The following is a 72,089-nucleotide window of genomic DNA, read 5'->3' on the forward strand; positions in this document are numbered from 1 at the left end:
CCTTATTGTGTCAAAGAAAGGAATACCCCTAGCAGAAGTAGACGACAGGCGTATGCAACAGTTGTTACGGGGTGCTCTGTCCCATGACCCAGTAGCGATGAAGATAAGAAATGCTCAACTGGGACAACCATCACCTACTTTTCTTCAGTTGATACAAGATGTTAAACAAGAGGAAGCTATAGTTAAATCCCGAGAGGGGGTGACCAAGAAAGTCAAGGTCGTACAGTCAAAGCCCGAGGCTGACCTTCCCAGCACTGAGTTAATGAAGATTGTGGAGAAACAAGGTGAGCAGATTGCTCAGTTGTTGGAGATGCAGAAGCAGATTCAAGCACAGATGCTGAAATACCACACTACCGAGCAACTGCACCCGAACATCCACCCCCGGCAAGTTCTCGAAGCTAACACTACTCGGAAACAGAACAATTGTTTCACTTGTGGAGAAGTTGGGCATCTCGCTAGACAATGTCCTCAGAGGAAGGGAGGAAGGTGGTCACCCTCACCATCCCACCGGGATAGGAAGCTTTCGGAAAACTGAAAGGGAGGACCAGGAACCCCCACACTGGCCCTCTAAAGAAAGCTGACATTAACACTGTGGGGAACTCTCACCTGGAATGGGGTCTTTTGCCCAAAGGATTGCTGGGACCCTCTCCTCACGTGCCGGCATGTCTGAATGGGAGACCTTGTATGGCCTTGCTAGATAGTGGTTCACAGGTGTCCATTGTGTTCGAGAAGTGGTACCGAGATAATCTATCTGACTTGCCCATAAAGCCATTGTGTGGACTGACCATCTGGGGTCTGAGTGACAAGAATTATCCCTACCTTGGGTACATCACTGTACCTTTGAAGTTCCCACGGGAAGTAGCTGGAATAGAAGAAGAGGTGAACGTGCTTGCACTTGTCTGTCCTGAGGCCGAAGGAGAACCTCGAGATGTCTCAGTGATTATTGGAACTAACTCCCATTTGTTCGAGATACTGGCCAACTGGTGCCAAGAGGTGGGAGGAGCAAGTTATAGTAAAACACTTAAGATTCATCCTATGTGCCTTGCTGCTTATAAGAAGAAAGAGAAAAAAAAATCTCAGAAAGAAACCACATTACAAATAGGAAGTTTTGATCAATGCTTTAATGGTAGTGATGCTAGTCAAGAAGACCGACACTGGCTAGTTATGCAAATGCTACAAAGAGAGGCTGCCTTCTCTTCGGGGGACTGGGATTTAGGTCTAGCGACAGGAGTGGAGCACCACATAAGGCTAACGGACGACAGACCTTTCCGAGAACGGTCAAGACGCCTAGCCCCTGCTGATTTGGATGATATTCGGGAACATTTAAGGGAGATGCTAGAGAATGATGTGATTGAGAGATCTGAGAGTCCCTATGCTTCTCCTATTGTGGTGGCTAGAAAGAAGACGGGAAAAATACGGATGTGCGTGGACTACCGGACATTAAACAAGCGCACGATTCCTGATCAGTACACTGTCCCTAGGATAGACGAAGCCCTTGATTGTCTTCAGGGAAGCAAGTGGTTTTCTGTGCTAGATCTACGCAGCGGGTACTATCAGATATTGATGAGTCAGAAGGATGCTGAGAAAACCGCCTTCATCTGCCCGGTTGGATTCTTTCAGTTCAAAAGATTGCCACAAGGATTATCAGGGGCTCCAGCCACTTTCCAACGATGCATGGATGATGTTGTGGGTGACATGAATTTCAGGGAAGTGCTGGTATACTTGGATGATTTGATAGTATTTGGCCAAACATTGAATGAGCACAACGAAAGACTCCTCAAGGTATTGGATCGCTTAATAAAGAAAGGGTTGAAGTTGTCCCTTGACAAGTGTAGCTTCTGTAAAACCCAGGTCAAGTATGTGGGATATGTTGTGGATCGGGAAGGAATTTCTACAGATTCAGCGAAGATAGAAGCGGTGAAAGAATGGCCTCGACCAACAATACTGAAGGAATTAAGGTCTTTTTTGGGGTTCTGTGGCTATTACAGAAGGTTTGTCCCAAACTACAGTAAACTTGTCAAGCCTCTTACAGATCTAACTCGAGGTTATCCTGCTCCAAGAGGTTCCCATCGGAAAGAGAAACCATTGTTCCGGGTAAATGATGCGTTCGGGGAAAGGTGGAGTGAGGCTTGCGAACAAGCTTTTGAAGGATTGAAAACCTGCCTGATTCAAGCGCCTGTTCTGGCATATGCCGATCCAGAGTTACCATACATTCTGCATGTAGATGCCTCCTTTGAGGGACTTGGGGGAGTGCTATACCAAGTGCAAGAAGGAAGGTTAAGACCAGTCTATTACATCAGTCGAGGTCTCTCACCCAGTGAACGGAACTACCCGGTGCATAAGTTGGAGTTCCTGGCCCTTAAGTGGGCAGTTGTTGACAAACTTCACGACTACTTGTATGGAGTACCATTCGAAGTGCATACAGACAACAATCCCCTCACATATGTGCAGACCACAGCAAAGCTAGATGCAACTGGGCACAGATGGTTGGCGGCGCTGGCCATTTACAATTTCACAATAAAGTACAGGCCTGGGAGAAGAAATGTAGATGCTGATGCTTTGTCAAGATTACCGGGAAGGTTTGTGGAATCTCAGGAAGAAGAATGGATAGAGTTGCCAGCTCCAGAGGTGAAGGGGATGTGTCACGAGGGACGTGTGGTCGTGCCTCCAGTCAAAGAATGCTTAACAGCTCTAGGGGCAACGACAGATGCACTACCAAGACAATATTGCTGGCTGAGTCAAATGGAGCTCAGTGATCTTCAGAAGTTGAGTTCAAGCCAAGTCAAAGAAGATCAGCAGAATGACTCCTCTATAGCAGCAGTTAGGTGGTCTGTTAAACACAGACAAAGAATCCACCCGAGTAGTTTGAAAACGGAGGAAGCTATTTTGCTAAGCAGACAGAGAGAGTCATTGGTGGTGAAGCAGGGGCTACTGTATAGAGAAACCAGCCGCAAAGATGGCAGAGAGAGGAAACAGCTAGTATTGCCAAAGAAGCACCGTCCCATGGTTCTCCGTGCGTTGCATGATAAACACGGCCACCTGGGAATAGAGAAGACCATGAGTTTAATTTCAGATAGATTCTACTGGCCGAAAATGGAGATAGACATTGAGAGTTATTGTAAATCTTGTGGGACATGCATACTTCGAAAATCCCTCCCAGAAAAGGCTGCCCCCTTAAAGAATATATCCAGCAATGGGCCTTTAGAGTTAGTCTGTATTGACTTTCTATCAGTGGAACCGGATGAAAGCAACAAGTGTAACATTCTAGTGGTGACAGATCATTACACCCGTTATGCTCAAGCCTACCAGACAAAAGACCAGAGAGCTGTGACCGTGGCAAAAATCCTATGGGAAAAGTTCTTTGTCCACTATGGGCTGCCTGCCCGCATTCATTCAGATCAGGGTCGGGATTTTGAGAGCAAGCTAATAAAAGAACTGTGCGAGGTCTGCGGGATAAAGAAGTCCAGGACTACTCCTTTCCATCCCCAAGGAGATCCGCAGCCGGAGAGATTTAATCGGACCCTTCTCAGCATGATGGGCACTTTGGACACTAAAAAAAAGGCACATTGGAGTAGGCACATCAGCCATTTGGTCCACGCCTACAATTGCACGAAAAACGAGTCCACGGGGTACTCCCCATATCTCTTAATGTTTGGGAGGGAGGCTAGATTACCAATCGATATCTGTTTTGGAATGGACACTGCTGATCCCCAAGAAAAGCCCCATTTGAAATATGTGGAGCAGCTGAAACAAGAACTAAAGGAGGCCTACAGACTAGCGGAAGCAGCTGCATCAAAAGCTGGACAACGAAACAAGGGTCGTTATGATCTACAGGTCAAGGAGCATATTCTGGAGCCAGGTGACAGGGTTTTACTTAGACACTTGGGCCTCCCGGGGAAACACAAGTTAGCCAATCGTTGGCGAAAGGATCCTCATGTTGTGGTTGCAAAATTGCCAGACATCCCAGCCTATCGAATTAGGCCCGAGGGGCTAACAGGCCCTATAAAGACATACCATCGACAACATTTGCTTCCCATCAGAGATGGTGTCCGGTTTTGGGAGGAGCCTGAAACAGATGAGCCAAAAGTGTCCACACCCAGAAGATCACGGCGAATCAGAGAACCGACCACAGAAGAAGATGATGGAGATGATTGGGGGTATGATGCTCCAGGTAAATTGGGAGAAATAGATTGGAGACAAGATATCAGAAGGCTCACTAGGTCTACCGAGGGGGCCGCTGTAAGACCTCCACAAGTAGAAGAAAGGAGAACTATGCCTGCCATTTCAGATGAAAGTGTCAACCCAAGAGTAGCTGGACGGTTGGATTCTCAGTGTTCAGTAGAGGAAGGCTCTAACCAGGAAGTTGACATGGATGGAGACGTCGTTGATCCAGATGGAGGATGCACTGAACGCCCCAACAGGGTGTTGGGGGGAGAGGAAGGGAACCCACCAGTCCAGGGTCGGCCTAAAAGGACCCCTAGAGCCCCAATGATGTTGACTTATGATAGTCTAGGTCATATGACTGAGATTCCTAAGGTGATTCATCCTAGCTGGGTCTATCAGTGGCCATATCTGACTCCCATATCTGTTATGCCAGGGCCTGTTGTGTATGGATGTGAAAGTGTATTTAGACAGGATGTCTTAACCCCTTTAAATTTGCAGGATGTGGGACAAGCCTCATCATTTGTTCATTGTGGACTTGCCCCACAGGGGGAGTGTGTAACCCCTGGGGATGCTGCAGTTGGACTTGAGCACCCAGGGGCTAGTAATCACAATTGCATCAGTAAGAAAAGAGATGCATATAGCTATTTACCAGTCAAGGAGAAGGAACTACATCTCCCAGAAAGCTGTTATGAAGAGGGGGCGGAGCCTAAGAAGACTGAGAAACCAGAGGGCGGAGAGAGAGAGGGAGAGAGGAGCATCCTGGGAGAGACTGAGCTGTGTGACCAGTTCAGATAGGTGACCCTAGGCAGAAGGGCACTGGATGAGTGATCTGAGCAGAGAGAGCAGTCTGCAGAGATATCAAAGCTCGGTGCAGTTCTGAACAGAACCTGCTGGAAGCCACAGTTTGAAGCTGTAGGAGGAGGTTTGCATGCATCTCTGAAGAAGGACATTTTACAAGTCAGCCATTTTGGAGATAATCAAGTTCAGACCTGTGACACACTGGTGCAGATAAGTTACTGGTTATTTTTATCTATCTGTTGTTGTTCAAGTGGGGTTTGGACTATATCTGGCCACAAGGGCTGAAGAGTTAGGGATAGATGGGTGGGCAGGTAAATATGCACCAAGTGTGTGTCTAATCAGCACTTGTGGAACTACAAGTCCCAGGATACAAATTAGAAAGGATTTTACAGTTGTTGCTAGAGGAGGGTCTGCATACTGTGACTGCTGTACCTCACTGCAAGTGATTTAAAGACCTCCAAAATCTGCAAACTGGACACATGATGTTTCCATGCCATGCTGCATACATACAGAAGGGCCCCAACTTGCAGTGCACTGCTCTATTTGTGTGGTGTGTTTGAATACTGCTGTGTGTGTTTGGCAGTACATTGTAGGGCTATAAGGGAAAATATATAAATTCACCCTGCAAGATATTCACAGTATCAGGAGCAAGTAAGATATCTGATATATTTTTTCATGTGTATAAAGCTGTGACAGTTAATGGTTATATTGTTATATATTACTGTATTGTATTTGCACTATTATTTCAAATTATACCAAAGTATATTTTTCTATAAAATTACAAAGCTGCATTTAGGATTTCCATTTAAATAAATGTGCCTGGCTGGCTTTTGCAGCACACATTTTGTCACAGAGTGTTAATACTGGGCCGGGGGTTTCCCGAATCTCCCCCTGGTGTATCTTTTGAACACCCCCCAGAAGAGAAAGCAGAGATTCGGGTGGAGGCACTGAAAACCAAGTACCAAGGTGAGAAGCATCTGCGTGGTTCAATATATATATATACCCTCACAACGCTTAATACACAAGGGGGTGTTACACATTCATTCATTATTTTCACACTGATTAAAACCACCTTGTTATAGCTATCCACATATCCTAACGATTTTGTTAGCTTCTGTGACTCTCAAACAAAACATTCCATCTCAGAACGAACAAATTAATTATTCCTTCTACAGCAATCTCTACATTTATTCACCAGGACATTCATCGCCAGCATCGGCTGAAAAGAGCCCGACTCTGTAACCTCTATGGGGATCGTGAGGATGATGAGTGTATACTGCAGGATCAGTTGGTGATTGGTCAGAAAATATTAAACAGTACGACCAACCAAATGAAACGATGATCAGCACTTTGGGATGACTTTAGATCATGGTGTCACTATACACACTCACAAGATATCTGACTAAACGGTCAGATGTCGGCTGATTGGAGGTTTTTCCTCCAATCATCGGGCCAGTGTGTACCCAGCCTAATAAAGCAAGACTGAGTATTAACAGACAAAGACCTCAAAAAGCGATTGTAGATCCTGTAGCAATAGACTTATACCAGCATTGCGCCCCCTACAGTGTTATACATAGAACAATCCATGCTAAAGACAACACTGGCAGAGTATTGCAGCTTACACTGTATATCTCTATGGTCTAACATTAAATAATTCTCATTAATACGACTGATCCCTTATTTATAGGTCAAACATATAAGTCTGAATATTGTTAGTGATCTCTGACAATTGGGCACTAAGATGTCTAGTTACGGCACTGGCTAAACAGTACTTGTAGACAGAACAGTATACACACAGTTATTGTGTTCAATAAAAGATCACATCACAACCCATAAAAATATGTAATATTCTATAATAAATGAACAACACTTAACAGTATAATCATTAATAAAAATATGGATTTCAAATATATATGTATATATTCTGTACATTAGATACATAAATCAATATGCTTTTAATGCGTACTGTATATATATACAATGCATTTTTATAATCTATCTTACTTGCATAAACATATTCTGTGCTAGCTAGTGGCACACAGACATTTAGTTTTTAATACAAAGACTAAGCTGTGTCAGTCATCACTATCAGTTGGCGCTTACACCTGCCCTGTAGCTGGTACAAGTGATACGGCTGAAATCAAGTGTACTTAGGAGATACCCAGGACTTGAATCAGCCTCACCTGTGCCCGCACGCCCCTGGCACACCCTTACTGTACACGGGAATCAGCCACACCTGCGCCCGAAGCCCCTGGCACACCCTTACTGTACACGGGAATCAGCCACACCTGCGCCCGCACGCCCCTGGCACACCCTTACTGTACACGGGAATCAGCCGCACCTGCGCCCGAAGCCCCTGGCACACCCTTACTGTACACGGGAATCAGCCGCACCTGCGCCCGAAGCCCCTGGCACACCCTTACTGTACACGGGAATCAGCCGCACCTGCGCCCGAAGCCCCTGGCACACCCTTACGGTACACGGGAATCAGCCGCACCTACGCCCGCACGCCTCTGGCACACCCTTACTGTACACGGAAATCAGCCGCACCTGCGCCCGCACGCCCCTGGCACACCCTTACTGTACACGGGAATCAGCCGCACCTGCGCCCGAAGCCCCTGGCACACCCTTACGGTACACGGGAATCAGCCGCACCTGCGCCCGAAGCCCCTGGCACACCCTTACTGTACACGGGAATCAGCCGCACCTGCGCCCGCACGCCCCTGGCACACCCTTACTGTACACGGGAATCAGCCGCACCTGCGCCCGCACGCCCCTGGCACACCCTTACTGTACACGGGAATCAGCCGCACCTGCACCCGAAGCCCCTGGCACACCCTTACGGTACACGGGAATCAGCCGCACCTGCGCCCGAAGCCCCTGGCACACCCTTACTGTACACGGGAATCAGCCGCACCTGCGCCCGCACGCCCCTGGCACACCCTTACTGTACACGGGAATCAGCCGCACCTGCGCCCGCACGCCCCTGGCACACCCTTACTGTACACAGGAATCAGCCTCACCTGCGCCCGCACGCCCCTGGCACATCCTTACTGTACATGGGAATCAACCAGACCTGCGCCCGCACGCCCCTGGCACACTCTTACGGTACACGGGAATCAACCAGACCTGCGTCTGCACGCCCCTGGCACACCCTTACGGTACACGGGAATCAGCCCCACCTACGTCCACACGCCGTCGGCACACCCTTACTGTACACGGGAATCAGCCACACCTGCGCCCGCACGCCCCTGGCACACCCTTACTGTACATGGCCTATGTTAGTCCGCCCCTGATCTCCCTCGTTCCTTAGCTTTCAGAGTTGAATAGTAAGGAATTGCGCTCATTGGCTTACGGTCCATTGTGGAGCATGTGCAGATACGGCTCATAAACGGACTTACATCCAAACACCAATCAGGCTCTTAGCATCCCAGACATAAGTGTGGACAAGTTATAAATCTCATGATATTAATCATAAATTATTATTAAAAAACTGTGGAATTTCAAGTGATTTTAAGAAGAAAAAATATTTTGTGAGTTGGACATCTGTTTACTTTTTAGCTTAAAATAAGTAAATTTGTACTGTGCATGCCCACAAATAAAAGCATACCCCTATAGCCCGTGCATATCTGATGCCAACTTACTCCCGGAGAAGGAGGATGAGGGAGGGAAAGGGAATGCAAAGCAGAGAGAGTCCAGTAAGGGCAGACCCAGAGGGAGATGCATATACACCTGTCAGTAGTGGCAGGTGTTGGTGGATTTGTTGCTGCAAATACACGATGATGATGATGATGATGATGATGGTAATCTCCCAATACTAGCTGCCTACTGCTGATTGGCTGATTGCAAATTCACCTCTGAAGTTGATAGAGGATTTCTTCATTGCTCGTACGTATATTATAAGATTTTGTGGGTGAATTTGGCTCAATTGTTTTTACTTTATTCGTACACAAGAAGGAAAATTATACCTGTTATCTAGTGTTTTTATTCATCTTATTCAAACCTTACAGAGAACCATATTTCACTATCAAAACAAATGTTTAAAAAAATTGGTGTATCTCAGGGCAGCAAAATTTAGTACCCAACAGCCACGGAGAAGATCTCTGTATATTTAAATAATAAAGGCCGCTATTATGATCACATTTGGTGTAATTAGTTTATTTTTAATAGCGCATTCCCCCATCGAGATCCCTCATTGAGATTTTTAGACCTATTTTAATGCTTAAAAGCAAAACAGTTCAACACAAATACCATCATTTGTGACACAGTTTCTACTTATTTATCTCATATCTATCTATCTATCTATCTATCTATCTATCTATCTATCTATCTATCTATCTGTCTATTATTCAGGTTTAGCTTGTGCCTTTCTCGCCTGATCTTGCAGTGAGGACTCCCTGTAGTGTCCTGTGGTACAAAAATTGTATAATATTCAAACACAACTCACCAACCCCCTAGTACAGGCATACTGTATATAGACAATACAATTATTTAGAATAATATGCCTTATCTGACTAGTATTTACTGACTGCTGAGAATATAGCAAGCATCCTTGTGAACACCACACAATACAGAGATCATGCCCCCCTCACCCTTTTCATTACACCCTCAGCAGCCAACTTATGACCCCCTCAGCCAATTCATCACCCCCAAGCCAATTTATAAATCACCCCCCCAGCCAATTCATCACCCCCCAAGCCAATTCATAACTCACCTCCCACCCAACCAATTTATAACTCACCACCCCCAAGCCAATTCATAAATCACCTCCCCCAGCCAATTCGTCAGCCCCCCCAGCTATCAGCAACCAGTGGCCAATTCAGGACCCCCACAACAACCATTTTATTATCCCCCCCCCCAATTTATCACCTCCTTCCCCTGATATTTGAGCAGCGTGTGTAACTTACCTTCCTCTCTCCTGGTCCTGCTCCTCGTCATATTCTGACTCCAGCACTGCAGAAACTTTCTTGTTTTTCTTTGACAGGCAACTGGCAGCATATGCGCTTGCTGTTAGCTGTCCTGTCAGTGCGTGTGCGGTCTGTGTACTTAGTCTGATCACGTGGGATGTGGTACTCTCAGGAGACCAAACCTAAGCGCACTGCACCTGCACTGACGGGCAGCTAACAGCATTGGATTTGCTGTTAAGCAGCCTCACTGCATAGTGACAGTTTATTTCCCTTTCCTGTCTCTCCTCACAGACCCCTTCAGTAGTAAATGCCCCCTCTACCTGCCCCCTTGCACTCTGTACTTTCCTCTGTTACCCTCTCACATGTACAGTTACCCTGTATCCTCCTCTTCCATGACCCAAATCCCTGCTCCTGCAGCCACTTCTACATTCCTAAATGATTCATCCTTCCTGTACTTCTCCCAATTATTTGTCCTTCTACCCAAAGTACCTGTTTTCCTCCTTCATCGAATCCTTCTCTTTATAACGTTCTTCTCCTTCCTACTGATAGTACTTACTGAGCTGTCAGCGGACAGGTAACTGGGAACTGCAGTCAGCTGACTGTAGATAGAATGTTATGGGGGTAACACTGTGATGTCACTGGAGAGCTCTGTGATGTCACACATAGTAACCATAGCTGTCTAGTTACAGCGGTCACTCAGCAAAACAAAACTGCAGAAAATATAAGTAAAGGAAAACATAATAATAAGAAAATATGTCTTTCTCACAATAGGACTCAGAACATGTTACATTGTTGCAGATGCTGTAGCCAGGGCAGCCAAGAGGAACTTGTGGCCCCAGTACAGCAACGGTCTGACCCCACCCCCCTCTGCCCATATTAGGAGAAGGGATGTGCGGTGCCGAAGGAGGTGAGGCCATATAGTGATGGGGGCGTGGCCAACACGGGCGTGGCTGTGCCTCTTTACACATGACATATTATGTAGTAATATTGTGTTACTCTCACCTAACTGTTATTGCAGATATCACAACCTGGTACTGGATTCTTGTCTGGATGTTGGGACCTGCTTGGGACATGTATAGTACATGAAATATGGGAAATAATAAGTGATCTCAGTACACAGCACAGATCTAAGTGTGCAGTATACAGTATATAATATAATATAATATAATATAATACAGTACACAGCACAGATCTAAGTGTGCAGTATACAGTATATAATATAATATAATATAATACAGTACACAGCACAGATCTAAGTGTGCAGTATACAGTATATAATATAATACAGTACACAGCACAGATCTAAGTGTGCAGTATATAATATAATATAATACAGTACACAGCACAGATCTAAGTGTGCAATATATAATATAATATAATACAGTACACAGCACAGATCTAAGTGTGCAGTATACAGTATATAATATAATATAATACAGTACACAGCACAGATCTAAGTGTGCAGTATACAGTATATAATATAATTGTTAGGCTGCTAGTGGTCAGATAACGAACCTGCAGAACGGACTGGCGGAGGTCTTCGCCTATAGCAGCCGCCCTTCCCGTAGAGCTAGCCGGGATCACAGGTACTCGGATGCCCCCAGGACTGAACTCCAATGTAGTGTAGGTTCGTTATACAAACCGCAGCGCAGGCCTGGAGACAGTACAGATGGTAAGGGATGGTCAGATGAAAGCCAAGGTCAGGGGTCACTTGCAGAGTAGAATAGTCAGAAAACACGCCAAGGGTCGGGGTCACAAGCAAATCAGCAGAATCCAAGGTACAGGCCAAAAGGTCAGGGTCACAGGCAATAAGGCAAGATCCAGTAAACAGGCAAAAGGGTCACAACAGAAAGCCAACAGAATATCAAGCAGGTCAGCACAAGTAACAAACCAGGATGCTATAACCAGCAGGGAGGCTAAGCCCTCCTTGCCTTAAATAGTGCCATAGACCAATCAGGGCTGTGCCCTGTAACAGAACACAGGGTAGGTAATGCCCTAATTAACTAGATTAATTAGCCCACAGACTGTATTAGTTGCAGCGCATGCGCCCGGCTACTCAGATATGCCGAGGCGCGCTGTTTAGATGTTTTCGCCGTCCGGCTGTTGCCTTGGCAACGGGCGGGGCCGCGAAACTGGATGTGACACCCCGTTCGCCATGGAGACGGCCGGGTACTTCAGAACAGGGAGGAAGAGTATACAGTAGAAGAGTGTACAGTAAGGACGTATGTATGTAGTCAATATACAGTAAGGACGTATGTACGTAGTCAGTGTACAGTAAGGACGTATGCACGTAGTCAGTGTACAGTAAGGGGGCGTATGTACGTAGTCAGTGTACAGTCAGGCCGTATGCACGTAGTCAGTGTACAGTAAGGACGTATGTACGTAGTCAATATACAGTAAGGACGTATGTACGTAGTCAGTGTACAGTCAGGCCATATGTACGTAGTCAGTGTACAGTAAGGGCGTATGCACATAGTCAGTGTACAGTAAGGGCGTATGTATGTAATCAGTGTACAGTCAGGGCGTATGTACGTAGTCAGTGTACAGTAAGGACGTATGTACGTAGTCAGTGTACAGTAAGGGCGTATGCACGTAGTGTACAGTAAGGACGTATGCACGTAGTCCGTGTACAGTAAGGACGTATGTACATAGTCAGTGTAGAGTAAGGACGTATGAACGTAGTCAGTGTACAGTAAGGGCGTATGCACGTAGACAGTGTACAGTAAGGACGTATGTACGTAATCAGTGTACAGTAAGGACGTACGTACGTACGTAGTCGGTGTACAGTAAGGACGTACGTACGTAATCAGTGTACAGTCAGGGAGTACGCATGTAGTCAGTGTACAGTAAGGGCGTACGCACGTAGTCAGTGTACAGTAAGGGCGTACGCACGTAGTCGGTGTACAGTCAGGGCGTATGTACGTAGTCAGTGTACAGTAAGGACGTATGCGCATAGTCAGTGTACAGTAAGGGCGTATGCACGTAGTCGGTGTACAGTCAGGGCGTATGTACGTAGTCAGTGTACAGTAAGGACGTATGCACGTAGTCAGTGTACACTCAGGGCATATGTACGTAGTCAGTGTACAGTAAGGACGTATGTACGTAGTCAGTGTACAGTAAGGACCTATGCCCGTAGTCAGTCTACAGTAAGGACGTATGCACGTAGTCAGTGTACAGTAAGGGCGCATTCACGTAGTCAGTGTACAGTAAGGACGTATGTACGTAGTCAGTGTACAGTAAGGACGTATGCACGTAGTCGGTGTACAGTAAAGGCGTATGCACGTAGTCCGTGTACAGTAAGGACGTATGCACGTAGTCAGTGTACAGTAAGGACGTATGTACGTAGTCAATATACAGTAAGGACGTATGTACGTAGTCAGTGTACAGTCAGGCCATATGTACGTAGTCAGTGTACAGTAAGGGCGTATGCACATAGTCAGTGTACAGTAAGGGCGTATGTATGTAATCAGTGTACAGTCAGGGCGTATGTACGTAGTCAGTGTACAGTAAGGACGTATGTACGTAGTCAGTGTACAGTAAGGGCGTATGCACGTAGTCAGTGTACAGTAAGGACGTATGCACGTAGTCCGTGTACAGTAAGGACGTATGTACATAGTCAGTGTAGAGTAAGGACGTATGAACGTAGTCAGTGTACAGTAAGGGCGTATGCACGTAGTCAGTGTACAGTAAGGACGTATGTACGTAATCAGTGTACAGTAAGGACGTACGTACGTAGTCGGTGTACAGTAAGGACGTACGTACGTAATCAGTGTACAGTCAGGGAGTACGCATGTAGTCAGTGTACAGTAAGGGCGTACGCACGTAGTCAGTGTACAGTAAGGGCGTACGCACGTAGTCGGTGTACAGTCAGGGCGTATGTACGTAGTCGGTGTACAGTCAGGGCGTATGTACGTAGTCAGTGTACAGTAAGGACGTATGCGCGTAGTCAGTGTACAGTAAGGGCGTATGCACGTAGTCGGTGTACAGTCAGGGCGTATGTACGTAGTCAGTGTACAGTAAGGACGTATGTACGTATTCAGTGTACACTCAGGGCATATGTACGTAGTCAGTGTACAGTAAGGACGTATGTACGTAGTCAGTGTACAGTAAGGACCTATGCCCGTAGTCAGTCTACAGTAAGGACGTATGCACGTAGTCAGTGTACAGTAAGGGCGCATTCACGTAGTCGGTGTACAGTAAAGGCGTATGCACGTAGTCGGTGTACAGTAAAGGCGTATGCACGTAGTCAGTGTACAGTAAGGACGTATGTACGTAGTCAGTGTACAGTAAAGGCGTATGCACGTAGTCAGTGTACAGTAATGGCGTATGTACGTAGTCAGTGTACAGTAAAGGCGTATGTACGTAGTCAGTGTACAGTAAGGACGTATGTACGTAGTCAGTGTACAGTAAAGGCGTATGTACGTAGTCAGTGTACAGTAAGGACGTATGCACGTAGTCAGTGTACAGTAAAGGCGTATATACGTAGTCAGTGTACAGTAAGGGCGTATGCACGTAGTCAGTGTACAGTAAGGGCGTATGCACGTAGTCAGTGTACAGTAAAGGCGTATGTACGTAGTCAGTGTACAGTAAGGATGTATGTACGTAGTCAGTGTACAGTAAGGGCTTAGGCACGTAATCAGTGTACAGTAAGGTCTTAGGCACGTAGTCAGTGTACAGTAAGGACGTATGAACGTAGTCAGTGTACAGTAAGGGCGTATGTATGTAGTCAGTGTACAGTAAGGGTGTATACACATAGTCAGTGTACAGTAAGGACGTATGTACGTAGTCAGTGTACAGTAAGGACGTATGAACGTAGTCAGTGTACAGTAAGGGCGTATGTACGTAGTCAGTGTACAGTAAGGGCGTATGCACGTAGTCAGTGTACAGTAAGGACGTATGCACGTAGTCAGTGTACAGTAAAGGCGTATGTACATAGTCAGTGTACAGTAAGGACGTATGAACGTAGTCAGTGTACAGTAAGGGCGTATGTATGTAGTCAGTGTACAGTAAGGGTGTATACACAGTCAGTGTACAGTAAGGACGTATGTACGTAGTCAGTGTACAGTAAGGACGTATGAACGTAGTCAGTGTACAGTAAGGGCGTATGTACGTAGTCAGTGTACAGTAAGGGCGTATGCACGTAGTCAGTGTACAGTAAGGGCGTATGTACGTAGTCAGTGTACAGTAAGGGCGTATGCACGTAGTCAGTGTACAGTAAGGGTGTATGCACGTAGTCAGTGTACAGTAAGGGCGTATGTAGTCAGTGTACAGTAAGGGTGTATACACATAGTCAGTGTACAGTAAGGACGTATGAACGTAGTCAGTGTACAGTAAGGACGTATGTACGTAGTCAGTGTACAGTAAGGACGTATGAACGTAGTCAGTGTACAGTAAGGGCATATGTACGTAGTCAGTGTACAGTAAGGGCGTATGCACGTAGTCAGTGTACAGTAAGGGCGTATGTACGTAGTCAGTGTACAGTAAGGGCGTATGCACGTAGTCAGTGTACAGTAAGGGTGTATACACGTAGTCAGTGTACAGTAAGGGCGTATGTATGTAGTCAGTGTACAGTAAGGGTGTATACACATTGTCAGTGTACAGTAAGGACGTATGTACGTAGTCAGTGTACAGTAAGGACGTATGAACGTAGTCAGTGTACAGTAAGGGCGTATGTACGTAGTCAGTGTACAGTAAGGGCGTATGCACGTAGTCAGTGTACAGTAAGGGCGTATGCACGTAGTCAGTGTACAGTAAGGGCGTATGTACGTAGTCAGTGTACAGTAAGGGCGTATGCACGTAGTCAGTGTACAGTAAGGGCGTATGTACCTAGTCAGTGTACAGTAAGGGTGTATGCACGTAGTCAGTGTACAGTAAGGGTGTATGCCCATAGTCAGTGTACAGTAAGGGCGTATGTACGTAGTCAGTGTACAGTAAGGGCGTATGCACGTAGTCAGTGTACAGTAAGGGCGTATGTACGTAGTCAGTGTACTGTAAGGGCGTATGTACGTAGTCAGTGTACAGTAAGGACGTATGTACGTAGTCAGTGTACAATAAGGACGTATGTACGTAGTCAGTGTACAGTAAGGACGTATGTACGTAGTCAGTGTACAGTAAGGGTGTATGTACGTAGTCAGTGTACAGTAAGGACGTATGTACGTAGTCAGTGTACAATAAGGACGTATGTACGTAGTCAGTGTACTGTAAGGGCGTATGTACGTAGTCAGTGTACAGTAAGGACGTATGTACGTAGTCAGTGTACAATAAGGACGTATGTACGTAGTCAGTGTACAGTAAGGACGTATGTACGTAGTCAGTGTACAGTAAGGACGTATGTACGTAGTCAGTGTACAGTAAGGACGTATGTACGTAGTCAGTGTACAGTAAGGACGTATGTACGTAGTCAGTGTACAGTAAGGACGTATGCACGTAGTCAGTGTACAGTGAGGGTGTATGTACGTAGTCAGTGTACAGTAAGGATGTATGTACGTAGTCAGTGTACAGTAAGGATGTATGCACGTAGTCAGTGTACAGTAAGGGCGTATGCACGTAGTCAGTGTACAGTAAGGACGTATGGATGTAGTCAATGTACAGTCAGGGCATATGCACGTAGTCAGTGTACAGTAAGGGCGTGCCGAGCTCGAGTGCACGCAGCAGCGCCCTATTTAAGCTCTGGAAATCTCTAAGTTACTTGTGTTTCAGTCGTATCACTTGCTCCAGACAGGTCAGGTGTATGTGCTGATTACTAGTGATGACGGCTGTGTGTGCAGATAGAACATGTGTTTGAATGCAAAACAAACTGTAAAAATGTATTTTATGTACAGTAGACATTAATAACATCCTGATATATGTATTTGTAAAAAAAAAATTAGTTTTATTAATAATTATATTAGTAACCGATGTTAATATCTTTAATCACTTACTGTGCTTTCTGCTGGCAGGATATATATACAGTACATGCATTATATATGCATTGTGCGTATCCCGCAGTGTGACTGCGTACAGCACGCGCCGCATAGACAGAGCGGTTATACCTGTATTCAGCAGTAACGCTTGTACTTGAATACGGGCGTAATTAAAATAAAAAGCAAATTGCACACGGTTTACGTTCCTTAATGAATCAGGCCCTTAATATGTAAAATATATAGTGTGAGATCGTCTTTTTGTTTCCTTTATTGTTGGTACTTTTATGATCACATTGCTGGATTTATAGATTCGGTGTCTTAGTGTAATTAATATATTGGGGAACAGGCTTGAGAGCGGGGTTGTAATTTAGTTTTTCCTTTATATGAGCATTTGACCAAATGTCTTTCATGAAGTTTCTCCAACACGTAGCGATGAAGCTCTCTGGTAACCGGTATACGTGGCTTCCTCCTCGCGGTTATACCGCCGGCGTTCTGTATGGAGAGATTGGGACAAGCTATTAATAACTGATCTCCGTTTCAGCATGAGAAGGGTTAATACAGGTTAATCAGAACATGTCCCCAATACAGGACTGATATTTTCATCCTGTTTGTGCCTCTGCTGCTGATTCTTCCATATCTGTGAAGCCAGTTCCTATTTAGCATGTCTGGCTCCAGGGGCCCATATTGTAGGGGCCACTAGATCTGCGTCAAACCCAGGATGCATCATACCGCAATAGTCCTGATTTTTACAGGACAATACTGATTTTGACTGCTGGAAAGGGACGGGAAAGTATCTTCAGTGGGAGTACCACTGTTTGGAAGTTCTGCTTTAGGGGCGGAGCTCACTTATCTGCCCAATGCCAAAAGCGGAAATGTCGTTAAGTCAACTGCACTGCTGTTCAGGACAATATGGCTGCCTCTTGCGTGTTCAGGAGACAGCTCATTAGATATATATGTATTATTATAATTATTATTATTATCGTCATACCCGCAACTCAGTCCTCCTCGCTGGAGCTGGAACTGTCCGGAATAGCTCCCAGTGCTGTTCTACAGCCAAGACGGCGACAGGGGTCTCCCGTCCTGCGCTGCAGGGGCTGGGATCTTCTGTATGGTTGGTGACGTCTGATCACAGAGATCTGTGGAAATAAATTCTAGCTTTTACCAGGACACCAATCCCCCCGATGTGTCATTTATATGGAGGGTCCGGACACTGAGAAATGTCCCTGCCGCCCTAGTATCTGTCTTGTAGAGATGTGGGATCATCAGTGTATTATACATAGATGTGCTGAGAATCCTCGTCCCAAGAGCTAACCCTGCACCTGGCCCCCCGTGTCTGACACCAGCCATCCCAGGTGCTTTCTGCCCAGTTACTGACAATGGAGGTTGTATTGTTATCCACCAGCCCCCAGTAACGTGTCACCCCAGGGCTCCCCAGTATTATTACACCCCAGACCTGACGTAACATGACACCCACCTCCTCACTGGAGCTGGAAGACGTCACCCTCCAGTGTCGGTTACACCCAGGTGGGATACAGAGGGGGTCATGAATCCTCCCCCGCTGCGGCTGCCATTGTCTTCCCACTGTCTGCGCTGTCTCTCCTCTTCCTGTCACGCCCGTCACGCCCTCCTGTCCGGCGACAAATTAATATCAGGTTATATATTGATTATTCATTTACAAATCCCGATCACTTGAGGCTGAGGCCAGTGATCACCCTGAAACTGACCACATGGTTCAGAGCTATGCTGGGGACAGAGGCCATATCCCCCCAGGGTGTGATCTACGTGGACTATGTATGTTCTACATGTGTTTGTGTCCTTCATCCAAAATGCTTGTGCTGGGGCGTGATGATGTTTTCTGCTAAGATGGACCCGCCTCTATTACGTCATAGCGCAGTGGTGGGCGGGGCCTCTATCACGCAAATAGCATCATCAGGATCTGCCCGGTGAGGCCGGGTGACACAAGTCGCGTCATTAAGGTCCAGTTCCTGAGGGAGGGGGACCTACTCCTCCCCAAAGTATGGTCTGACCCTACACTGCCGTGTGTGTGTGGGAGGGAATTAGATTGGAAGCTCCACGGTAGCAGGGACTGATGTGAATGAAGAAAGTTCTCTAGTTGTACAGAGCTTAGGAATAGGTTAGCGCTATGTAAACAGGTAATGCTGTCTGCCATAACATCAATTTTACACTAGATGGCACTGCAATATCAATAAATATAGAAAACTATTTACAAATATTGAAATATAAATGTTATTACAAACTAACAAAGGAAATGAACAAAGTGATTTATTGTTCAATAAAAATAGAAAACAAGAATTAAATAATTCTATATAACTGTTCTGTAGCCATTTCCTTCCACGTTCTTTTATCAGCACTCACAGCAATGTATGGAGCACAAGAGGGCAGAAGTTACATTGGGGGTGCTGCATTACTGGGGGGCAGAGGATTGCCCCTGCTGTGGGGGTGAGGGGGGATGGGCAGCGGGTAGCTGGGATCCAGGGCAACAATGTGATTATTATATTGGGGTAAACGGGGGCACTCCGTGTGTGCGGAGGGCTGCACGATACATGTGCTGCTATCGCATCACTGGAACAAGACTTTATTCTTTGAAGGTTTTTGCATATTTTAAGTTAATTTTTACCTTTTTTTTACCATTTCTTAATTTAATGTAACTAAAATCACAAATCTGGGGAAGCCGACTGGCACATGCCCAATACCACGAGAGCTGCCGGACGAGGCGGTAAGTTAACCGTTACTGGTCCTGGTCACTATCAAAGGGACAACCGAATATTGCTCAGCTATCCAGGGTATACTAGATGAATAAGCGGCAACAAAACAAATAATCATCTTCTTCATCGCAGGTTGATAAATAGCCCGAGGCGGTCGGTGTATTATTGTCTGTTATTGGGGGCCACAAACACGCTATGCTGTCACTCATCTGTAAAGACATTAATTAGACAGGATTCAGTGTAACTTTTCACCTAATTGGCTTGTGTCGGCTATTATTAGGGTATCACTCGTACAGTATGATGATGATATTATTATTCTATATAATACACAGATGGAAATATAAGGTTCTGCGCTGACCAGTAATAACGGGGTTCAGCCCAAGAACCCTAATACATAACTGGACCTTATAGGAGTTCCCTCCACTCCTTGATAAAGAGAACTACAATTGAAATGCGTTGGTAGCAGTGGGGGATCCAGGACCCAGTGAGACGCTCTCCCTGGTGATCTATAGGAGCGGAGAGAGGTGTCCGGCGTCCTGCGGTGAGACACTGCAGAGATTGGCTGCTTGATCCAGTGGGGTAAGCTCACACCCGCAGGGGAATCAGAAACTGTATATGGATTTGATTATTGTGTTTTTCCTTTTGCTATCCAGAAATATCTGCTAATAAAGGTTTATTTGTTTTATGTTTATATTAAGGTGTCGTTCCATTACACACAAGTATTAATCATTGGAAGCACTGCAATCAATTGCTCTGGATTGACTCTTATATGGATACATTATGAGGAAGGTTTTTTACTAGAAATATTTTAATTTATCCAGTAATATTAATGGATTGCATTAATACAATCAAAGTTATAAGTCTGAACAGAAGGCTCCTGTGACACTATCAAGTTATCTTTGGGAAAGTTGAAAATCTAATCTGCACAACGATGTGTTTGATCTTTGACATGTTCCAACAGTTCCAATATTCTTACAGCAGGAGAGAGAATGACCACGTCCTAAAGATGGTTTTGGATACAGATTATGGATTTGTTGATGTTTCATCTTATTTATGAGATTTTGATTCCTTAACACCCTCTTTTCTTGTAATGTATAATACACCCAGCGGAGACCAGAGACCACTACACCGACCATGCCCAGCGTCCCAGATGTCATGTGGTGACATCAAAACAGCCTCACCCTCACTACACAAACATACATGACCGGATTACATAAACATACATGACCATATAACTCATCCTATGAAAACCACAAGACCAACATCCTTCCACGGCCTCAGAGAGGAGAAAATTCCCACCGGTCCTGGGGGTCCGAACTGGACGAGTCTTCACAGCAGCCGGAGCCAAGGTCCGAACATTGCTCTATAACCTCTCTGCAGCACATTACTCTGTAACCTCTCTGCAGCACATTGCTCTATAACACATCTGCAGCACATTACTCTGTAACCTCTCTGCAGCACATTGCTCTATAACACATCTGCAGCACATTACTCTGTAACCTCTCTGCAGCACATTGCTCTATAACACATCTGCAGCACATTACTCTGTAACCTCTCTGCAGCACATTGCTCTATAACACATCTGCAGCACATTACTCTGTAACCTCTCTGCAGAACGTTATACTCTAAGCTCTCTGCAGAACATTACCTCTTCACTGTAGAATATATCTGGGTGATTATTTCTATGTCGTTATATGATGTATTATGTCTCACCCGGGTCTCTGGGGTTACTCCTAGCCTGGGAGTCACGCTCTTGTGGCAACAGCCCAGACAACGGTCGTTGATGGCATTTGGTTCGGTTCCCAACGCTCCGATACCTTCTGTCCTGGAAACAATCTGCCCAACACTATTTGAGAGTTCCAGACTGATGGATGTTTTAACCTGGGGACAAAAATGATCTGTTATTCATCAAACCCAATTGTAAAGCGCTACGGAATATGTTGGCGCTATATAAATAAATGATGATGATGATGATATATTACTACATCTGTGACACCAAGAGTGTTCTATACCGCCCTCTGGTGGCCACATGGGGTCACAGGGCTGGTCCTAGCCGGGTTTTTTCCCAAATAGAAGTGAGTATTACACCATTTTTCTTCACTATCTGAATCCATATAAAAAATATTGCAATTTAATTTCCCCCCATATAATGGCTGATCTGCTCTCCCCCCCCCCGTTCATGATAACCCCTCTTCCCCAAAGTGACTCTCCCTTAGTTCAAAACAGCCCCACTGCACCCACCTGCATTTCTGTACATACCTTTGCTGTTGTGGCTCTGCAGCCTCAGCATTGCACTGAGAAGACTTAGCCCTCTCCACAGCCTTCGTTCTACATTCAGAAGTCTAAGCCCTCTCCACAGCCTCCGCTCTACATTCAGAAGACTAAGCCTTCCCCACAGCCTGCTCTGCATTCAGAAGACTTAGCCCTCCCCACAGCCTCCGCTGTGCATTCAGAAGACTAAGCCATCTCCACAGCCTCCGCTGTGCATTCAGAAGACTAAGCCCACTCAACAGCCTGCTCTGCATTCAGAAGACTAAGCCCTCCCCACAGCCTGCTCTGCATTCAGAAGACTAAGCCCTCTCCACAGCCTGCTCTGCATTCAGAAGACTAAGCCCTCTCCACAGCCTGCTCTACATTCAGAAGACTAAGCCCTCTCCACAGTCTGCTCTACATTCAGAATACTAAGCCATCTCCACAACCTCCATTCTACATTCAGAAGACTAAACCCTCTCCACAGCCTCCGTTCTACATACAGAACACTTAGCCCTCTACACAGCCTTCGCTCTGCATTCAGAAGACTAAGCCCTCTCCACAGCCTGTTCTGCATTCAGAAGACTAAGCCCTCTCCACTGCCTCTGTTCTACATTCAGAAGACTAAGCCCTCTCCACAGCCTGTTCTACATTCAGAAGACTAAGCCATCTCCACAGCCTCCGTTCTACATTCAGAAGACTAAGCCCTCTCCATAGCCTGTTCTACATTCAGAAGACTAAGCCCTCCCCACAGCCTGCTCTACATTCAGAAGACTAAGCCCTCCCCACAGCCTGCTCTACATTCAGAAGACTAAGCTCTCTCCACAGCCTCCGCTCTGCATTTAGAAGACTAAGCCATCTCCACAGCCTCCGTTCTACATTCAGAAGACTAAGCCCTCTCCACAGCCTGTTCTACATTCAGAAGACTAAGCCCTCCCCACAGCCTGATCTACATTCAGAAGACTAAGCCCTCCCCACAGCCTGATCTACATTCAGAAGACTAAGCCCTCTCCACAGTCTGCTCTGCATTCAGAAGACTAAGCCCTCTCCACAGCCTCCGCTCTGCATTCAGAAGACTTAGCCCTCTCCACAGATTCTTCAGTGCCGCATGTATCCGACAGTGACTCACAGTGCAGCTGATACATTCGGATTCACTGCCAGACTGTTTATCAGGAATGAGCCTCCATCCTGCCTACTCCACAGTGTTTCCTGAGTACTGGAGCAACACAGGATGGACTCCCATTACCCAGGACCAAAATGTCAGATTAGTATCTGTTGGCCGTCTAACTGTAGCTGGTGGGTGACCTGTGACCCAACATGAGATTTGAGTCACAGCCAAGGGGCAATAACTTCTTACTGGATTGCGGCCTGTTAGTGCGGTTGGAGGACCACGGCACACAGAAGCCAATGTTCATCTTGTCATCATACCTGATAATCAGGGCCACAGATGAGTGGATATTACAACCCTCATCACACTGTAACCCTGTTACTCGGCTCTCTCTGTCCCCACGTGATAGTTTTATGATGACTATAAAGTTTGCCCCCCCTTATTGCCCCCCATGCAAGTTACTTACAGTGACTGATGCGCTTGCTCCACAGCAGCCGAGGCAGCGATACTCCATCCCGGTCTCTGGGTCTACCGGTGGGGGGGAAACCTCTGCCACCTCCCCAGCAATCTGCACAATACACAGGAATTATGTTATACTGGAGCTGTACTGTGTCTATATGTATCTATAAAAGTCTTATACATACAGGGTGAGAGTCACATTCAGGTTTGTTTGTGTAACTATCAGGAAGGATGAAGAGCTAACAGTCTCCCTGAGCGCTGGCCTGGATATAGGAAAGGACATTGTGTCATCCAGAGGGCATCTGGCAGGACAGTGTACTCTCCAGGGGGTATTCCCCAAAATCTGGTAGAGTAGTCCAATATGTCCAATCATGAGCTGTCTGGGAGCCTAACTACCCACAATGCAGCTGCAGAGGGTCCTGAGTTTGTCACCATTTATTTAAGACTCCTCCACCCAATACATCTTTATATTCTCTAACGATAATTGCAAATAGCACCAGAGCTAAATAATATTGTTGTCAATGTCAGACCATCAAACAGCGAAATAGCCACATTTAGATGAGAATGGCCAGAACAGAGGGAGAGGGGGTTATTCACACTGGCGGGGGCGGAAACAGTACTTGGAGGTGGTACAGTTCTTTCCTCTGAATTCTCTATATTTCACTGAATGTCAGTAAATTTACAGACGGTTGGTAGTCGTTTCCCCCCCTCCCCTCATCCCAACCAATGTCCCAGTGACATGTGACTGCTCTTCCCAGAATTCCCTGCCCTTGGTGCCAGCATTCTGTCCCAGTGCATATCTATCTTCTACCACTAGGTGGAGCTCTCTGACAGATCCAGGGAGACAATATAATTCATTTACCAGGAATGCCAGAGATCTGTGGCCGGGGTTATAGGACCAGATACTTTTCTTTCGCCCACGCTGGGCCATGCGCAGTGGATAGTTGTGGTTTCCTCGTCTCTTAATAGATTCAATCCGTACGGAGCTCTTCAGCTGCGATACAAGGACAAATATACAATATTATATATAGTATAATCACCGGTCATTAGTTTAATTTGTGTAATATAAGGAGTAATGTAATCCCCACTGTAATTATTACGACCATTAGAACTCAGCTTCCAGCCTAGTGCTTTCATACGGTGACTTGTAATATCCATACTATCTACAGTAGGAAGTACATTATCCCATATATGTATGATAGTGGCACCGGCTCTTATTTGTCAGTTAGGACAATCTCTAGCGCTCAGCAGTGGAATTGGCCTCACTCAAATGCTATGTACCAATGGCAACGTTGGTTAACAGACTGTAGTGCCCTCCTCTTCCCTGCAGGGGTCACTGTTTCTATAGGCCGCTGTAGGACCCATGGTCACTGTAAACTGCAACAGTGTTTTGTAACAATAATGATTACAATAATAATAACAATAGAAATAGTGGTGCAGGGCTAGTAGTTGATACAGGGTGGATTGTGGCTGCGACAGGCTGGCTAGTGGTTGGAATAGGGGTAGCTAGTGGCTGACACAGGGTGACTAGTGGCTGCTGCTGGGGCGCTAGTGGTTGTATGTGGTAGATAGTTGCTGGCACATAATCGCTAGTGGCTGGCATATATTGCTAGTGGCTGGCACGGGGTGGCTAGTGGCTGAGGCAGGTTGGCTAGTGGCTGGCACAGTGTGACTAGTAGCTGATGAAGTGTGGCTAGTGTTTGATGCAGGGTGGGTAGTGAATGAAGCAGGGTGCCTAGTGGCTGGTACGGAGTGGCTAGTGACTGATGCAGGGTGCCTAGTGGCTGAAACAGTTTGTCTAGTAGCTGGCACAGGGTGACTAGTGGTTAATAAGGAGTGGCTAGCGGCTGGTTATACATGGTGACATCATCAAGAACTTGTTGAATTTGTTATCTGGATTTCTTGCCACAATTGCTTATGTATTTTATTATTTTATGTATGTAATAAATACAGAAGATATTTTGCAGCAGATTCCCACATTATAATATATCTGGTCATGAATGTGTCAGTTCTACATGTATGTAATCTGTATATACTGTCCCTATATCAGATATCGCTCTTACCCCCGCTGTCCTGATCCTTTATTGTAAGACCCACAATGCACTGCACTGTATCTAATATTTTCCCATAATTGTTTGAACTAATGTGAGATGCCCCAGACACCCCCCATGACTTGGATCAGAAAGTGTTATAATACTCTGTAACTTATACATTTATACATCGGGCAAAACCTGTTGGGTGGGATTTGTTTCTAACAAGCTGCACCCACCACAGTCATTATAGCGCCAGGAATTTGTCTGTCTTATAAACGCCTGTTTTTCTCTGAAATGTTCTAATCTTAGAATAAAGCAGTTTATGTAGCAATGCTTAAAAAATGAATTAATTATTAACATAAATAATGTTCTCATTTTTAATTTAAATGTCTTTTTGTTTTTAATTAGTGAAACTGAAGGACGACATCTGGGCTTAATTGTAATCTGTCTCCCCCATCTGTAGTTACAGACACAATATGACGGTTATAATATTGCAGTTACATTGCGTTTCCTTCTATTATAGGACGTACATAGATTTCTCTATAATATTCCACCCACCTGGCTGGGACTTTCTGCCTCCACAGGGACACTCAGGGCAACCAGGGCCAGAAACACTGGGTATCTCATGCTGCCACCTGTCTGGGCCTCTCCGTATAAAGCGGGTTACTCCACGTCCTTGGGTACCTGAGGGGACAACACAGATGATACAACGTGTGATTGTGTCACAGAACCTCTAACGTTCCAGCAAATCTGAATATTGAGGCATCCTCCGGGATCGCAGACATTGTGCGTGGTACACCGCTACCACTATGGGACCAGAATCACTGTATGCGGAAGTGGAACAATGACCAATGTGCAGCCCCCATTGGTCTGTTGTTATCACAACTCATTCAGGACAATCAGCAGAATTATAGGAGAAACATTGAAAAGTTTAAACTAATGACGTTCGAAAAGCGGTATTAGGAAGGACTCGTAGGTTAGATACACTGTCCAGCAGAGTGTATCCAATGGTATTTGAATCTGCAGATCAAAAAGATATTTGCACCCAAAGTTTTCAAAAGCGTTGACGTCAGCGGATAACATGGCGATGGAGTCTTCTGTGATTACATGTTTGTCCCATGACGAGAGAATGCTCTACAATTCCTTCAGATACAGGCAGTGTTGGATACACTCTGCTAGACTGTGTATCTACCCTATGACCCAGGTTAGGCAGGAACATGGGTTTTTTACATCTGATTCTGGGGAAATAATGTCCATGAAGGTAACATCCAGCAATGATAACGATGAGAGGATGTCAGTGTGAGTTACATGAGGCTATGTGACATTGTGTAGTGTGTGATACATTGTGTACATTATTCTCATCCAGCAGAGGATTAACATTAGTTTACTAGGATCACGACATGGGAGAACCTCCGTTACCTCCAATGATGTCTCTGGACAATAAACAGATGTTTCTATTTAACCAGCGACACATGGGAGAATGTCCCAGAAGTCTCCTGAACACTTGATGAACGGGAAACAAGAGGTTAATAGTCCAAATAAATATATATTATTCCTCATCTCTCCCGATCCCCCTCACTTCACAGAATGAACCATATGCCGGATGTGTGGTCACAAATCAGATCCAGATTTCAGCCCCTCCCGGACGTTTCCAGATATTCTCTATATTTATATAAATATTGTGTTTCAGAAATTCCCTTCAAACCTCAGCATCATTTCCTAACTCCTCCTGGGGCTCAGGTTGTTTCCAGCCTGATGTCCAAAGCCCAAATTCTACCCAGTGTACCCCTACACACATTATATATTATAATTATATAATTATTATATATAATAATAGTATATAATAAACCCAGTACATAATAATAACTCCAGTATTTAATAATAGACAGCATACAATAACCCTAGTATATAATAATACACAGTATAAAAGAACCCCAGTACACAATAATTCCAATATACAATAACCTGAGTATATAATAGCCCCAGTATATAATAACCCCAGTGTAATGACCCCGGTATAATAACCCCAGTATATAATAGTCCTACATTATAATAACCGCAGTATATAATGCCCCAGTATATAAGAACTCCAGTATATAATAACCCCAGTACATAATAACTCCAGTATTTAATACTATACAGTATACAATAACCCCAGTATATAATAATTCCAATATACAATAACCTGAGTATATAATAATCCCAGTATATAATAATATACAGTATATAAAACCCCCAGTATATAATAATATATAGTTTATAATAGCCCGAGGATATTGGAACCCCATTTTACGATAACCCTAGTATACAGTAACCCCAGTATATAATGACCCCAGTATATAATAACCACAGTATATAATAACCCCAGTGTAGTAACCCCAGTATAATAACCCCAGTATATAATGCCCCAGTATATAAGAACTCCAGTATATAATAACCCCAAAATACAATAACCCCAGTATATAATAGCTCCAGTATATTATAACCCAAGTATGCAATAACTTCAGTATATAATAGCCCCAGTATATAATAACCCCAGTACATAATAACCCCAGTGTAATAACCCCAGTGTAATAACCCCAGTATAATAGCCCCAGTACATAATGCCCCAGTATATAAGAACTCCAGTATATAATAACCCCAATATAGAATAACCTAGTATATAATAACTACAGTATATTATAACCCCAGTATATATTAACCCCAGTATAGAATAACCCCAGTATATAATACATCCATTATATTATAACCCAAGTATATAATAGCCCCAGAATAAAATAACCCCAGTATATTATAACTCCAGTATACAATAATCTCAGTATATAATAGCCCCAGTATATAATAGCCCCAATATAATAACCCCAGTATATAACAATATACGGTATACAAGAACCTTGAGTTATATAAATAATTTGAACTGGGGAATTTCACGTCACTGACTCCAGTCTCCTCATATAACTTTGTAACTCTCCAGCTTTTGTGGGACTAAAAGTTGCAGCATAATTGCAAGCTGGAGTCGTGCTGGCAGGGTTACTGGGACTTGTAGTTCCCCAAAAGCTTGAGAACCGCAGAGTAATTAGCTGTTACTGACTGTCGGTGATAAAACACACAAGACAGAATGTAAGGGGTTAATTAGAACAGTGACTCCTAAATCTTTGTATCTGACCTCACCCAGCAGAAATACGGGATGTTTGTTACTTCTATAATGATGACTTGTTGGATACAGACCGGGAATGTATCTATGTGTTTGGTTAGTAATGGGCAGGAATTTGCTGAGTGTTATTCTGTAGAAATACTCTGGGATGCTGAGCTCTATATAACACACTCTGTTAGATCCAGGACACAACCTCCCTCATTCCTCTATGGTGATACAAGATGAGGGTCTTATAACTGGGGCTGAAGCCCATACTTCACTAAAGGTCTCAGATAAGGTAAAACAGTTATAAGAACCAATTACTCCTTATCCAGGTTAAAATATGGGAAAAATAAAAATTGGAAGTTCAAGATTTTGGAAGGAAAATAGAGGACATGCGGGATACAGGGATCTATGAGATGTACAAAGTGCTGAATACATTGTACCCCAGAGACACAATCATACACTCACCTGTACGCTGTTCAGGGTGACCCAGTACAGGACAGTCACAGTCTCTCTGTAAAGCATTAATATGACAAGTTATATAGGACCCTCCTGTACCCGGAATAGGACAGAACACATCATTATATGCAGTGAGTACAGAGGCTTCCTGTGTTAGAGGACCCAAGGTGGGGGCAGATACATAAAGTAACACCCCGGTCCTCTCGCTCATACTGATCTGGGTTGTGATATAGGCAAATTAAGAGTATTGATAAATAACATTTTAGTGTATTATTTCCCTGACCCATTCCTTAGTCCCAATCCCAGCACTTCCCAAATGTTGGGGTGTTGCTCAGGATCTGTGTAGAAATTCGGATGGTTAGTGGGAAATGTGGTTCAGGGGTTAAAGTACAAACCTCAGTCTAAGACACGATGCTCGCTCTCCTCTCTCCTGGAGCTGACTGAAGGGGTCTCTGAGAATCCGTAGAGTTTATATGAGACGTGACTCATCCTGACTCACAATTCTGTGGACCACACAAAGATCTGAGCCGGGGCCAGATATTCCCTGGATCCTAACTTCAGCTGGACACAAAGATCTGACCCCGGCTCATTGACGATACCTACAGCAGCATAGTTTGAGCAGTTATACTGCTTTTTAACTCTATTCCTATTTCTGGTTTTCATTCTACATGCACTTTTTAATATTTCGCTCATTATGTAAATGTTAATAAAAGTTTATATGTGCACACTTATTGTTAGGTGCATTTTTAAAATAATGCTAATAAAGAATATTAAAGATTATATATTTATTTTTCAGATAACATTACTACTCTAACCCTTTGAGTGCCCCATTACGCATACTCTTTCTTCTCTCTGATGATACATAATTACATTATGCAAGGGTGCACCTCCTTCAGTGATGAACTGTATACAATTCATTCTTAATTATTACTAATAAATCCAAATAATTACTGTTTCTGTAGTTCCAAAAAAGAGGAACTGCCATTTCTATTACTACGTTCTTTGTTTGTGCAGTCCCAAAAAAGAGGAACTGCGGCCTTAACAGCTATGTTGGTGTTAGACGTCCATCCGGTGTCAGCCATCTGTGCAGTGGAATTTAGACCAGTTGGAGGAGGTATTGTGGCCCCGGTACCAAGTTGGGTACCGGGGCCACTCCACTACGCAGTCCAGATAGCTGCGTATCAGATATTAAACTACATTCAGTGTCGGGGCCAAATCCAAAAATAATTAAAATGCACTGTCATGATCAAAAACAAGAGGTAGTGACACGCTAGAACCCCACGCTCTATATGCTGCAGAGGATGGAGGAGCAGCCATATGTGCAGTGGAATAGAGACCAGTTGGAGGAGGTATTGTGGCCCCAGTACCAAATTGGGTACCGGGGCCACTCCACTACGCAGTCCAGAAAGCTACCTCGGTGCAACGTTTTGGACTAAAAACAATATTGTGAGGTGTTCAGAATAGACTGGAAATTAGTGGAAATGATTGTTATTGAATGTTATTGAGGTTTATAATAGCGTAGGAGTGTAAAAAAAACAAAAAACTGGATTTCAGTGCTTTTTATGCTTTTTTAAAAATAAATCAGAACCCAAAACCCTAAATCAGAACCAAAACCTTTCGTCAGGTGTTTTGGCAAAACAAATCAGAACCCAAAACCTCAAGCTAATCAGAACCCAAAACCTCAAGCTAATCAGAACCCAAAACCCAAAACACTAGAAATGGCCGGTGCACACCCCTACTATTTACCTGCTGTAGTACCTGTGACCTACAGATTAGACCAATCTAATGTGAGGTGTGGACCCAGCATCCAGTACCACCGCTCTGCCCGCTACCCTGCAGCTCTGGCCAGTGTGATAGACCAGGGGGAACCATCCACAGCACTCTGATCTGAAGGTAAGAGGTCAGGGGTACCAGCCCAGGTGCCCAGTGAGGGGGTACACTAGCAGCGAGAGTTACCCAGAAGGATGATGTTCAGGATGCCGCAAAGGAGTCCAGTGGTGGCAGCAGCATAAGCCCCTCCTACTGCGGTTAGAGGGCGCATTTTGGATAAAGAAAGGGGATGGTGGCAAGGCAAGCCCAGACGGTCCCCAGAAACAACAGATGGAGGCACAGGAGATCCATCCAGTCACACTACTACTACCTATTATATTTTAATACAATTACCTATCTGGTAACACAAGGTCAGGATGGGGTTAATTCTCCGGCTGGTGATCTAGGGCAACAGCTCAGACTCTTACACAAGGTCAGCACAGAAACACAGACATGAAGAAATTGTGATGATATCGCTGGGAAAGAGAATCCAGAATAAAAGTCAGCAAATAAGGATATAACATCCCAGGATAGAGCGTTGACCACTGGGTGAGGGACGTGGACCACACACATGAAGATAGAGACCCTGACACTGATCCGCAGGACAGTTATATCTGTTCCTTACAGAGAACCACTGGCCAATACGAGCATATATAAATATATAGATATAATATATACAATTATACATGTCATTCTCGGAAAATCTGAACATTATAAAAAGCTGAGAGTGGGAAAAATCATCCGTCTATTTATAGGTCGTGAAATTATGTAATCAGTCCCTACAGTACAAGGATTTAAAATTTTTCCTAAAAATATCCCTAATTTTCAGTATTAATCAACTGTACAACACTCTACAAGACCATTCCTTTTATTCTGAATGATAGATGCCATTTTTACTGACTATTCTTATTGTTTGGGCTTTATAGGTTTAAATCTATTGTAGAGGAATATTTAAGAATAGTTGAATACTATTAAAAGTCTTATGTCTGATACCTTAACCTCGTTTATCTTCTTCCCCTTATTCAACTATAACCTTAAAGTAAAGCAGTCAGTCCGATGTGTGCCAGGCAAAACCCAACTGTCCTAGTATCTCCTTAGGACTACTCACTGGGGAACAACCAAACCCCTGGGTTCAAGTGGGGGACCAACCAATCACACCTCGGGCGCACTTATCTACCTGGACGGGGCACCACGTCCCAATTCTACCGAACCCGCCCCTCCTCTGGGCTATACGGGAAGCAACCACAGGGCAACCCACGGGGGCGGTACCTGAACCGAGACTAACAGCCGATTCACTCGAAGAGAGGCGGGTTCACCGTGCCCAATACCGTAAATGTGCGCCATAACCACTGGCCGTCGACTGTACTGCATTTTCCGCCCAATATTCCATCCATCTTCGCGGAGAGCCATATCCTCCGCCAAACCTGATACCCATGGTGACAGTATCCAGCCGATTCCTCTTGCTCCCAGGAACCAAACGAAGCAAGGAGGGTGGGTGGGCAACATCCAGATCTGCAAGGCTGATCCGCCCATCCAACTTATAGCCTCTATACCCCTCCGCTATGACACCGGATGGGTGTACCCCAATAGTTAACTATTAACATTCCAGAGAATAACTCAGTTAAAGATACAGCAAAGCTTTTATTATCCTAAAATAGTCCTAAGAGCCAATCAGGACAGAGGAGGACAGGGCTGACAATCAGCCTCAGGAGGCAGCTAATTAATTACTAGCTAGACCTGGCATAGGTAATAACATAACCAGGAAGCATGTATAAAATATAAATGAACCAGTTTAAATCATATGAGAGCTCCCCCTGGTGTTGGAGGATGTTCCTACACCCTCCTACATCTATGGGTAATAACAGAGCATAGAAACTAAAGCATGCGCCCGGCTGCTAGTTCACTCCAGGATGCGGCCTATCACCGCGGCTCGTGACACCTTTAAGAAAAGTCCTATTCGATTACTATAAGCAATAAAAGTCTTGTGCAAATTCCCTGAAACAGTTTGCACCTTAAAAGAGGATAAAAAGTTTTACAAATCATCCACTTAAATGAGGAAACACCCAGAACTTGTCCAGAGCATGTGAAATGCACCAAGTATCATTTCTTTTTTATTTTAATATGTTTAATCAGAGAAATAATTAAGATTTGACCCAATGTTTTCTTCTGTCCCTATTTTGGGCTCTATGAGCATAATGATTATAAACAAAATTACTTATCACTGTGATTTACCATTACTTTCAAAATATCCAGAGAGAACAGAGATACTGAACACTTGTAGTGAGCATGTGCGGGGGCGGAGGATTGAGGAACTCCATGCACAGGTTGAGCTTCCAATATCACTGTTTAAATTAAAACATATATATATATATATATATATATATAATGTTATATTATATCTTCCTACCACCCCCTGCAAAAAATTAATTTTTTTTCGGTGAGCTGGGCAATAGTCCCATCATTGTAAGAGGTTACAGACTGAAAATAATATATTTATTGCAGAAATAATTTTTTAGCTTCTCCATCTGTTAACACAATCCTCAATGTAAATACTGCCACCATACTATAATAAGGCTTCCCCATGTAAAGGTGAAAGCCACCAAAGCCGGAGGGGTAACCCCTGGCTCAGGAGGAAGGTGGAAAACACAAGCAGAAGTGTGCTGTAAACCAACAGGCGGCTGCTTTATTAGTGAACGTCTGTGTGACCAGATATCACCAGGTGACAGTGACTGCTGTACAGGACTCTTGTAGAGACACAATAGGTGGCTGTATTATACTAATTATCTGATAGTAATGTCTATAGTCAGGTAGTGTGATCCAGGATAACTGAGTGTATAGAGGAAGAGATATCACTGGGTGACAGTGACTGCTGTACAGGACTCTTGTAGAGACACAATAGGTGGCTGTATTATACTAATTATCTGATAGTAATGTCTATAGTCAGGTAGTGTGATCAAGGATAACTGAGTGTATAGAGGAAGAGATATCACCAGGTGACAGTGACTGCTGTACAGGACTCTTGTAGAGACACAATAGGTGGTTGTATTATACTAATTATCTGATAGTAATGTCTATAGTCAGGTAGTGTGATCAAGGATAACTGAGTGTACAGAGGAAGAGATATCACCAGGTGACAGTGACTGCTGTACAGGACTCTTGTAGAGACACAATAGGTGGCTGTATTATACTAATTATCTGATAGTAATGTCTATAGTCTAGGTAGTGTGATCCAGGATAACTCAGTGTATAGAGGAAGAGATATCACCAGGTGACAGTGACTGCTGTACAGGACTCTTGTAGAGACACAATAGGTGGTTGTATTATACTAATTATCTGATAGTAATGTCTATAGTCAGGTAGTGTGATCAAGGATAACTGAGTGTATAGAGGAAGAGATATCACCAGGTGACAGTGACTGCTGTACAGGACTCTTGTAGAGACACAATAGGTGGCTGTATTATACTAATTATCTGATAGTAATATCTATAGTCAGGTAGTGAGATCCAGGATAACTGAGTGTATAGAGGAAGAGATATCACCAGGTGAACAGTGACTGCTGTACAGGACTCTTGTAGAGACACAATAGGTGGTTGTATTATACTAATTATCTGATAGTAATGTCTATAGTCAGGTAGTGTGATCAAGGATAACTGAGTGTATAGAGGAAGAGATATCACCAGGTGACAGTGACTGCTGTACAGGACTCTTGTAGAGACACAATAGGTGGTTGTATTATACTAATTATCTGATAGTAATGTCTATAGTCTACGTAGTGTGATCCAGGATAACTGAGTGTATAGAGGAAGAGATATCACCAGGTGACAGTGACTGCTGTACAGGACTCTTGTACAGACACAATAGATCTGCACACAGACAGATCAATAGAATAAGGAAATACTACTCATTAATATTACTGCTTTTTAAATAATTCTCATTATTAAGCGATATCCTACGTTTAAAAGCTGTGTGTGTGAGATAGGATACCAGTTTTGTATGTGGTAACTGCAGGGCCGCCGAGATGGGGGGGGGAGCGGGTACATTTTACCCGGGCCCGGCCATGCCAGAGGGCCCGTGCTGGGCCCTCGCTGCTAATTTAAAAAAATTTTTTTTCATTTTCTCTTTTGCGAGGGAAGGCAGCATGGAGGGCACAGTGTGAGCATAAGGGGGCACAGTGTAGTTGTGATGAAGGAGCACAGTAATGTGTATGTGATGGTACAGGAGGCTTGTTGCAATGTAGTCAGTGTGAGGTAGGTGGTGGATAATTAATGGGTGCTATTTTGTTTGTAGGGTGATGGTGGGGGACTATTAATTTAAGATGGGGTGGTTTGGGGGCTATTGAATGTTGGGGTGAGTTTAGATAGAATGAGGTCTATTTATTAAATGTGACTATGAATTAGTTAATGGCAGTGATGGTTGCGGGAAATAGGTATTGCTGGGGCTGTTTGCAGGAAGAGAATTAAATGTGAATAGTATTATTTTAATGTTGGGGCTGGAGGAAGGCCTAATTATTAATCGTGGGTGCTATTGATTTAACGCCGGGGCTGGCTGTAATATTCTAAATGTAGCCATTTTTTTTTTTTCAAAATAGGTCCTCCAACATTCCAGGATCCGGACAAGCCACAACTAAAGAAAGCAGCAGACACAGGTGGAGAAAGTGAGAAGAACAGGTAGGAGAGAGCAGCAGAGTGTGTGAAATGTTGTGATTCTAGTAGGGACAATAACAATACCAATTTTTGGTGAGTGTTGTGCCCAATGTAAGGCGCAGGCCAAGACTGAACTCTTTGTGTACACACTGCATTCTTTCTATACTACACTGTGGTGCTAGAAGTCCTGAAAGTCAGGAGTGCTGGGACATATGTGACGCTCCGGCGAATTGAGACCCTAGTGATTTTGATGTTAGCCACGCCCCAATGGCGCATTTGCCATGCCCCCAAATGCATGACCACACCTCCGAAAAAAATTGCGCCGCCTTTTGGCTAGCTACGCCCCAACAGCACATTGCCACGCCCTGAATGTATGACCACACCCCTAATTTTTTGGGGCTTACTCAACTATGAGTGGGGGCCCCATGAATTTGTTGTACCCGGGCCCTGAATTCCTCTTGGCAGCCCTGGGTAACTGCATGGTGTAAGAACTCTAATCTAGATAAACACAAAGCGAATCCTGACTAGACGTCCCGAGTTCTCCGTTCTTCTCAAGCGCTCCAGATGTGAGAATTCATCTATCAGCCAACAATGCCAAACAAAATAAAAATGATCCCTGGATACAATCTTTATCAGGCCAGAAAACCAGCGAGAGGAAATCTACAGACTCAGCTCCTGGGTTCAAATATGAGATTATTTACTGCTGAGATCCAAATTTCACAACACAAGCAAAATCCTCCCAATATAAACACAGTGAGCCTGGGTCATTAAGGAGAACAAAGCATAAGATATGAGTAACTTTGCACCTGGGCAAAACCATGTTGCATCGGAGAGGGGGGGGGGGGTTAAATGTAAAATGTGAGGACAGATTTATAGTTGGGGTCGGGCATGTCCTAGATCACCTTTACATTTCAGTGTACAAATAAAGCTATCAAGTGTTTGTGTGTTACATGAAAAAACAGCCAATATTTATCTTATGTGCAAAATAATAAACTCATTTTCACCCCTTGTATTGTGGGTTGGGTACCATTTTCCGGCTGTGGAAAACCGGACAGGGCTTACCCCGGCTGGAGGAAACCGAGGAGCTGCTGCTCGCCGACTGACTGACATGACTGACAGGTTACAAGGATGACCTTTCTCAATTGCGGCCCCTGTAGGAGCCGGCAGCGGTGGCGGACGTCACATTGAAGAGACTCAATGTGATCCGACTTGTATAGGTAATAATTTAAGGAGACAACGCCTGTACAAGGTTTATTACCATATTATGTACCTTGTACACACGTTGTCTTCCCTTGTTAACGTACAACAGCTTCAGCTTCAGCTGGCGTACGTTAGCAAGGGAAAAAAGCAAAAATTTTTCATTGATGAATAGTGTTACTGAGCACTCCTCATACACTGTTATGGGAGCTGCTCAGTAAAACGAAGAGAGATGCAAAGCGATGCAATGGTCATAAATCACAATTTTGTGGTCAATCCCCAAATTTTACTGAAGATTTAGGTTTGATAAATAAGCCCCTACATCTTTAAATGACAATCGGATGAGATCCCAGCTCTGCAATCCCTTACAAACATAAGTAGTTTATGTGTAATGAATGTAGGAAACGTTATGGGCAGTGGTCTTACCCTCCTCCAGGGGAGACACAGTGAGAACAAGTTCAACATCTGCACTGAGCTTCCAGTGGTGGTTCCAGGTCTCCTACATCTGCACAGAGTGTGGTGGGAGCTCTGTATGGTGGTCCGCAGGTCTCATACAGCTGTGCTGAGTGTGGTGGTCCGCTGGTCTCATACAGCTGTGCTGAAACCGTTGTAATTCCTACACTGTTCACCTGATTTGGATGTAAATTCCCTCAAATTAAAGCTAAAAGTCTGCAGTTAAAGCACATCTTGTTAGTTTAATTTCAAATCCATTGTGGTGGTGTATAGAGCCCAAAATATGAGAATTGTGTTGATGTCCCAATATTTATGGACTTGACTGTCGGAGATTAGGGGCAGTCTCCGATGTGGACATCCTGACCTCAAGGTCTGGAGACGCTTGCCTGGGGCAGTCTGCGATGTGGACATCCTGAACTGAAGGTCTGGAGACGCTGGCCTAGGCGCAGTCTCCGATGTGGACATCCTGACCTGAAGGTCTGGAGACGCTGGCCTAGGGGCAGCCTCCGATGAGGACATCCTGACCTGAAGGTCTGGAGACGCTGGTCTGGGGCAGTCTCCGATGTGGACATCCTGACCTGAAGGTCTGGAGATGCTGGCCTTGGGGCAGTCTCCGACGTGGACATCCTGACCTGAAGGTCTGGAGACGCTGGCCTAGGGGCAGTCTCCGATGTGGACATCCTGACCTGAAGGTCTGGAGACGCTGGCCTGGGGCAGTCTCCGATGTGGTCATCCTGACCTGAAGGTCTGGAGACGCTGGCCTAGGGGCAGCCTCCGATGAGGACATCCTGACCTGAAGGTCTGGAGACGCTGGCCTGGGGCAGTCTCCGATGTGGACATCCTGACCTGAAGGTCTGGAGACGCTGGCCTAGGGGTAGTCTCCGATGTGGACATCCTGACCTGAAGGTCTGGAGACGCTGGCCTAGGGGTAGTCTCCGATGTGGACATCCTGACCTGAAGGTCTGGAGACGCTGGCCTAGGGGCAGTCTCCAATGTGGACATCCTGACCTGAAGGTCTGGAGACGCTGGCCTTGGGGCAGTCTCCGATGTGGACCTCCTGACCTGAAGGTCTGGAGACGCTGGCCTTATGGCAGTCTCCAAAGTGGTCATCATGACAAGAAAATCTGGAGATGCCAGGCTTGTGGCCTGCTCAGTAAACGCATCTTTCTTCTGGACACACATATATCTGCAGTGCTGGCGGAGATTGGGTCCAACTCTACATCAAGCCCATAACATTAAATTGTTCTGACACTTATTACATGTGTGTGGTGCCTTTATTACATGTGACACATGTTACATGTGTGTGGTGCCTGTATTACATGTGACACATGTTACATGTGTGTGGTGCCTTTATTACACGTGACACATGTTACATGTGTGTGGTGCCTTTATTACACGTGACACACGTTACATGTGTGTGGTGTCTGTATTACATGTGACACATGTTACATGTGTGTGGTGCCTTTATTACACGTGACACATGTTACATGTGTGTGGTGCCTGCATTACATGTGACACATGTTACATGTGTGTGGTGCCTGTATTACATGTGACACATGTTACATGTGTGTGGTGCCTTTATTACACATGACACATGTTACATGTGTGTGGTGTCTTTATTACATGTGACACATGTTACATGTGTGTGTGGTGTCTGTATTACATGTGACACATGTTACATGTGTGTGGTGCCTTTATTACACGTGACACATGTTACATGTGTGTGGTGCCTGCATTACATGTGACACATGTTACATGTGTGTGGTGCCTGTATTACATGTAACATGTGTGTGGTGTCTGTATTACATGTGACACATGTTACATGTGTGTGGTGTCTTTATTACACGTGACACATGTTACATGTGTGTGGTGCCTGCATTACATGTGACACATGTTACATGTGTGTGGTGCCTGTATTACATGTGACACTTACTACACAGGTGACGGAGCTCCACCCAGCGACCCCCTCAGACTGTGTATGTACCCTGACAATAGATTTAGTGCACAGCTTCTGAGTTATATATAAACACACAAAAGTAATATCTTTATTTCTAACCCTATAACGGTGTCCTATGTCCTATACAATACACATACATGGTAACCTTACATGCAGGTAAGGTAAATTACTTCTGTAGCACTAATTGCATTTAGCACGGAGAACCATGAAGCAGGTGGGATATTTTTAGGAGGGGGGAGAGGACAGGTGTGTTATTATTATTAGGGGGGAGAGGACAGGTGTGTTATTATTATTGGGGGGAGAGGACAGGTGTGTTGTTATTATTATTAGGTGGAGAGGACAGGTGTATTATTATTATTAGGGGGGAGAGGACAGGTGTGTTTTTATTATTAGGGGGGAGAGGACAGGTGTGTTATTATTATTAGGGGGGGAGAGGACAGGTGTATTGTTATTATTATTAGGGGGGGAGAGGACAGGTGTATTATTATTATTATATGGGGGGTGAGGACAGGTGTGTTATTATTATTAGAGGGGAGAGGACAGGTGTGTCATTATTAGGGGGGGAGGACAGGTGTGTTATTATTATTAGGGGGGTGAGGACAGGTGTGTTATTATTATTAGGGGGGGAGGACAGGTGTGTCATTATTAGGGGGGGAGGACAGGTGTGTTATTATTATTAGGGGGGAGAGGACAGGTGTGTTATTATTATTAGGGGGAAGGACAGGTGTGTTGTTATTATTATTATTAGAGGGGAGAGGACAGATGTGTTATTATTATTAGGGGGGAAGGACAGGTGTGTTATTATTATTAGGGGGGAGAGGACAGGTGTATTATTATTATTATTAGGGGGGAGAGGACAGGTGTGTTATTATTATTAGGGGGGAAGGACAGGTGTGTTATTATTATTAGGGGGGGAGAGGACAGGTGTATTATTATTATTATTAGGGGGGAGAGGACAGGTGTGTTATTATTATTAGGGGGGAAGGACAGGTGTGTTATTATTATTAGGGGGGAAGGACAGGTGTGTTATTATTATTAGGGGGGAGAGGACAGGTGTGTTATTATTATTATTAGGGGGGAGAGGACAGGTCTGTTATTATTATTATTAGAGGGGAGAGGACAGATGTGTTATTATTATTAGGGGGGAGAGGACAGATGTGTTATTATTATTAGGGGGGAGAGGACAGGTGTGTTATTATTATTAGGGGGGGAGAGGACAGGTGTATTATTATTATTAGGGGGGGAGGACAGGTGTGTTATTATTATTAGGGGGGAAGGACAGGTGTGTTATTATTATTAGGGGGGAGAGGACAGGTGTGTTATTATTATTAGGGGGGGAGGACAGGTGTGTTATTATTATTAGGGGGGAGAGGACAGGTGTGTTATTATTATTAGGGGGGAGGACAGGTGTGTTATTATTATTAGGGGGGAGAGGACAGGTGTGTTATTATTATTAGGGAGGAAGAACAGGTGTGTTATTATTATTAGGGGGGGAGGACAGGTGTGTTATTATTATTAGGGGGGGAGGACAGGTGTGTTATTATTATTAGGGGGAGAGGACAGGTGTGTTATTATTATTAGGGGGGAGAGGACAGGTGTGTTATTATTATTAGGGGGGGAGGACAGGTGTGTTATTATTATTAGGGGGGAGAGGACAGGTGTGTTATTATTATTAGGGGGGGAGGACAGGTGTGTTATTAATATTAGGGGGGAGAGGACAGGTGTGTTATTATTATTAGGGGGGAAGGACAGGTGTGTTATTATTATTAGGGGGGAGAGGACAGGTGTGTTATTATTATTAGGGGGGGAGGACAGGTGTGTTATTATTATTAGGGGGAGAGGACAGGTGTGTTATTATTATTAGGGGGGAAGGACAGGTGTGTTATTATTATTAGGGGGGGACAGGTGTGTTATTATTATTAGGGGGGGAGGACAGGTGTGTTATTATTATTAGGGGGGAGAGGACAGGTGTGTTATTATTATTAGGGGGGAGGACAGGTGTGTTATTATTATTAGGGGGGAGAGGACAGGTGTGTTATTATTATTAGGGGGGAAGGACAGGTGTGTTATTATTATTAGGGGGGAGAGGACAGGTGTGTTATTATTATTAGGGGGGGAGGACAGATGTGTTATTATTATTAGGGGGAGAGGACAGGTGTGTTATTATTATTAGGGGGGAAGGACAGGTGTGTTATTATTATTAGGGGGAGAGGACAGGTGTGTTATTATTATTAGGGGGGAAGGACAGGTGTGTTATTATTATTAGGGGGGGGAGGACAGGTGTGTTATTATTATTAGGGGGGGAGGACAGGTGTGTTATTATTATTAGGGGGAGAGGACAGGTGTGTTATTATTATTGGGGGGAGAGGACAGGTGTGTTATTATTATTAGGGGGGAGAGGACAGGTGTGTTATTATTATTAGGGGGGAAGGACAGGTGTGTTATTATTATTAGGGGGGAAGGACAGGTGTGTTATTATTATTAGGGGGGAGAGGACAGGTGTGTTATTATTATTAGGGGGGGGAGGACAGGTGTGTTATTATTATTAGGGGGAGAGGACAGGTGTGTTATTATTATTAGGGGGGAAGGACAGGTGTGTTATTATTATTAGGGGGGGAGGACAGGTGTGTTATTATTATTAGGGGGAGAGGACAGGTGTGTTATTATTATTAGGGGGAGAGGACAGGTGTGTTATTATTATTAGGGGGGAGAGGACAGGTGTGTTATTATTATTAGGGGGGGAGGACAGGTGTGTTATTATTATTAGGGGGGGAGGACAGGTGTGTTATTATTATTAGGGGGAGAGGACAGGTGTGTTATTATTATTAGGGGGGAGAGGACAGGTGTGTTATTATTATTAGGGGGGAGAGGACAGGTGTGTTATTATTATTAGGGGGGAGAGGACAGGTGTGTTATTATTATTAGGGGGGGAGGACAGGTGTGTTATTATTATTAGGGGGAGAGGACAGGTGTGTTATTATTATTAGGGGGAGAGGACAGGTGTGTTATTATTATTAGGGGGGGGAGGACAGGTGTGTTATTATTATTAGGGGGGGAGGACAGGTGTGTTATTATTATTAGGGGGAGAGGACAGGTGTGTTATTATTATTAGGGGGGAGGACAGGTGTGTTATTATTATTAGGGGGAGAGGACAGGTGTGTTATTATGATTAGGGGGGAGAGGACAGGTGTGTTGTTATTATTATTAGGGGGGGGAGGACAGGTGTGTTATTATTATTAGGGGGGAGGACAGGTGTGTTATTATTATTAGGGGGAGAGGACAGGTGTGTTATTATTATTAGGGGGGGAGGACAGGTGTGTTATTATTATTAGGGGGGAGAGGACAGGTGTGTTATTATTATTAGGGGAGAGAGGACAGGTGTGTTATTATTATTAGGGGGGGAGGACAGGTGTGTTATTATTATTAGGGGGGAGAGGACAGGTGTGTTATTATTATTAGGGGGGAGAGGACAGGTGTGTTATTATTATTAGGGGAGAGAGGACAGGTGTGTTATTATTATTAGGGGGGAGAGGACAGGTGTGTTATTATTATTAGGGGAGAGAGGACAGGTGTGTTATTATTATTAGGGGGGGAGGACAGGTGTGTTATTATTATTAGGGGGGGAGGACAGGTGTGTTATTATTATTAGGGGGGAGAGGACAGGTGTGTTATTATTATTAGGGGGGAGAGGACAGGTGTGTTATTATTATTAGGGGAGAGAGGACAGGTGTGTTATTATTATTAGGGGGGAGAGGACAGGTGTGTTATTATTATTAGGGGGGGAGGACAGGCGAGGTTCATGCTTTACCTCCATTAAATACTGAAACTGACTGCGCAATATGAGACCTAAGGTCAGATCCTGAAGTTATCAGTAAAGTCACCGGCGGAACAGACTATTATCGGATGCGCTGTCCTGGGATGATTGTTTAATGCTGCGTTATATCATCCTTTATTGACGCCGCTATGACGTCAGACAGCAGATGCGGTCAGTTCTCCAATCACAAAGTCTTCCTGTCATTATGCTGCTGTCTTCGGGGATCTCCAGCATCGTCTTTAAGATAAGGCTAATAATACCGCTTTCATACTGCCGCCCCGGCAATATCCCGGGTTTTTCAAGCCGGGTTTTTCCGGGGCTCGGAGCGTCCCAGCTCAGAAACACCATTCATACTGCACCTCGGACCCGGGAATTTCCCGGGTTGACCCCATTCATACTGCACAAGTCTGTGCCCTGGCAATTTGTGGGAGTCATCACCAGAGCAGTTTTCATTGGCTGAAAAATGGTGATGTCATTGAAAGGTGACTGGTTTTTTGACGCATAAAGATGATGCAAAAGTGGGTGGTGATTGTTTACCACATTACTTTTCATCATGGCCGACGACTCACTTTTGTGTAGCCCAGAGTTCATGTTTACTAGTGTGCAGGGCCTGATCAGGCTGCAGCCTGGGGCGCTGAGACCTGGGGGGGCGCAGCGCGGAACACTGACAAGCTGTTTTTTGTTTTGTTTTTGTTTTTCCTTCAAGTGCCGGTGATCGGCTTCTTTCTCCTCTAATGGGGCCGCCCCTGGCCTCAAGGGGGCGGTCCCGCATGTTCCTGTGCCCAATCACGCAGCTATCAGTGTATTGCTTAGTGTGGTCACGTGAGATCTCACATCCCACGTGACCACACTAATCACACAGAGCGCGCCTGCAGCTAACAGCGTCGGATGCTGTTAGCTGCGTGTGAAGATGACAGAAGCGCCGGCGTCTGGTCAGAGGAGAACAGAAGACAGCAAGGTAAGTGCTTGTTAAATGTCAGTGGGGTGACACATCGGATGTGGAGGGGGGGGAGATGACTGGGGGGGATCTTATAAATTGGATATGGGGGGATTAATGATCTGCTAGTATGGATTGGATAGGGGGGATTAATGGAGTGAAAATGGGGATTAATGAACTGGCTAGAGGGGGGGGCTTATGAATTGAATAGGGGGGCATATCAATTGGATGGGGGGGTGTTAATGAAATGGCTAGAGGGGGGAAATTAATGAAGGGAAAATTGGGAGGTAATGAACTGGCTAGAGGGGGGTTAATGAATTGGATAGGGGAGATTAATGAAAAAGCAATGGGAAGGTAATGAACTGGCTACGGGGAGGGGGTTAATTAATTGGATAGGGGGGGTCATAAACTGTCTGGTGCGGGTTGATAATAATGACAGGGGGGATGAATTGGCTGGTGGGGGAGGTGATGAAATAGCTTGCGGGGGGCAGGATCTCTGTACTGTGTTGCGGTGATGTTGATGCTGACTGTGGTTTCAGCGGTCACTAGAATACTAAATACTAGATAGACAGGGCTGGTAGATGTTACTATAGGAGTGTAAATAATTTTCATATATTTTATTGTCTATGTCTGTACTAGGGGGTTGTTTTGTATCATTCAGGGTTTGTTAAAATTTTGCACTATAATACAATTTTTGCAATATTTTTTGCAATTTTTTTTAAATACAGGACTCCCAAGTTTCCAGAAGCCAACGGACAACACTCCAAGAACAAGCAAAAGAGAACACCAGGTAGTCTACACTGCAAGATCAGGTAAGAGAGGAAGTGCATAATGAAGTGTGTTTTATGTATTAATGTTTTACAATTTTATTTACAGATATATATATATATATAAACATTTTTTTATTTACACACACACTGGGGGGGGGGGGGGGGGCGGCTGTGACCCTTCATCAGGCCCTGCTAGTCTGTGTTTGCTGTTTTATGCAGCAAATGAGAGTTTGCTGCAGCTGCTGACACTGCACTCTTGCACAGTCCCAGTTCAGGAGGAGGAAGGCGAAGTTTATGGCACAACAGAAGAAAACTCGGTGTCTGTATATGCGCAGGAGGAGAGCGTTTCTCAGGGCCAGCATTGCCTCAATTTTGAGATTCAGTGCTGCCAGTAACTGAACCATGCGTGCCAGAGAGCGTAGCCACGGAGAAGCTTTCTGGTCTACTGTGGAAGCGTTTGAGGAACAGCAGTGGATGCAACACTTCAGAATGTCACGTGGGACATTTAACTATGTGCTGGACCTTATTACCCCAGCACTTTCCAGGAAGGCCACTAACTTTGGGAAACCTATTCCACCATGTAGGCGCCTTTCTATTGTGTTGTGGTGGTATGCTACCCCTGGAGAATACCGGACAATCTCCTGCTTGTTTGGAGTGGGGATATCTACGGTGTGCACTCTAGTTATTGTTGCCTAACATGGGTTGCCCCCGCTGGTACATAGGATAATGTCCGTCATAATAGTAAGGACTTGGAGGAGGTGCCTGCACCCGTGAGAGGAGTCTGTCCATGAATCCCATCATACAGTCATGATTTTTGCGTAACACGCGTTCCTGCATGTTCATGATTTGCATGAGGAAAGAGTCCTGGAGATCCCGCTCATTGTCCAGGAAACGCTGCAGTTGTGTATTCTCGTGTTCCCTCATGGTGCTGTCCATCTCCCGCAGTTGATCCACCATGACAGTTGTCATTGTTTTAGTTGCTTGGTCCATTTTGTTGGGCCTTTTGCGTTTTTAAGGAACGTTGTAAACTGTACGTAGAAAAAAACACAGTAAAACATACATTAGAATATATAATGTGGCAGAACAAAAAAGCAGTGTTGTAAGCTGATATGTGCTTGAGGCCTCCTCCCTCTTGCTCAGTAGTTTTGCACTGCAACATATGCGTGTTAATGTTTTAATACTTTGGAGTGTATTATATTTGTCTTTTAAGCTTTTTGTTGATATAGTTCTCTTTTTTAAGTTATGTAGATATATTGGTATTTGGTTTGCATTTATGTTGATATACTTCTCTTTTTTTGACAGTTATGTTCAAACTTTTTCTTTTAAAGTTATGTAGATATATTTATTAGGGATGTGCACCGGCGACTTTTGAGGTCTCGTGTTTTGTGTTTTGGATCCGGATTTTCGTTATTTTTGAGGTTCGGATTTGTCTCGCAAAACACTTGACGAAAGGTCTCGGTTCGGATTTAAGGTATTGGATTCGGATTTTTTTTGAAAAAAACATAAAAAGTTTAAAAATCAAGTTTTTGGGCTTATTTTCACTCCTAGGCTATTATTAACCTCAATAACATTCAATAACAAGCATTTCCACTAATTTACAGTGTATTCTGAACACCTCACAATATAGTTATTAGTCCAAAACGTTGCAACAAGGTATCTTTCTGGACTGCGTAGAGGAGTGGGTCACCACAATATATTATAAACCCTGAACTTTTATGATTCGCACCAATAATTGTACCTGGACTGCGTAGAGGAGTGGGTCACCACAATATATATTAAAAACCCTGAACTTTTATGATTCGCACCAATAATTGTACCTGGACTGCGTAGAGGAGTGGGTCACCACAATATCTTAAAAACCCTGAACTTTTATGATTCGCACCAATAATTGTACCTGGACTGCGTAGAGGAGTGGGTCACCACAATATATTAAAAACCCTGAACTTTTATGATTCGCACCAATAATTGTACCTGGACTGCGTAGAGGAGTGGGCACTGGGCACCACAATAAAATATATAAAAAACCTTCAACAGATCTGCATTACACTACACATACGGCTGCTCCTCCATCCTCTCCATCATATACATGTTGGAGTTTTAGCGTGTGACAACCTCTTGTTTTTGATAATGTCAGTGCATTTTGAATATTTTTCAATTTGCCCCACACCACTGAATGTACTTTATCTATGATACGCAATACGCATCTATCTATCTTGACTGCGTAGTGTGGTGGCCCCGGTACACAATTTGGTACCGAGGCCACAATATAATTAAAAAACCCTCCACGTGTCTGAATTCCACCAAACAAGTATCTGGACTGCATAGTGGGGTGGCCCCGGTACCCAATTTGATACCGGGGCCACAATACCTCCTCCAAACATGGTACAGACAATTCGTCATTGAGAGATCCCAGACAGACAGGGTCGAAGTGTTATTGTTTGACTTTGTAAACCCAAAAAAATGTCCCTGTTGCACATAGTCGTGCAATGAAGACTGACTTTTTCATTTAAAGGCACGATCTTTAAAGTGTAGTGTTTGTAAGTCTAAGTCATATTATACTTTTGGTAAAATTGGTTTATTTTGTTCCTCTTTATGGTAATTAATTAGTAATAGAATTAAAGTAGGAAATAGAATTAAAGTATGAAATAGAATTAAAGTAGGAAATAGAGTGGTATAGAGTTGTAGTGTGGTATAGATAGAGTGGTCCACACAATATAATAATAAAACCCTCAACTGGTCTGAATTCCACCAAACAAGTATCTTAACTGCGTAGTGTGGTGGCCCCGGTACACAATTTGGTACCGAGGCCACAATATAATTAAAAAACCCTCCATGTGTCTGAATTCCACCAAACAAGTATCTGGACTGCATAGTGGGGTGGCCCCGGTACCCAATTTGATACCGGGGCCACAATACCTCCTCCAAACATGGTACAGACAATTCGTCATTGAGAGACCCCAGACAGACAGGGTCGAAGTGTTATTGTTTGACTTTGTAAACCCAAAAAAATGTCCCTGTTGCACATAGTCGTGCAATGAAGACTGACTTTTTCATTTAAAGGCACGATCTTTAAAGTGTAGTGTTTGTAAGTCTAAGTCATATTATACTTTTGGTAAAATTGGTTTATTTTGTTCCTCTTTATGGTAATTAATTAGTAATAGAATTAAAGTAGGAAATAGAATTAAAGTATGAAATAGAATTAAAGTAGGAAATAGAGTGGTATAGAGTTGTAGTGTGGTATAGATAGAGTGGTCCACACAATATAATAATAAAACCCTCAACTGGTCTGAATTCCACCAAACAAGTATCTTGACTGCGTAGTGTGGTGGCCCCGGTACACAATTTGGTACCAAGGCCACAATATAATTAAAAAACCCTCCACGTGTCTGAATTCCACCAAACAAGTATCTGGACTGCATAGTGGGGTGGCCCCGGTACCCAATTTGATACCGGGGCCACAATACCTCCTCCAAACATGGTACAGACAATTCGTCATTGAGAGACCCCAGACAGACAGGGTCGAAGTGTTATTGTTTGACTTTGTAAACCCAAAAAAATGTCCCTGTTGCACATAGTCGTGCAATGAAGACTGACTTTTTCATTTAAAGGCACGATCTTTAAAGTGTAGTGTTTGTAAGTCTAAGTCATATTATACTTTTGGTAAAATTGGTTTATTTTGTTCCTCTTTATGGTAATTAATTAGTAATAGAATTAAAGTAGGAAATAGAATTAAAGTATGAAATAGAATTAAAGTAGGAAATAGAGTGGTATAGGAGTTGTAGTGTGGTATAGATAGAGTGGTCCACACAATATAATAATAAAACCCTCAACTGGTCTGAATTCCACCAAACAAGTATCTTGACTGCGTAGTGTGGTGGCCCCGGTACACAATTTGGTACCGGAGGCCACAATATAATTAAAAAACCCTCCACGTGTCTGAATTCCACCAAACAAGTATCTGGACTGCATAGTGGGGTGGCCCCGGTACCCACCAATTGATACCGGGGCCACAATACCTCCTCCAAACATGGTACAGACAATTCGTCATTGAGAGACCCCAGACAAGCAGGGTCGAAGTGTTATTGTTTGACTTTGTAAACCCAAAAAAATGTCCCTGTTGCACATAGTCGTGCAATGAAGACTGACTTTTTCATTTAAAGGCACGATCTTTAAAGTGTTAGTGTTTGTAAGTCTAAGTCATATTATACTTTTGGTAAAATTGGTTTATTTTGTTCCTCTTTATGGTAATTAATTAGTAATAGAATTAAAGTAGGAAATAGAATTAAAGTATGAAATAGAATTAAAGTAGGAAATAGAGTGGTATAGAGTTGTAGTGTGGTATAGATAGAGTGGTCCACACAATATAATAATAAAACCCTCAACTGGTCTGAATTCCACCAAACAAGTATCTTGACTGCGTAGTGTGGTGGCCCCGGTACACAATTTGGTACCGAGGCCACAATATAATTAAAAAACCTCCACGTGTCTGAATTCCACCAAACAAGTATCTGGACTGCATAGTGGGGTGGCCCCGGTACCCAATTTGATACCGGGGCCACAATACCTCCTCCAAACATGGTACAGACAATTCGTCATTGAGAGACCCCAGACAGACAGGGTCGAAGTGTTATTGTTTGACTTTGTAAACCCAAAAAAATGTCCCTGTTGCACATAGTCGTGCAATGAAGACTGACTTTTTCATTTAAAGGCACGATCTTTAAAGTGTAGTGTTTGTAAGTCTAAGTCATATTATACTTTTGGTAAAATTGGTTTATTTTGTTCCTCTTTATGGTAATTAATTAGTAATAGAATTAAAGTAGGAAATAGAATTAAAGTATGAAATAGAATTAAAGTAGGAAATAGAGTGGTATAGAGTTGTAGTGTGGTATAGATAGAGTGGTCCACACAATATAATAATAAAACCCTCAAACTGGTCTGAATTCCACCAAACAAGTATCTGGACTGCGTAGTGGGGTGGCCCCGGTACACAATTTGGTACCGAGGCCACAATATAATTAAAAAAATTGGGCATCAACTGTCACCGTTGTTTAATATCTGATACACCTAAATATGGACTGCACAGTGGAGTGGCCCCGGTAGTAAAATTTGAGTGCCGGGGCCACAATACCTCCTCCAACTTCCAAGTGTAGTGTTTATAAAGACACACAGCGTCGAAGTGTTATTATTAGTTGACTTTCTTAACCCTAAAATTGTCCCTGTTTGCAAATATTCGTGCAATGGACAGTTACTTTTCTATTGAAAGACTCAAGCTTTCAAGTGTAGTGTTTATAAAATATAAACAAACAATACAGTAGTTTTAGAGCACGTCAATACCTCTTGTTTTAAATTATGACACGGCATTTTACTTTTGGTTTAATTTCTTGAATTTTTTTACATTTGGTTTTTACTTTTTGAACATGGCAAACGACTGTTGCTTGGTCATATAATGCAAAAAAAAAAGTTCCAAGATGGAATTGTCCCTTGGGCCCTCACACCCACCCTTATGTTGTTGAAATAGGACATGCACACTTTAACAAACCAATCATTTCAGCGACAGGGCCTACAACAACTTTGGCTGAAATGATTGGTTTGTTTGGGCCCCCACACCAAAAAAGCTATTCATCTCTCCCTGTACAGACTAAACAGGCTCTACTGAGGCAAGATGTCGTCCTCATCCTCAACCTCTGATTCCTCTCCCCCTACAGTGTGTACTTCCTCCTCATCACACATTATCAATTCGTCCCCGCTGGACTCTCACAACCACAGGTCCCTCTGTAGTATCTGGAGGGCAGTGCTGTACTTCCATTGAGGAATTGATTATTCATTTTTATAAACATCATTTTTTCAACGTTGTGAGGAAGCAACCTCCTTCGCCGCTCACTGACCAGGTTCCCCGCTGCACTAAAAAACTCTTTCCGAGTACACACTGGAGGGGGGACAACTCAGGTAAAATAGAGCCAGTTTGTACAGGGGCTTCCAAACTGCCTTTTTTTCCTGCCAGTAACAATATGGACTGTCTGACATGTCTACTTGGATGGTGTCAGCAAAGTAATCATCCACAATTTTTTCTATTGTGACAGCATCCAATGCAGCGAGAGTAGACATGTCTGCAATGGTTGGCAGGTCCTTCAGTCCGGACCAGATGTTATCAGCATCCCCGCCAGTGCCTCTTTTGGGAAAACTGAGCTTTTTCCTCGCAGCCATAGATGTGGAAGAAAATGAGGGTGGAGCTGTTGGCATGTCACGGTCCTCTTCAGAGGACAATCTCCTGACCAGCAGGTCTTTGCACCGCTGTAGACTTGTGTCCGCCGGAAACAGAGACACAACATACGCTTTAAACCGAGGATCGAGCACGGTGGCCAGAATGTATTCCTCTGACTTTAAAAGAGTGACCACCCTCGGATCCTGGCAAAGCGTACGAAGGGCTACATCCACAAGAGCTACATGCTTGGTGTAATCGCAATGGCTTACCAGCTCCTCCCTCACTTTCTCCAGCTGCTTCTGCAACAGCCTGATCAGGGGAATGACCTGACTCAAGCTGGCAGTGTCGGAACTGACTTCTCGTGTGGCAAGTTCAAATGGCTGCAGAACCTGCACAACACGGGAAATCAGTCTCCACTGCGCTTGACTGAGGCGCATCCCCACTCCTTTGCCTATGTCGTAGGTGGCTGTGTAGGCCCTGAATGGCCTTTTGCTGCTCCTCCATCCTCTGCAGCATATAGAGGGTGGAGTTCCAGCGCGTCACAACCTCTTGTTTGAGGTGATGGCAGGGCAGGTTCATGCTTTTTTGATGTGCCTCTAGTCTGCGGTAGGCACTGGCTGAATGCCGAAAGTGTCCAGCAATTTTGCGCGCCACCGCAAGCATCTCCTGCACACCACCTGTCACTCTTGAGGTAATGCTGCACCACCAAATTAATGGTGTGGGCAAAACATGGGACGTGCTGGAAATTGCCCATATTTAATGCCCGCACAATGTTACTGGCATTGTCTGACACCACAAATCCCCATGAGAGTCTAAGTGGGTAAGCCACTGGGAGATAATTTCCCTCATTTTCTCTAATATGTTGTCAGCGTTGTGCCTCTTATTAAAGGCCTGTAATGCACAATGTTGCCTGCCTTTGCATGAGCAGCCATTTTGTAGATGCTGCTACTGATGCAGCTGTTGCTGTTGCTGCGGAAGGGGATGCATCTACCCAGTGGGCTGTCACAGTCATATAGTCCTTCGTTTGCCCAGAACCACTTGTCCACATGTCCGTGGTTAAGTGGACAGTGGGTACAACCGCATTTTTAAGAGCACTGAGGACACTTGATCGTACTTCTCTGTACATTTTTGGTATCGCCTGCCTAGTGAAGTGGAATCTCGAGGGATTTGGTACCGGGGACACAATACCTCCATCAACCCTCTAAATCCCGCTCCACTGATGGCGGACACCGGGCGCACGTCTAACACCAACATTGCAGTTACAGCCGCAGTTATACACTTTGCAATAGGGTGACTACTATCGTATTTGGTGGTCATGGCAAACGACTGTTGGACGGTCAATTGTTTTGTGAAAGACTTAGCGGTCTTACGACTTCCCCTCTGGGAAGATGAACCGACTAACAGCAGCAACAGCAGCAGTGGCAGTAGTAGGCGTACCGCTGCAGGATTCCTCGGATGAATCCCGTATTGAGGAGGACTCAGTCTGGCTGCTGACTTGGGCTGCAGGACTGAATCTGATGGAGATTGTGGAGGAAGTTGACGAGGAGGGTGTTGCTGGTGTGTATCCAACTGGACCACGGGATTTAGGTGTCCCTGTACCGATGAGGGTCCTAGCCCCAGTTCCTGAACTAACCACTGAACTATGAAGGTTATTCAGGTGACGTATAAGGGAGGATGTTCCTAGGTGGGCAAGATCCTTACCCCTGCTTATTTGAGCTTTACATAAGCTACATATTGCCATACATTGGTTGTCTGGATTTGGATAAAAATAACTCCAGACCGAAGAGGTGCATTTTTTGGTCTTCTGACCAGGCATGACGATGGGCTTTTTCATCCCATGGACATCAGCTGTTTCCCCCCTGGTGCCTCATTTACAATAACCACATCACCATCCTCATCATCAAGTTCCTCCACAGCGCCAGCTACATCATCAATAGCCTCCTCCCGAGCCACCTCTTCCCGTACAGTGATGGGAAGGTCAGGCTTGACAACCACCAACACCCTTGGACTCGCCTTGGGGATTTGTGATAATTTCTCTTTAGAAGGGCAGAGTTGTTTGCTGTTTTGTTGCTGACAGCATAACTCTCTTCAATTTTTTGTAGGGGGGGGAGGAGGAGGAGGGCTAAGATCCGTGGGTGAAGCTGAACCACTAGTCATGAACACGGGCCAGGGCCTAAGCCGTTCCTTGCCACTCCGTGTCGTAAATGGCATATTGGCAACTTTACGTTTCTCCTCAGATGATTTTAAGTTTCTCTTTTTGCTACTTTTTCTTAACTTGGGCTTTTTGGATTTTACATGCCCGGTACTACGAGATTGGGCATCGGGCTTGGAAGACGACGTTGATGGCATTTCATCGTCTATGTCATGACTAGTGGCAGCAGCTTCAGCATTAGGAGGAAGTGGGTCTTGATCTTTCCCTACTTTATCCTCCAAATTTTTGGTCTCCATTATATGTAGCACAAGATACTGCAGAATGTGTGAACTTGGTAATATTGCAGTACCAATGGACTTATACTGCTGGATTGGTTTTGCAAATTTGGTTATAATTATTATATATATTTTTTTTTTTTAAATTTTTTATTTTTTTTTACTTTTTTTTTATTTTTTAAAAACTTGGGAATAATGGGGAAATAACTATGCCCTTAGAAGCACAGAGCACAGGACACAGCACCACTGGACTGAACAGGACACGGCACAGGACCCAGCAGCACTACGGAACTCAGCAGGACAGAGCACAGGACACAGCACCACTGGACTGATACTGCAGAATGTGTAAACTTTGTAATATTGCAGTACCACTGGACTTTTACTGCTGAATGTGTGAACTTGGTAATATTGCAGTACCAATGGGCTTATACTGCAGGATTGGTTGTGCAAATTTTGTGGTAATTAAAAAATATTAAAGTAGTTTTTGGTATATTTTAAAAAAACTTTTTTTTATTTTTTTTAAACACAGGGGAATATTGGGGAAATAACTATGCCCTTAGAAGCACAGAGCACAGGACACAGCACCACTGGACTGAACAGGACACAGCACAGGACCCAGCAGCACCACTGACCTCAGAAGGACAGAGCACAGCACACAGCACCACTGGACTGATACTGCAGAACACAGCACAGCACAGCACAGCACAGCACAGCACAGAACTAAACAGCACAGAACTAAACAGCACAGAACTAAACAGCACAGAACTAAACAGCACAGAACTAAACAGCACAGAGGACCACCTAACACACCCTCCCTCTACCCTGATCAATGCCCGAGTGAAGATGGCGGCGACTAGCGGGGAATTTATAGGATCCGAGTATCGCGAGATCCGACAACGGGATTATGAGTCAGAGCCTCAGTTTCACTTTTGAATTTGGCGCCAATACCCGGATCTGTCTCGGATCCGACTCGGATCCGCAACGTTCAGGTGGGCTCGGATTTCATAAATCCGAGTGCGCTCATCCCTAATATTTATTGGTATTTGGTTTGCATTTCTGTTGATATAGTTCTCTGTTTTTGGCAGTTATGTTTATACAGTTAATTTTTTTTTTGCCAATTATGTAGATATATATGTATGTGTATATGGTTGGTTATTATGTGAGATTATTAAAGATACTTACTGTTGGAGCGTAAACTGGGACCTGGCGTAGACTTTGACACCGGCACTGGTTCTAGCTGCGTTTCTTGCGAAGTCTCTGTAACGACTTGCGCAGCAGGGAATGGCTGTGAATCGTTCAGTTCGTCCCAAGACATGTTGGTGTCATCTGTTGTGGCAGAGCACTCCAGTTCTGGGGTGTCTTCAATAGAATCTTCTATTATTATGGTTGCGGTCTCGCTTGTCTGTGCGCTCTCTGGTGGTGTTGGTATAGCCGCATCCACATTGCTAGAAGATGACAGTGCAATTGGATTTGTCAGAGGAGAATGTCCAAAGACCATATTGCACTGGTCATAAAAGGGCCAGTCCATTCTTTCAGCGCCACTTTTGCGCCTGTTGTGGTCATGGACTTTAGTGTACTGCTTCCTCAGGGACTTCAATTTGTTCAGGACTTGTTGCTGTGTCCTCTTTATGCCACGTTGTGTGAGTATTTTGGCGATGTTGTAGTACACTGTGGCATCCTTCACAGTCCCAGTCACTTGCCTTCTAATTTCTTCCTCCCCTCTGACATTCAGCAGCTCACGCACCTCTTCCTCCATCCAGTGTGTCATAATTGCTGTTAATACACACTTTTTCAGTGAAATAAAAGCAATTTTCTCCAACAAACTCCGATTCTGCTTCAGCTTGATCTGTACTCCACCATCCACCATTTCTCCTAAACTCCTTCTCGAATCTTCCACAGGCTCCCACCGATGACATCATCCTCCAGAGACAGGCAGACAGCCAATCAGCTTGTTTTCTGTGCAACCCGGGTTGAAAAACCCAGGTTTCACCATTCATAGTGCAGGCAACCCGGGTCCAACCCGGGAATTACCCCTCGATAAATCCCGGGTTGAAGACCCGGGTTTTTAGACCCGGGATTTCTGACTTGTACCATTCATGCTGCACCAAGACCCGGGTCGTTTGAGCTCGCCCCGGGAAAAACCCGGGATTTTGGTGCAGCATGAATGAGGTATTATTTTCAAGTCGATTTTCTATTTTTTCAGGGTTTTTTGGAGGCATGACAGGTGTCGGGATTACCAGCATAGTTTTATCGTACCCCACCCCTACTGGTCACCGGTCTCTGAAATGTCAACCATGTAATTCTATTTATATCTACAGCTACAAGGGAAGAAATAGCAAAAGGATGGTGATATAATGTCCAGGATCGAGGGGTGTGATAAGAAAAGTACTAAGAAGATCTAACAAGATCTAGGAAAAGGATCTAACAGGATCTATGATGAGTTTCTAACAGGATCCCAGAAAACTGATGGGCTTTGTTAAATATGGTAAATTGAATTTAACTGAAGCTATGTAATTTGTGAACAAAATACGTAAAAAAAATAGGATTTATAAATTGTAAGGCTGAGTGTGATCTATGTGCTACAATGTAGCTGCCAATTAACAATACTTTGGAAGAACCACAGTACAACTCAGGAATCAGTTCACTGAATATAAAAGGAATATTTAATAAAAAGTTGAAGAATCAGCGGCTGTGGACATTTTGAAAAATTGCACAATGCAGATCCGACATATTTTGAGAGTGTTCGGTATTGATTCAGCCACATTAAGAGGATTGGTAGAGAATTATGTAAATGTGAAGCCAACTGGACCTATCAGTGCGGTTCCCTTCGTCCAGATGGTTTAAATGAAAATATAGAGCTCAGTGTTATGTGAGCAAAGTGCCTGAGTTTGTATAATGTAGATAGTAATACACATCTGGGTTATAAGTGTTCCCACATTCTACGGACATTAGGATCCAACATGAGCGATTCTTGAGTGGTTTTTCTGTTTGAAATCTGGTGTTCTGTGGTATTGTGTTATCGCTAAGAGCCCTAATTATCAGCCCTTAAATGCAGAGTATTTAAGTATAGTAGTGATTTATAAAATGCCTAAAGCAGGAGATAACTTCTGCATTAGACAAAGTACCACATATCACCGCAGTCCCCATAATTCTCAATGGGGACTGCGGCCTAGATAAATTTATCAAGCTCTGAAAAACGTTAGTCATTCATTCCTACACGGAGAACATCGCACAGCAGCTTTCGTGCTCCCCCCCTGCGCTGATTAGTGGAACTGTCCCCTGCGCATACATGACCCTAGTTCACGCGTGTGCAGTAAAAGGCTCCGGGTAAGAACCCTGAGATGTAATTAGAGTCCTCACTGGGACAGTCTCTTATCAGACGTACGGTCCCGACATGACTTTAATGGTAACTCGCTGACTTATGTCATCCTCATCGCTGTGATACAGAGGGCCCTAAATTCTAACTGTTGAGATTATGGATCCGGTTTAGTTTCTGTAGGTTCCTCCCGTCCAGCCTCCGCTCCCTTCTGTCTTAGATTCTGCTGGGTTGTATTAGTGTTTATTAGTAATCATAAGCAATATCCTGGTAACCGCACACTATGATAATATGTGATCTCTCTCTATGCAGCTCATTGGTGGGTACAATCCCGTAATGTCCAGCAACTCACAAATGTATTCTGCGTTTTTGTCATTTTCTTTCCACTAGTTACGTATAGATGTTAGTTTTATCAGTATATACATTATAGATTCTGTTACCGCATCAATGAGAAAATGGTTTTAATATATTTGATTTGATCAAAGTGTCACATGACCTCCGGGTAAGACGGAGCCCTTGTAGTCTTAATTTAATGATATAAATGTTATACATATAGTTAGGTTCCATAAAATTCTCCTTTTGTAGATAGATGAAAATTGTGATTCTGTCTCCTGTCAGTTGTGATTACTTTGTTATTTATAAAATTAGTTTGATCAGGTGCTCATATCAATAAAGCTGATTACTCAACCGTGATTATTATGTCTGTTTAAACAGTGTCCGTTGTGTAAGTGGTAATACTGATCCTTCTTACGAGGCTTAGTATAACAAAACGTGTAAGGTTTTTATTATACAGCAATTTGGATATATTTAAACCTTGTTTTCCATTGACTGGATATCAACAGACTGTACCTGCAAATGGAGCTAACTACAATTTAGTTGGAAGTAAAACAGATCTTAACACCTGTTGGAATGTGACTTATTCACACCTTATCTACGAAGAGACCCGAGTTATGTTTGTTGAACAAATATTAAGGTACAAGATACCCCGGGAATGGTCTTCTGTGGTAATGACTTATTTGTTGTATCGTATGTGTGCTCAATAGTCTTATTATGTGGGAGTGTGTGTTCCGGATCCATTGTGGAGTTGATCGCAGCCGTATAAATGGTTATTAGTCCATTCTCTCCATTACAAGGAATTATTTTAGACTCTAGTGTGGAATTAACAATGATACCTCTGATTTTGAAGCAATGCCTGGACACACTGTTTGTACCTTTATAAAGTTGTTCTGCTTTGTTCCATATTGGAAAATCGTGACGCAAGTCGCTTCCTAAGGAACATTTATCATTGGCAGGGCCATCTTTTCCATTGGGCACGATGGGCAGCTGCCCGGGGACCCCATAGGCAAGGGGACCCCATAGGCTCTTAATGAGAATAAATAAACCTGCAAAAGAAAAAAACCTGCAGAAAAAACCTACAAGGGTCACTGAGCAAGTACATCTATCTATCTCTATCTCTATATATCTATATCTGTATCTATATACATCTATATATCTATATCTATATCTATATCTAGGGGCCCCGGTGCACTGCTTTGCCCGAGGGCCCATAATGATGTTAAGATGGCCCTGATCATTGGCGGCTGCTCACAGAGGATCTTCTTCATCTTCAAACTAAACTTGCACGCTGCGTCCGTCACATCCAAGCGGATCTCAAGATGCATTTCCATGTGAATCTGTGTCCGCTCACAGTACTTATAAATTGGTGCCGAATAATGTCAGTATAAGTCAACTCTGGATATATGATTCATTATAGAAACAAGAGACCTGATTGGATGATCATAACAACACCAAGAAGTAACGAACCAATAACCTGAGGCTTATAAATCATTTTGTAAATTGTGATTTTAATTGATCTGCAGACATAGATTACCAGGTGCTGTGTGTTTTATGAATAGTTTATTAACAGGACATATGAAGGATCAAATATGATATATCTTAAAATCTATAATAAGAATTAAACAGTATCTATGATAAAGATCTAACAGGATCTATAAAGGATCTCACCTAATTGATGTTATGGATCTAATAAAATCTTTGATAAGGATCTAACAGGATCTATGTTAAGGATCTAACAGAATCTACTATAAAGTTATAACAGGATCTACAATAAGGTTCTAACAGGATCTATTTTTGCAGATTGTTAATGACCTTTAGAGGGTATTTTAGTCATTCTGTCCTTCTCCATTATCAGGAAGTGTATTAGTTTATTAAGAAGGACCCGCTCCAACTGAATTTGTATTTTATATACATTATTAATTGTAACATTTTACATTGTGATAAAGTTTTCCAGTCCTTGTGGCATTGCCCACCACATTGCCCAGGAGGATAGGGGGATCTGTCTTTCTTAGGCCCCAACCTTCTTGTCAAAGACCTTGTGCTCGGGTTTGGCCCGATGGAACCATTCAGACCAGGAGCCGTCATAAACGGCGGTGTCCTCTTTTCCCAGTAAGAAGGAGGCCAAGGCCAGGTGGCAGGCGGTGACCCCGCGGCGGCACGAAGCGGTGAGGGGCTTTGTCAGGTCGATTCCCTTCTCTTCAAACAGGAGTCTGATCTCTTGTGAAGGTCTTTCACATCCATCCTTCAGGAAGCTGGAGAAGGGAAGATTCACTGACCCAGGAATATGTCCGGGCTCAATCCCTAGAAGCAGGAAAATAGAATTAGAAACTCAAAAACACACTTCTCTCTGCAAGAGGGTTTATTGTTGTACTTAGCAGCCTTTATTTATATGGCAGAATATGCTGGAATGGACATTTCGCCATGACTTGTCTTGTCGTTGTCATTTCTCTTTACTAAATAAATATGTTTTAATAGAATATTGTGTAAAATTATATCGTCATTCTCCTTAAAGAAACTTTGACTCTTTCACCAACTTTATACAATTTTCTCATAGAGCCATGTAAAGGTAAGGGACACTAAGTGATCGCAGGTCGTGTACTAGGATCAGGGAAACGTCAATCACGCTCTTGTGTAACCGAGTGACACCGACTGACGGATACTTCTGAGAGGACAAACACTGCAATGAGTCTGTCACTTGAGGTCATTCTGTCACCTATCTGCCCCTTATCTGATTGTGGAGGTAAAACAAACAGGAAAGAACAATAATGAGGCTCTGGACTCTGCACTGATTTACAACCACCAATTAAAACTAACAGTAAGTGAAATATATAAAATAATGAATATGTGGAAAGTAGATAAGAGAATGAGATTATAATCATTAACCTTATTTGGGCATATTCCAATAATATAAAATGTTGTTGATTTGCCCCTTAGTCATTACATATAGGGGGGGGGGGTATCATCTGTTAGACTGTTATAATGTTATAATGTGTATCTCAGGTCTGGTTTGTTATGTTGCTTCTGCAATGTGGTTGAAAGTCCAGTTTGTAATTAGTTAATTAATTAGTCCTTCTCAGGTCACATATGACTTTTATTCCATGGGATAGATGTATAATTTGCTGTCACTGAGCAGATTGAATGTAAATCATTCTACCTCAAATTCTGAAATCACATTTGGCTAATTATATGGAATATATTCATAAGAGCAACTTAGTTATTACCTTAACTACTAATTGCCCTTGGTATCTGTCGCACTGCCCCGGGGTATCTTGTGGGGCCAGTTTATAAAACCAGTTACCCCAGGTTTATTCTGGCTCTATGTGAAGTAATTACGACCTGATCACTAAGCAGATTGATCTGATAAGATTTGAACTACGTCTAATTGGCGCATTAAATCCTAAGTGAGCTGATTGCTGAGTTGCTGCAATAAAAATGTCTATGTGGTATCAGAATGAAATTGCTCCACTTTCCTCTGCTGATCTTATAATAACCTCTTTAAGCCACTAGTAACGGCCTCTTAGCCCTACAGCCGGACTATCTTATCGTTTACCGGAGACAGAGATAAATAAGATTAGTCTGATTCAATGATTGGGGGAGGAGAAATATTCCTAGGTAAAACACTAAGGGCCTGATTCATTAAGGAACTTAAATAAAGAGGTATCTTATTTCAGTCTCCTGGACAAAACCATGTTACAATGCAAGGGGTGAAAATTAGTTTTCTGTTCTGCACATAAGTTAAATACTGACTGTTTTTTTATGTAGCACACAAATATCAACTTTAAATGTCAGTGTACAAATAAGCTATCAAGTATTTGTGTGTTACATGGAAAACAGTCAGTATTTACCTTATGTGCAGAACAGAAAACTAATTTTCACCCCTTGTATTGTAACATGGTTTTGTCCAGGAGACTTAAATAAGAAACTTCTTAATTTAAGTTCCTTAATTAACCAGGCCCTAAATATTAAATGTGTGGACAGATTTAGAGTTGGAAAGGACGTGTCTTAGCTCAACTCTAAATTGCAATGTAAAAATAAAGCTGCCCAGTATTTGTGTGCGACATGCACAACCAGCCAGTATTTCCCTACATGCAGAAATATAAATAAATGCGTTTGTTCCCCCTGATTTGCAACATGATTTGTCCAGGACCAAATTTGCACTATTTTTGCTTTTGCTCCAAACTGTAAATTAATGTATTTCCTATACATATTTCCTTACTGTATGCATCCTAGGTCCCTCTACCCATCCCTGGTTCCTCACCTTCCCCAGGCTTTGGCTCTGGACCTCTGTATCTCCCATCTGAACGAGCATCCACCAGCTGGAACTCCTTGCTGGTGATGTTCTTCTGAATGTCTTCGAAGCTCTTTAACAGAGAGTGATTCATTGCAGTGTGGAATGTCTGTGGCTTCACCTGTGTTTCTTCAGATGTCACTGGGAGGTCTTCCTTCACCCAGTTTATAAGACCCCCATCCAACACCGACACATTGTCGTGACCGAAGAGACGAAACATCCACCAGAGCCTTGGAGCATACAACATGCCCGAACTGTCAGTGTCATAAACCACCACGTGACTCTCGTTGCTGATGCCGAGATTACCGACATACTTGGCAAACTGGGACTCACTGGGAAGCATCATTTCATACGGTGATGCCTGATCTCTACATTGCTCCATGTCAAAGAACGAGGCCTGTGGAATATGTCTCTCCGCAAACTCCTTCCTGGCATCCTTGGTTCCTGGTGAGTAGTGAGTGGTGTCCAGCACTCTTAGGGCAGGAGCGTCCTTTGCCCTCAGAGCGCTAGAGAGCCAGCTGGCAGAGACTAGTGCTCGGCTCACCATGACTGCGGCAGAAGCAGAGTCACCTGTGATTCGGTTTTATAGAGTGAGAAATGAGGCTGTTTATATCTTGGGATTTATCCACTTTATGCTGTTAATAATTTGTAACGTCTTGGCAGTAAATCACATTATGTATAGAACGAGGAACCTTCTTAACCTTTCGGTAACTGGAGTTTATTAGCCAGTTATCAGGTAAATACTATTATTAAAATAACCAGTCCAAAGGACAATTTGAATTTGATCATCGATTGAAAGTTACAATGCTGATTGCAGATAAAACAAGTCATTATTCCAGATATAATCTGATCCCAAGTCTGTTTATACCTCTTTACTCTGTCAACTAAATCTGCTGAGAGTGTGCTCCATGCTCCAACTACTCCTTCAGTACAATAACATTTCTAGCATAGCTCCTAAACCTTCCACCCACCTAGTTTAAAAGCCTGTAACTTCCTCCTTCCTGAGACTCCTCAGTTACGTTTATGAATTCCATCTCTTTTCTTTATTATGAATTGAGACTTCAGTTTTGGGTGGAATATTGTAAGTAAATCCTGGTCCTGAACCACCTCCATCTGGGGATGGGTGTCCACCAATGTGTTCCGCATACTCGGGATTGCTCAGCTATCTCCCGCTGGCAGTGTGTTGTCGTTTGGACAACTCACTGCCTGAATTAGAAGAGGTCAGGTCGGCAGAAGCGAGAGAGAGTGATACAAACATCATATGATGCTCCTGCGGAACCGTTTGTTTCCGCACAGGTAACATGTTATCCACAGCGATCAGCAATGAGCACAGTAGGGACCGGTTTGTAAAAGAGCTCGGGGCATTTACTGGATCAGGTGAAAGTTGGACCACAGGTGTGTCTGGAACTCTTAGAAATAACTTATTCTATACATTTATTTCAATTAGTGGCGCAGTGCGTTGTTGCATATCATTGCAAATGTGCTGAGTTTAGTATTGTAAATGTATACATTTCTGAGACAGTATGTCATGTTGGAGGAAATTTGTTTTTGTAACTTTTCTAAAGGAAATCCCATGCTAATTTAGTCTTTTCATCTTAGAATGACAAACACATCTTTTTAGCCTGAATACACAGCAGGGGGTCGTTATCCTTTCATCCTGTGTGTCCTGTTAAGGGAGATAGGGAAACACTTTTATCAATGGAACAGCAAGTAATTTGGGAAATAACTGATTGATGTGAATTTTGTTAAGTTGAAATTTCATTAAATTCAAGTTTAGAGAATATATTACATCCTGATGTCGTGCTGCTGGGGATCGCCTGGGCTTGCTTTTGCCACCATCTTTAGACCAAATGCACCATTCTAAACGCTATAGAAGGAGCCTGCTGCAACCACTAAGCTCCCTCACCAGCGCCTAGTACCGCGTCCTTCTGGGTAACTCTAGCTGCTAGTGTACCCCCTTGCTGGACACCTGGGCTGGTACCCCTGACCTCTTCCTATAGATCAGGGTGCTGTGGATGGTCTATCACACTGACCAGAGCTGCAGAGCTGCAGGGTATCGGGCATGCTTGGTTCAAACCTCAGAACAGCCTGATAACGGATTAGATTGGGTCTAATTAATCTGTAGGTCACAGGAATTGCCACAGATAAGTAGGCATCAGAGCAGGATCCTTAAGCAGTGATATTTATTTGCTCATAAAAGGTTCTTAGTTACACCCTAGTTAGAGGTACTAGTGATCTTCCAGAAGTCCAGATGTCATAATAATTATTATAATGCAAAATACAGCTTAATATACTGTTTCTGACACACATGTTGACAGAGGGTAAGCCAGCCCACTGATCCTAGCTGTCACCACAAAGTTTGATATATAACGTCCGAGGTTTAGCACCAGGATTTAATATATTCCCTAAACTTGGATTTAACATAATGTAAACTTAACAAAACTTACATCAATCTGTGATATCCAAAATTGCTTGCTGTTTAATTGCTCCCCTGTCTTTTTAACAGGACAGGACCCACAGAAAAAAGGTAATGACCCCCTGTGACATAGCACATGCCCTTATGTTTCAAACTCCCATTGTCCTATAGATTGTAAGCTTGCGAGCAGGGTTCTCTTACCTCTCTCTCTGTATGTATTACCCAGTATTGTTTTATTAATGTTTCTTCCCAATTGTACAGCGCTACGAAATTTGGCGCTATATAAATAAATGTTGATGATGATGAAAAAAGAATGTGTTGGTCACTCTCAGATGAAAAGACTTAATTAGCGTGGGATTCCTTCAGCAAAGTTACAAAACAAATTTCCTCTAACATGGCATACTGCTAAATCAATATATTTCCAATACGAAATCAAAACATTTGCAATGATATACTGTACATCGACACACTGTGTCACTGATTGAAATTAATGTATCCGATAAGTTATTTATAAGTGATCAAGCCACAGGAGGTATGGATAGAGGGAAGGATAGGGAAGTTGTGTCTTGGGTACAGGAAGGTAGTGGGATGGGATCAGGGATGTAGGTCGCCGATGTTAGGAACAGGGATGTAGTGTGTTATATACAGGTATATATATATATATATATATATATATATATATATATATATATATATATATATATATATTTATATATAGGGCCTGATTCATCTTGAACTGTTACCAGCATTATAGTTTCGCCCTGGCTGGTTGCTGGGACTCTGGGGTTCTATTGCGGTAATCACTTGATCGCAATTAGCCTATTGCCTGTGGGGGGCTCTCTTCTGATTGGGCCTCCCTGCCTCATGCAGGCTTAACCTCCCTGCCGGTTATAGCGTTGTACGTGCACCTTGTTACGGCTCCTTATAATGTTGCTGTTTTGATTACCTGTTGCCGACCTCCTGCCTGTTCCTGGGTATTCTCTGCTCATTGCCCGTCTTCACCCTTGGCTTGTCTCTGGACAACCCCTTCTCGCTGCCTGCCTCAATTTTTTGACTTGTCTATGGTTGTTCTTGCTTGTTGCATGCCCTCAACCATTTGCATCGTTACTGCTTTATCCTCTGTATACCGTGTGGTGTGTTGTACTCCCAGTTTTTATACATCTTTGCTACCTGGTAACATTTACTACTTGGGTTCTGAGGACATGTGAGTACCTGTGAGAACATTTCTCTCTATGGTAGATGCGGCTGCAATAGGTGAAAATCTCTCACTCTCGTCCTGTTCTAAACATTTATCAAGGTATCAGTGGGAGCCGTAACAGGAACACAATGTGAATGCAACTTGCGTTTTAAAAAAAGGCACAAAACTTGTACGCACATACTCCCGTATTCAAATACAAGCGCACCTCAGTAGTACGTTCATAGGTGAATACAGCAGTAACTCTCGTATGTGTCGTAAAATATAACCCACGTTTCATTGCATTTTAATTTGCTTTTCTACGTGATTTTGGAGCAATTGAACTTTTTGAACTACATCCGTCTTTACTCCTAATTCACATAACGCATATGCGTGAATTTCCTTATTTACCCTAATTGACCTTATTACTCCTAAACACAGATGTTTCATGACAATAGCATCATATTATTCCTTTCACTGCATTACCTCATCACCCTGCACTATTCCATGATAATTACATGTTAGAAACATACCTTTGCTCTGTGAGTGTGTATATTGGTCACACATGTTTTGTAGCTCAGCAGAGGTCACAGGTTCTACATTCATAAAAATTTTCTGCGAGATTCATCTTAGTGTGAACACAGTACTAGTCAGTAATACATTTGCTTTACTTATGGTCAATCACCTATTAGGCCCATTAAGTCAGACACCTGTATAATAGCAATCTTTGTCTAGGCAAATAAATATATAGTAAATAAATTATTTCTGAGGCCTACACTTTTATCCTGGAAAAATATAAATAAATATAATACTAGATTATTAATCAAGACACTTACATTCTTCCTCAAACACCTGGGGTGGGCTCCCTGCGTCCTCCAGCTGGGGTTTCTTCATGGTCTTCTCCATTATTATGAGGGGTCCCACCCAGAATTCCTACTCAGCTTCCTCCTTGGGTGGCTTCTCCTTGAGCACTCAACTAAAGCACTCCTTGGGACTATCCTGCCGCGACACCCACTGTGGTCTGCAATGACCCAGATGCACAGAAGCGTAACACCGCCAAGAGTTTGGTGCTGCTGTAGGGATGTTGTAGGGATGTTAATGATCAATAATGTTGCTGAGCACTTTCAAGGGCCCCCTGGATGCCTGAGGCCCCTGGGCGATAGCCCAGTTAGACCTCAGGTTAATGCGGCCCTGTCTAGGTACAGATCTCGAGATACATGCGGTCTGCTGTGCTCTACAAGATGCTGCAGGATGTGCCCAATGCCTATGTGGATTATAAATATATATATATATATATATATATATATATATATATATAAAATTAATCTTACCTGTTTATAATATAGGCATTAATAATAAAAAAAAAAATGTTTTTCCCCCCAAGAAATACATTTATTAGGATGTTGTTAATGTATACTGAGCATATAATACATTTAAGGGGGTATTCAATTGTTAGCGTTAACGCTCTTAAACGAGCGCTCAAAAAATCTTAGCGTTAATACGGTAATTACTCGCGGAATTTCAGCTCGCCGCTGAAATTCCAAGAGTAAACTACCGTATTAACGCTTTTCGCGCGCAATATTACCGTATAAACGGTAATATTTTTTGAGCGCTCGTCTTTAGCGTTAACGCTAACAATTGAATACGCCCCTTATACTGTTATGTTCGTTTTGTCGCTTACCAATAAACATTGTCCAATGCAATTTAATAGCAAAAGCAAAATAGCAAGATTTACAGCAAGCCATTATGAAGCATATAAGAATAAAACAGCAAAGTATAAAAACCGAATACATTACATTTTCGCTGGCGCTTCACCTGGGCCCAGGTCCATGTACTTTGCAGTCAAGAAGGTAGAGGAAGAACTAACTGGCCCAGGGAGCTTATATGCAGTTTCAGTTAACAAAAAAGTAACTGATGATGTCACTATGTACACAGATACACTAAGAGAGGTCTTCACTGGTCCAGGGTTAACGATGTTCCCATTGTCTGCTGGTCATAGGTCAGTTCATTTGATCTTCTAACAAAGGATTGGACTGCTCACTCCAACTGCTGCCTACGTGTCTTATCGCCGAAGAACCGGTTAAAACTGACCCATAAACAAAGTACTTTTGAGTATTAATCTCATATTGCTCATAACTTGCGACCGCTAGATGCGATCACTTCTCTGTCGAAACCGGGTTAATGCTGGTGAGATAAGCTTTAATATGAGACCAAACTCTTTACCTTTTAGAGGTCCTGAACCATAAATACCTTAACTTTAATATTATTTATATATAAATAATCTCTAATACATTTTACTAATAAATAAATGTGGATTGGAACCTTAAATGTGTATTATTTACAAGTGTAAGTGCGAATGTAAATGTGTGAGTTGTTAATCCGCGCGATTCCGTCATTACACGCGGCGTACTAATCATAATCGCACAGTAAAACAATATTAATCAATTTAGTTTACTTCATCCAATTATTTGACTTTCACAGTACAGCTGCTCCTTATAGCTGCACACACAGCTGTCATCACTACTGATCAGGACTTAGACTGTCCCTGTAGCTGGAGCCAGAGATACGGCAGAAAAACCTAAAGTACCTGAGAGATGCCCAGAGCTGGATTCAGACGTTGCTGCGTGCGCTGGAGTTTGGCGCTTCCCTACTGTACATTGACTATGGCAAAACACCCCTTCTCCATCCGTTCATTCCCGGAAACCGTAGGCTGTAGTAAGTGTCCTTTGTGTTCGCAGACGGAGCAGCCAGGGCTGCGCTTACGGGTGTATCTCCCGATTCTGGGCATGCGCAGTTTTGCGTATGATACGCTCAAAATCGGCAGATGCATTCCTTGATGAATCAAGCAAAAAGTGTGTTAAAAACAGGGATGTAGCGTGTAGCCCGATCCCCTGACTGTAAGCCCCAATGGGGCAGGGACTGATGTGAGTGAGTTCTCTGTACAGCGCTGTGGAATTAGTGGCGCTATATAAATACATGTGGATGATGATGATAATATTATTCTGGGCTGCTTCTTTTTTCTAATTTACACAACATAAAAAGATACATATTGTAATTAACACTTCAACCTTCATCCAAATTATCTTATCAAGAGAACAATGACATGGACCAGGCTCTTATCTCACAGGTACATGGGAGTAACAAGTGCGATATCTTGGGAGTCAGTTTGCACAACCTCAGCAGTGCTGTCTGTAGCCCCCAGAAGAGACCCTCAAAATCTTACTTGTCCTCATTCCAGTTACATGTCCCCTCTGTTTATGTTGTAGCGTTGCTAAAGATTAGAACTATATATATATATAAATACTTACACGCCTTACAGTGTTCCTAGATCAGATGTATTACCCCCAAGGATAACATTGGATAGTAAGTAAATTACATTGCTCGGTGCTGTAGGTCAATGTTGTACACAGACCTCCCGAATTTACCTACTAAGGATTTTTATTTTCACAAGTAATTTTACAGAACCTTCTAGATCTATTGCTTTTGAAATGTGCCCTCTTACCACATTGTCTGTCTGTAATACCCAGTCTCCTTTTATTGCCATGTTTGTTCCATATTGCGAAGTACTATGGCGTATGCTGGTGCTATATAAATGAATGTTAATAATAATAATGAATAATTGAAGCTCAGCATTTAGGCTGCAGAAGTACGGCACTGACCTGTGAGTACTGACCTGTGAGCACTGATCTGTGAGCACTGACCTGTGAGTACTGACCTGTGAGCACTGACCTGTGAGCACTGACCTGTGAGTACTGACCTGTGAGCACTGACCTGTAAGCACTGACCTGTGAGCACTGACCTGTGGCTGTGAGTACTGACCTGTGAGCACTGACCTGTGAGCACTGACCTGTGGCTGTGAGTACTGACCTAAGAGTACTGACCTGTGAGCACTGACCTGTGGCTGTGAGTACTGACCTGTGAGCACTGACCTGTGAGCACTGACCTGTGAGCACTGACCTGTGGCTGTGAGCACTGACCTGTGAGCACTGACCTGTGAGCACTGACCTGTGGCTGTGAGTACTGACCTAAGAGTACTGAACTGTGAGCACTGACCTGTGGCTGTGAGTACTGACCTGTGAGCACTGACCTGTGAGTACTGACCTGTGAGCACTGACCTGTGAGTACTGACCTGTGAGCATACTTGCCATCTTTTCCTCGTTGGCTTCAGGGAGATCCCGGGTGAGGTGGGCACATGGGGGCGGGGCTTGACAAACCGCATCATTTTGGCTCTGCCCCTAAACGATTGTCACAATTTGGGCCAATTACAGCAGGGGGTGGGGCTAAGATGACACAATATTTGCATCATTAACCTTCCCCCCCTCACCACTTATCTATTGCGGGGGCGAGAACTGGGAGGTTGCCCTGCTCTTCTGGGAGATCTCCCAGAAATGCGGGAGTCTCACGGACATTTCGGAAGAGTAGGCAACTGTGCGTTAAAGAAAAGCAGCTAAAGAATCTCTAGAGACTGAAGTGTCTTTTACATTTCTGTCTCCATTACTGAAGTCATATTGTCTTACCTGTCAGTCTTTGATTAAATCTTGGTCTCCATGAAAATGGCTACCTTCATAGGCATCAATACATGGACATAGGACACAATTTCTGAACTGTGTCATCATGCCACAGACGGCGAAGCCAACCAGGTCTTGTACTGGCTTAGCATCAGGGAGAATGCCAGACTCTTCAGGGAGTGAGGGAGATCACCCCTATTTAAGGGAGTCTCCCTGACATTCAGGGAGAGTTGGCAAGTATGCCTGTGAGTACTGACCTGTGAGCACTGACCTGTGAGTACTGACCTGTGGCTGTGAGTACTGACCTGTGAGCACTGACCTGTGAGCACTGACCTGTGGCTGTGAGTACTGACCTAAGAGTACTGACCTGTGAGCACTGACCTGTGGCTGTGAGTACTGACCTGTGAGCACTGACCTGTGAGCACTGACCTGTGAGCACTGACCTGTGGCTGTGAGCACTGACCTGTGAGCACTGACCTGTGAGCACTGACCTGTGGCTGTGAGTACTGACCTAAGAGTACTGACCTGTGAGCACTGACCTGTGGCTGTGAGTACTGACCTGTGAGCACTGACCTGTGAGTACTGACCTGTGAGCACTGACCTGTGAGTACTGACCTGTGGCTGTGAGTACTGACCTGTGAGTACTGACCTGTGAGCACTGACCTGTGAGTACTGACCTGTGGCTGTGAGTACTGACCTGTGAGCACTGACCTGTGAGCACTGTGAGCACTGACCTGTGAGCACTAACCTGTGAGTACTGACCTGTGAGCACTGACCTGTGAGTACCGACCTGTGGCTGTGAGTACTGACCTGTGAGCACTGACCTGTGAGCACTGACCTGTGGCTGTGAGTACTGACCTGTGAGTACTGACCTGTGAGCACTGACCTGTGAGTACTGACTTGTGGCTGTGAGCACTGACCTGTGAGCACTGACCTGTGGTTGTGAGTACTGACCTGTGAGCACTGACCTGTGGCTGTGAGCACTGACCTGCGAGCACTGACCTGTGAGCACTGACCTGTGGCTGTGAGCACTGACCTGTGAGCACTGACCTGTGAGTACTGACCTGTGAGCACTGACCTGTGGCTGTGAGTACTGACCTGTGAGTACTGACCTGTGAGTACTGACCTGAGTACTGACCTGTGAGTACTGACCTGAGCACTGACCTGTGAGCACTGACCTGTGAGCACTGACCTGTAAGTACTGACCTGTGAGCACTGACCTGTGAGTACTGACCTGTGAGTACTGACCTGTGGCTGTGAGTACTGACCTGTGAGCACTGACCTGTGAGTACTGACCTGTGAGCACTGATCTGTGGCTGTGAGTACTGACCTGTGAGCACTGACCTGTGAGCACTGACCTGTGAGTACTGACCTGTGAGCACTGACCTGTGAGTATTGACCTGTGAGCACTGACCTGTGAGTACTGTCCTGTGAGTACTGACCTGTGAGTACTGTCCGGTGAGTACTGACCTGTGAGCACTGACCTGTGAGTACCGACCTGTGGCTGTGAGTACTGACCTGTGAGCACTGACCTGTGAGTACTGACCTGTGGCTGTGAGTACTGACCTGTGAGCACTGACCTGTGAGCACTGACCTGTGAGTACTGACCTGTGAGTACTGACCTGTGGCTGTGAGCACTGACCTGTGAGAACTGACCTGTGAGCACTGACCTGTGGTTGTGAGTACTGACCTGTGAGCACTGACTTGTGAGCACTGACCTGTGAGTACTGACCTGTGAGCACTGACCTGTGGCTGTGAGTACTGACCTGTGAGTACTGACCTGTGAGCACTGACCTGTGAGCACTGACCTGTGGCTGTGAGCACTGACCTGTGAGCACTGACCTGTGAGTACTGACCTGTGAGCACTGATCTGTGGCTGTGAGTACTGACCTGTGAGTACTGACCTGTAAGTACTGACCTGTGAGTACTGACCTGTGAGCACTGACCTGTGAGTACTGACCTGTGAGCACTGACCTGTGAGTACTGACCTGTGAGCACTGACCTGTGAGTACTGTCCTGTGAGTACTGTCCTGTGAGTACTGACCTGTGAGCACTGACCTGTAAGGACTGACCTGTGAGTACTGACCTGTGAGGACTGACCTGTGAGCACTGACCTGTGAGTACTGACCTGTGAGCACTGACCTGTGAGTACTGACCTGTGAGCACTGACCTGTGGCTGTGAGTACTGACCTGTGAGCAATGACCTGTGAGCACTGACCTGTGAGTACTGACCTGTGGCTGTGAGTACTGACCTGTGAGCACTGACCTGTGAGCACTGACCTGTGAGTACTGACCTGTGAGCACTGACCTGTGAGTACTGACCTGTGAGCACTGAACTGTGAGGACTGACCTGTGAGCGCTGACCTGTGAGCACTGACCTGTGAGCACTGACCTGTGAGTACTGACCTGTGAGCACTGACCTGTAAGTACTAACCTGTGAGTACTGACCTGTGAGTACTGACCTGTGAGTACTGACCTGTGAGCACTGACCTGTGGCTGTGAGCACTGACCTGTGAGTACTGACCTGTGAGTACTGACCTGTGAGTACTGACCTGTGAGCACTGACCTGTGGCTGTGAGCACTGACCTGTGAGCACTGACCTGTGAGCACTGACCTGTGAGCACTGACCTGTGGCTGTGAGCACTGACCTGTGAGTACTGACCTGTGAGCACTGACCTGTGAGTACTGACCTGTGAGCACTGAGCTGTGAGCACTGACCTGTGAGTACTGACCTGTGAGCACTGACCTGTGGCTGTGAGCACTGACCTGTGAGCACTGACCTGTGAGCACTGACCTGTGAGTACTGACCTGTGGCTGTGAGTACTGACCTGTGAGTACTGACCTGTGAGTACTGACCTGTGGCTGTGAGTATTGACCTGTGAGTACTGACCTGTGAGCAC

General features: G+C 44.0%; 2 protein-coding genes across 3 annotated transcripts; both read right to left on the reverse strand.

Annotated features, from left to right (window-relative positions):
* Positions 1–16,715: 16,715 nt before the first annotated feature.
* On the reverse strand, positions 16,716–29,407 carry LOC142159420 (uncharacterized). 2 transcript variants are annotated; one of them, XM_075214300.1, is made up of 9 exons: positions 29,338–29,406; positions 28,952–28,997; positions 25,906–26,031; positions 24,177–24,308; positions 23,322–23,423; positions 21,211–21,378; positions 18,246–18,398; positions 17,760–17,907; positions 16,716–17,263 (listed from the first exon to the last, which is right to left on the reverse strand). In XM_075214300.1, the coding sequence occupies exons 3-8, from the start codon at positions 25,972–25,974 to the stop codon at positions 17,767–17,769; spliced, it is 765 nt and encodes a 254-aa protein (XP_075070401.1). In that variant the 5' UTR covers positions 25,975–26,031; positions 28,952–28,997; positions 29,338–29,406; the 3' UTR covers positions 16,716–17,263; positions 17,760–17,766. The 2 variants fall into 2 exon arrangements, with proteins under 2 accessions (XP_075070401.1, XP_075070403.1); XM_075214302.1 differs by lacking the exons at positions 16,716–17,263; positions 17,760–17,907; positions 18,246–18,398 and adding an exon at positions 19,547–19,706 and having other exon boundaries at positions 29,338–29,407.
* A 29,404-nt stretch (positions 29,408–58,811) lies between these two features.
* LOC142159425 (thiosulfate sulfurtransferase-like) lies at positions 58,812–61,658 on the reverse strand. The gene is made up of 2 exons (XM_075214309.1): positions 61,062–61,658; positions 58,812–59,104 (listed from the first exon to the last, which is right to left on the reverse strand). The coding sequence occupies exons 1-2, from the start codon at positions 61,636–61,638 to the stop codon at positions 58,812–58,814; spliced, it is 870 nt and encodes a 289-aa protein (XP_075070410.1). The 5' UTR covers positions 61,639–61,658.
* Positions 61,659–72,089: the final 10,431 nt, after the last annotated feature.

Source organism: Mixophyes fleayi, chromosome 5 (assembly GCF_038048845.1).
Source record: "Mixophyes fleayi isolate aMixFle1 chromosome 5, aMixFle1.hap1, whole genome shotgun sequence".
In the NCBI taxonomy this organism is placed as follows: Eukaryota; Metazoa; Chordata; class Amphibia; order Anura; family Limnodynastidae; genus Mixophyes; species Mixophyes fleayi.

Excerpts from the sequence above, each read along its gene's own strand:
- LOC142159420 (XM_075214300.1), bottom strand. The coding sequence starts at position 25,974 with ATGAGATACCCAGTGTTTCTGGCCCTGGTTGCCCTGAGTGTCCCTGTG. Across the intron at positions 18,399-21,210 it reads GAGTAACCCCAGAGACCCGG|GAGGGCGTGACGGGCGTGAC; the intron begins GTGAGACATAAT and ends GTCGCCGGACAG. Across the intron at positions 17,908-18,245 it reads CTTCCAGCTCCAGTGAGGAG|ATCTCTGTGATCAGACGTCA; the intron begins GTGGGTGTCATG and ends TTATTTCCACAG.
- LOC142159425 (XM_075214309.1), bottom strand. The coding sequence starts at position 61,638 with ATGGTGAGCCGAGCACTAGTCTCTGCCAGCTGGCTCTCTAGCGCTCTG. Across the intron at positions 59,105-61,061 it reads AGAGCCAAAGCCTGGGGAAG|GGATTGAGCCCGGACATATT; the intron begins GTGAGGAACCAG and ends TCCTGCTTCTAG.